The sequence below is a fragment of the Amblyraja radiata genome, chromosome 9 (genome assembly GCF_010909765.2).
Source record: "Amblyraja radiata isolate CabotCenter1 chromosome 9, sAmbRad1.1.pri, whole genome shotgun sequence".
In the NCBI taxonomy this organism is placed as follows: Eukaryota; Metazoa; Chordata; class Chondrichthyes; order Rajiformes; family Rajidae; genus Amblyraja; species Amblyraja radiata.
In genome coordinates, this window is record NC_045964.1 from 42,531,875 (window position 1) to 42,603,963 (window position 72,089).

The 72,089-nt window shown below is 43.3% G+C and overlaps 2 protein-coding genes and 1 long non-coding RNA gene across 7 annotated transcripts in view; all 3 read right to left on the reverse strand.

Annotated features, from left to right (window-relative positions):
* Nucleotides 1-8,720: 8,720 nt before the first annotated feature.
* Nucleotides 8,721-23,283, reverse strand: dact1 (dishevelled binding antagonist of beta catenin 1). The gene is made up of 4 exons (XM_033027178.1): nt 22,671-23,283; nt 20,624-20,756; nt 16,285-16,440; nt 8,721-12,150 (listed from the first exon to the last, which is right to left on the reverse strand). Exons 1-4 carry the CDS (start codon nt 22,980-22,982, stop codon nt 10,256-10,258), a joined length of 2,496 nt encoding a protein of 831 aa, XP_032883069.1. The 5' UTR covers nt 22,983-23,283; the 3' UTR covers nt 8,721-10,255.
* Nucleotides 23,284-52,933: 29,650 nt separating this feature from the next.
* LOC116977014 lies at nt 52,934-56,865 on the reverse strand. The gene is made up of 3 exons (XR_004413101.1): nt 56,823-56,865; nt 53,651-53,657; nt 52,934-53,182 (listed from the first exon to the last, which is right to left on the reverse strand). It is a non-coding gene; the product is annotated as an uncharacterized LOC116977014 (long non-coding RNA).
* Nucleotides 56,866-68,513: 11,648 nt separating this feature from the next.
* The window catches only part of kiaa0586 (KIAA0586 ortholog), a 371,111-nt gene continuing 367,535 nt past the window's right edge, over nt 68,514-72,089 (reverse strand). For all 5 annotated transcript variants that reach the window (XM_033027180.1, XM_033027181.1, XM_033027182.1 and 2 more), the window contains one exon: nt 68,514-69,046. In XM_033027180.1, the coding sequence (XP_032883071.1) occupies nt 68,904-69,046 (143 nt within the window). In that variant the 3' untranslated portion in view covers nt 68,514-68,903. The remainder of the gene's footprint in view (nt 69,047-72,089) is intronic.

The following is a 72,089-nucleotide window of genomic DNA, read 5'->3' on the forward strand; positions in this document are numbered from 1 at the left end:
AAAGGAGACCACGACGAGTACACCAAATGTAGCGGACGAGGTTGGAAGATTTGCAAATGATAATCTCTCACCAAAAGGATGTGGGTGCCAGACTGGGTCTGCAGGAGGTGATGAGTGAATCAATAGAGGATAAACGTATACAATCCAAAGGTATGAACATTGCATTCTCCAATTTCAAGTAATACCCCCACTATCCCCTCTCTCTTTCCTATGTCGTTTCACCCCCCCCCCCCCAAGTGTGGACCTTCCTAATAGCCTTTTTGTGCATTGACCTCCCATCCCAGAGTCTGTCATTTTCATTTTTATTCCCCTCTCCTCTCCCTTCCACTTAAATCCCTCCCTCAGGCATGACATTTCACTCATCTTCTTTCCTTATCCGACACCTCTGTCACTTTGTCACTTACCCCACCCTACTACCCCCCCTCACCTGTATCCACCTATCACTTCACAGGATTTGTTCCCCCCCACCTCCAATGTCAGCTGTGTCCCTATTATTATCAGTCTGATGAAGGGTCTCAACCCAAAACATCGGCTGTTCATTTCTACCACAGATGCTGCCTAACCTGTTGAGTTCCTCCAGGACTTTGCATTTTGCTCAAGATTCCATCTTCTGCATCTAAAACTACTTGATCGCATTCTCTCAATCAATCGCAATCAATCACAATCTATCTATCTTCTATCTATCTATACATAACTAAAACTCTGCTCTTGTACTTTTCCGGTTTGCAGTATTTTCTCTTTGCGCAAAAATAGTAAACGATAGCGCTACTATCTCTCGCCACCTTACTCACCATTCTCCTGTGCCCAAGTGCCACCAAGTTTTGTTCCAATCGATGTAATGGTTTCAAAGTTATTAAGGTTTGAAAATCTTAAAAACCGCGCATGCGCAGATTGGTTTCTTCTCCTGTCAGTGACCGGCATGCAGATTGGTCTCCTGTCCTGTCATTCACCCGCCTCGCCCAGCGATGCACGGCCACAACCACACAGCCAGTCAGCTGGAAGAGACCACCGGAGCCGCTGCGGACCACAGCCGGAGCCACCGCTGCTCCGGGGGAAAGGAGCGACAACCTCGAGATCCTGGGGAGGTGAAGAGTGAGAGTGGGGGAGGAGGGGGAATAGAGGGAGAGGAGTGGGGGAGGTAGTGAGTGAGGAATAGAGGAAGAGGAGGGCAGTGAGGGAGGTAAGGAGGGATAGTGGGGGGGATAGGGGGAGGTGAGGAGTAGAAACATAGAAACATAGAAAATAGGTGCAGGAGTAGGCCATTCGGCCCTTCGAGCCTGCACCGCCATTCAATATGATCATGGCTGATCATCCAACTCAGTATCCTGTACCTGCCTTCTCTCCATACCCCCCGATCCCTTTTGCCACAAGGGCCACATCTAACTCCCTCTTAAATATAGCCAATGAACTGGCCTCAACTACCTTCTGTGGCATAGAATTCCAGAGATTCACCACTCTCTGTGTGAAAAATGTTTTCCTCATCTTGGTCCTAAAAGATTTCCCCCTTATCCTTAAACTGTGACCCCTTGTTCTGGACTTCCCCAACATCGGGAACAATCTTCCTGCATCTAGCCTGTCCAACCCCTTAAGAATTTTGTACGTTTCTATAAGATCCCCCCCTCAATCTTCTAAATTCTAGCGGGGGGGGGGGGGGGAGATAGAGAGATAGGAGGGTGGTAGGGAGGAGAGAGGAGTTATGGAGGGAGTGACTGAGGGTAGGGAAAAGGAGAGGGAGGGAGGGAGGGAGGGAGGGAGGGAGGGGAGGAGGAGAGGGGAGAGAAGAGGGAGGATGAAGAGGAGGGGAGTGAGTGCTAAGGGATGAGGGGAAACGCCTGCGCAGTTGGGGGCTATGGGTGAGTGGTGGAACATTTTGTTGGGGAACGGGTTGCGTTAGGGGACCAGGCCTCCAGTGCGACAGGGACCCAATAGGTCTCACTTAGTAGAGTAATACTTTATTAGCCAAGTATGTTTAGCAGCATACTAGGAATTTAATTTGCCAAGTCAGTCATACAAATAAAAAGCAACTGAACACACAATATACATTTTAACATAAACATCCACCACAGTGACTCCTCCACATTCCTCACTGATGGAAGGCAAAAAAAAGGCAGATTTTAAATTATTGCTGGATCGATAATGACTGCTGATTCTAAACAGCATTACCCTTTCACATCAGATCCAATCTCCCAAACAAAATCTGTTGCAAAACATTCATCATTTGTAGAATGTAAAAAAGGTTGAAGGGAAACAGATTAGTGCAGACCCGTTGGGTCTGTTTCCCCAACGGCATTTGCGGGGGGGGGGGGGGTTGCGGCATCATACTCACATTAACCACCCCCCAAACACACCGGTGGGGGGAGGGGGGGTGAGAAGAAGGGAGGGAGGGGTGAGGAGGAGGAGGAGGAGGAAACGGGACAGATTTGGGAGGGAAAGGAGAGCGGGGTAGGGGGTGAGAGAGGGGGATGGGGAGAGAGATGTGGGGGAGGGGGGGATGGGGAGGGAGGGGAGGAGGGAGGGAGGGGTAGAGGGGTGGGGGGAGAGAGGGGAAAGAGTAGGGAGAGAGTGGGGAGGGAGGAGGAGAGGGGTAGGGTGAGTGATGGAAGAGGGACAGAGGGGTAGGAGGCAGGGGGCGGGTGGAGAGAGGGAAGGGGGTGGAGTACAGAGGGAAGGGGGGTGGGGTGGAGTACAGAGGGAAGGGGGGTGGGAGAGAGAGGGATGGGTGGGAGAGGGAGAGGGGTGGTGAGAGGGAGACATAGAAACATAGAAATTAAGTGCAGGAGTAGGCCATTCGGCCCTTCGAGCCTGCACCACCATTCAATATGATCATGGCTGATCATCCAACTCAGTATCCTGTACCTGCCTTCTCTCCATACCCCCTGATCCCTTTAGCCACAAGGGCCACATCTAACTCCCTCTTAAATATAGCCAATAAACTGGCCTCAACTACCTTCTGTGGCAGAGAATTCCAGAGATTCACCACTCTCTGTGTGAAAAATGTTTTTCTCATCTCGGTCCTAAAAGGTTTACCCCTTATCCTTAAACTGTGACCCCTTGTTCTGGTCTTCCCCAACATCCGAAACAACCTTCCTGCATCTAGCCTGTCCAACCCCTTAAGAATTTTGTACGTTTCTATAAGATCCGCCCTCAATCTTCTAAATTCTAGCATGTACAAGCCGAGTCTATCCAGTCTTGCGTCATATGAAAGTCCTGACATTCCAGGAATCAGTCTGGTGAACCTTCTCTGTACTCCCTCTATGGCAACAATGTATTTGAACATTGGGCATTGTGACATCACACAATGGAACGTTCACCATGGTGCTGGGGCTCCTGCAAAGGCATAGTAAATGAATCCATACCGATTGGACATATGTGAATATTTGGCATTGTGACATCACACGATGGAACGTTCACCTGGGGCTGGGGCTGCTTCTATGGGTGAGATGCCAGTTTTTTTTTTTGAAATATTGGGGTGGGGGGGAGAAGGATTTGAATAAAAATGTGTACATAAACACGACGAAATGTAATCAGGAGTTTCTATAAGATCCCCCCTCAATTTTCTAAAATCTAGTGAGTACAAGCCGAGTCTATCCAGTCTTTCTTCATATGAAAGTCCTGACATCCCAGGAATCAGTCTGGTGAACCTTCTCTGTACTCCCTCTATGGCAACAATGCCTTTGAGCATTGGGCATTGTGACATCACACGATGGAACGTTCACCAGGTGCTTGTGCTCCTGCAAAGGCATATGTAAATGAATCCATTCCGATTGGACATCTGTGACATCAGGCATTGTGACATCACACGATGGAACGTTCACCAGGGGCTGGGGCTGGTGCTGCTTCTATGGGTTAGAAGCCAGTTTATTTTTGAAATATTGGGGGGGGGGGGGGGAGAAGGATTTGATTAAAAACGTGTACTTAAACACGACGAAATGTAATGAGGAGCGGATACTGAGAAAAAAAAGTGAAATCTCTACCGAAATGGAAAAGATGTCGGCGATTCTGCGTCTGGTTTCGGAGTTGCAGGGAATCAAAGGAAGAAAGGCGGCCGGCAGCCGTCCATGTAAATGGATCCATTCCGATTGGACATCTGCGAGTATTGGGCATTGTGACATCACACGATGGAACGAAACAAAAGGCAGAAAGGCAGCCGGACGGCAGGCGGCAGCCACAGACTTTTATATATTAACTAGACCAAGTGCAGACCCGTTGGGTCTGTTTCCCCAACGGGGTTTGCGGGGGGGGGGAGGGGGGGCTGCGGCATCAAACTCACATTAACCACCCCCCAAACACACAGGTGGGGGGAGGGGGGGTGAGAAGAGGGGAGGGAGGGGAGAGGAGGAGGAGGAAACGGGACAGATTTGGGAGGGAAAGGAGAGCGGGGTAGGGGGTGAGAGAGGGGGATGGGGAGAGAGATGTGGGGGAGGGGGAGGATGGGGAGGTAGGGGAGGAGGGAGGGAGGGGGAGAGGGGTGGGGGGAGAGAGGGGAAAGAGTGGGGAGGGAGAGTGGAGGGGGAAGGGGGAGAGGTGGAAGAGTGGGGAGGGTGGAGGAGAGGGGTAGGGGGAGTGATGGAAGAGGGTCAGAGCGGTAGGAGGAAGGGGCGGGTGGAGAGAGGGAAGGGGGTGGCGTAGAGAGGGAAGGGGGGTGGGGGAGAGAGGGGTGGGTAGGAGAGGGAGAGGGGTGGCGAGAGGGAAACATAGAACCATAGAAATTAAGTGCAGAAGTAGGCCATTCGGCCCTTCGAGCCTGCACCACCATTCAATATGATCGTGGCTGATCATCCAACTCAGTATCCTGTACCTGCCTTCTCTCCATACCCCCTGATCCCTTTAGCCACAAGGGCCACATCTAACTCCCTCTTAAATATAGCCAATGAACTGGCCTCAACTAACTTCTGTGGCAGAGAATTCCAGAGATTCACCACTCTCTGTGTGAAAAATGTTTTTCTCATCTCTGTCCTAAAGGATTTCCCCCTTATCTTTAAACTGTGACCCCTTGTTCTGGGTTTCCCCAACATCTGGAACAATCTTCCTGCATTTAGCCTGTCCAACCCCTTAAGAATTTTGTACGTTTCTATAAGTTCCGCCCTCAATCTTCTAAATTCTAGCATGTACAAGCCGAGTCTATCCAGTCTTTCTTCATATGAAAGTCCTGACATACCAGTAATCAGTCTGGTGAACCTTCTCTGTACTCCCTCTATGGCAACAATGTATTTGAGCATTGGGCATTGTGACATCACACGATGGAATGTTCACCATTGGCTGGGGCTCCTGCAAAGGCATATGTAAATGGATCCATTCCGATTGGACATCTGTGAACATTGGGCATTGTGACATCACACGATGGAACGTTCACCATGGGCTGGGGCTGGTGCTGATTCTATGGGTGAGATGCCAGTTTATTTTTGAAATATTGGGGGGGGGGGGGGGAAGGATTTGATTAAAAACGTGTACTTAAACACGACGAAATGTAATGAGGAGCGGATACTTAGAAAGAAAAGTGAAATCTCTACCGAAATGGAAAAGATGTCGGTGATTCTGCGTCTGGTTTTGGAGTTGCAGGGAATCAAAGGAAGAAATGCAGCCGCAAGCCGTACATGTAAATGGATCCATTCCGATTGGACATCTGCGAGCATTGGGCATTGCGATTGGACATCTGCGAGCATTGGGCATTGTGACATCACACGATGGAAACTAATCAAAAGGCAGACAGGCAGCCGGACGGACGGCAGGCGACAGGCACACAGTTTTAAAGATAGACTAGACCAAGTGCAGACCCGTTGGGTCTGTTTCCCCAGCGGCATTTGCGGGGGGGGGGGTGAGAAGAGGGGAGGGAGGGGAGAAGAGGAGGAGGAAAAACGGGATAGATTTGGGAGGGAAAGGAGAGCGGGGTAGGGGGTGAGAGATGGGGAGAGAGATGTGGGGGAGGGGGGGATGGGGAAGATTGGGAGGCGGGAGGGAGGGGGAGAGGTGTGGGGGAGAGAGGGGAAAGAGTGGGGAGGGAGAGTGGAGGGGAAGGGGGAGAGAAGTGGAAGAGTGGGGAGGGAGGAGGTGAGGGGTAGGGGGAGTGATGGAAGAGGGACAGAGGGATAGGGGGAAGGGGTGGGGGGAGAGAGGGATTGGAGAGGGAGAGGGGTGAGGAGAGGGAGAGGGGGAGGAGAGAAGGGGGAGAGAAGTGGAAGAATGGGGAGGGAGGGAGGGAGGGAGGGGCAGAGGGGTAGCGGGAGTGGAGGAAGAGAGACGGGGGAGTGATGGAAGAGGGACAGAGGGGTAGGGGAAGGGGTGGGGGAGAGAGGGGAAGGGAGGGGAAGAGAGAGGGGTGGGGTGGGAGAGGCGTGGGGTAAGGGGATAGAAGTGGAAGAGTGGGGAGGGAGGGGTAGGGGGAGTGGTGAAAGAGGGACAGAGAGGTAGGGGGAAGGGGGTGGTGGTAGAGAGGGAAGGGGGGTGGGGGAGAGAGGGATGGGTGGGAGAGGGGTGGGGAGAGGGAAACATAGAACCATTGAAATTAAGTGCAGGAGTAGGCCATTCGGCCCTTCGAGCCTGCACCACCATTCAATATGATCGTGGCTGATCATCCAACTCAGTATCCTGTACCTGCCTTCTCTCCATACCCCCTGATCCCTTTAGCCACAAGGGCCACATCTAACTCCCTCTTAAATACAGCCAATGAACAGGCCTCAACTACCTTCTGTGCCAGTGAATTCCAGAGATTCACCACTCTCTGTGTGAAAAATGTTTTTCTCATCTCGGTCCTAAAAGATTTACCCCTTATCCTTAAACTGTGACCCCTTGTTCTGGACTTCCCCAACATCTGGAACAATCTTCCTGCATCTAGCCTGTCCAACCCCTTAAGAATTTTGTACGTTTCTATAAGATTCCCCTCAATCTTCTAAAATCTAGCATGTACAAGCCGAGTCTATCCAGTCTTTCGTCAATATGAAAGTCCTGACATCCCAGGAATCAGTCTGCTGAACCTTCTCTGTACTCCCTCTATGGCAACAATGTATTTGAGCATTGGGCATTGTGACATCACACGATGGAACGTTCACCAGGGGCTGGGGCTCCTGCAAAGGCATATGTAAATGAATCCATACCGATTGGACATCTGTGAGCATCGGGCATTGTGACATCACACGATGGAACGTTCACCAGGGGCTGGGGCTGGTGCTGCTTCTATGGGTGAGAAGCCAGTTTAGTTTTGGAATATTGGGGGGGGAGGAGAAGGATTTGATTAAAAACGTGCACTTAAACACGACGAAATGTAATGAGGAGCGGATACTTAGAAAGAAAAGTGAAATCTCTACCGAAATGGAAAAGACGTTGGCGATTCTGCGTCTGGTTTCGGAGTTGCAGGGAATCAAAGGAAGAAATGCGGCCGGAAGCCGTCCATGTAAATGGATCCATTCCGATTGGACGTCTGCGAGCGTCGGGCATTGCGATTGGACATCTGCGAGCATCGGGCATTGTGACATCGCACGGCGGGAACGAATCGAAAGGCAGAAAGGGATCCGGAAGATAGAGATAGAGATAGAGATAGAGATAGAGATAGATAACGTGCAGGCCGATGAAATAAATTTAACTTGGCAACATGTTCGGCACAGACATTGTGGGCCGAAGGGCCTGTTCTGTGGTAATCTGTTCAAAATTCCATCTCCAGAACTTAGGGCCTTGGCAGTAGAAGGCTTGGTCATGCACTATACAGCCATTTTCCAGGGGCTGGAACGGGAGTACAGATATTTCAGAGTGTTACAGTGCTGGAGTAGATTAGAGAGAAAGGGTGAAACTGAAAAAAAATATGTTTTAATTATAATTTAACCATGGTGTAAGACATCCAAAGAACAGAGTAGATGAATGGCCTTGCACTCATGAAAAAGAGGGAAGGTGATGCACATGTGCCTCAAATTGTATACGACAGTTACAAAGATGATAAATGCAGCATCAATCAGCTGAGGCAGGAACAGAATAGGATGGTGTTATACAGGGGAGCTTAAACAATGACAGGTGTGCCCCGGAACAAAACTCCAGATCAAATATCTTACTACTGCTCCTGTTCTTATTTGAAATATTACCAAGGGGAAAGATGAAGCCAGTGAATAAAACAGCGTTAATTTATCTAGCACTATACAACATTTTCCAATGGTTTTATGGAAAATCTTTAGATAGCAAAGCATTTCAATCAATCAACATTTGGTATGTTTAGAACTAAGATTGTGATGAAATGTGGCTTCCATTAAATTCACATTTATATTCCATTATCTGTGACAGTGACGATGGTGGTTCTCGCGGTGGAACGATTAGCAATGGTAGCCGGCCTGGCCAGGAGGAAACATTGGAGTTCTGAACAAGGGTCCATTCCTTCCACAAATGTTGCCTGACCCTTTGAGTTCCTCTGGCACTATGATTTGCTCAAAACTCCAGCATCTGCAATTCCTTGTGTGTCGTGAGTAAAATAAAAATTAGGCTTAATGTCCCCATTTTGCTTCATTCTCTATTGCTATTCCATTTCAGAGTGGACTGTAAATGTGAATCCAATGCTTTGTGTGTAATATTAGATGTGGTTAATGTAATAAATATTGTTAGCATTCGGTATGAAGCAAGTGGAATCAGAACACACGCATACAAATGTCCCGCTGATGAGAAGTACTTATTTCCCCAAATAGAGGATATAACCAGGATATAGCCAGCGTGATTGACAGGACATCAGGGAACACAGAAACATGAACTTGAGATAGAAGACCAGTTATGATTTTATTCAAATGACAGAGCAGATTTGAGGGACCACATGGTTTTCTCCTCTCTGGTAAACAGAAGACAGGAGGCCCAGATCAATTTCAAGTACACCTTGAAACTATTTTACAAAAAGGAAAAGGAATTTATGAAACATTTCATGACCACAGGACATCCTGTGCAACATAAGCACTATAATATAGAAAATGTTACAACCAACTTGCTAGCAGGCAGTTCCCAAGGAATTAAGTGTCCAGATGAAGGATAAATGGTCAAAAGAGACCTAATGATCCTCTTCACTGGATCTTCTTCACATCCAGTTCAAGGGATAGAGAGAACCTGGCTTCAAAGTCTTACTGAAAATATAATACAAAGCTTCCCTTAAGCATTAGACTGGCTTATGCACTCTTACAGATTTCCATCACAAATACATCACCCTTACTTTTAAAACACAGTAACAAATAAAGATTCATATTTTAAACTGTCCATATGTTAACCCTTAAAAACATTTGTTTGTTGTATTTTGATGAATACCAACTGCTCAAGTTTAGTTTGCGTTCATCAACTATTAATCCACAACTAGTTTCACAACAGGCAGAAACACGGTGATCAGAAATGGGAATCCAATTAATCCAGTCCATGTGCACATTGGATTGCTGAAGCTAATTTCCCCAAGGCCAACTTTCGCTATTGCACTCGATGACAGTCAGCCCAAACTAACCCAACTCCGCATTTGATGGTGCAAATATCAGAGGCATTTTAAAATGGGCAACTGAAACACAACTTCCAGAAAATAAGAGGATTTTAAATAATTTGCCGAAAAGTTCAGGAATACATGTTGAATGCAGCAAAACATCGGGGCACTCAATTCGAGCAAGAATGATTAACAATACATATGCATCTGAGCTCAGGAATTTTGAGTATTCCAGGTTCCACATTAAGGAAGTAGATACTTCAACCCTGCATTATAATACGCTATAGTTCATTGATAGAACAAGATTAGACAAGATTACATGGGGGGAAAAAGTGCACACTTGGACAGTTAGATGCCCTATGTTTATTCTATGGCTTTTTCATAATGTTTTACTTATTGGTTATATGAATCTTCGGAATACTGCATTGGTATTGGAGAGACCAGTTTTGATTATTCATATTCGACCTTCCTCTGTGCAACAACTATTGGTTCCTCAAACATTATTTACAGTTTCAGACTGAATTTATCAATTCAAACCTTTACTTGCTTTATGCAAGATGTAAAGGGAAAAAGTACAGTTAATTATAAAACAGTTTAAAGATTCAAGTTAAAACAATTTATTAAAGCATGAAACAATGTATTAATATACAGGTAGTATATACAATTAGCAGTGTACAATTTGGAGCTAATATTGAACAATAATATCATGCACAGAATACCGAGTTCAAAACGTACATGCTTATTTCTGACAACTGAATCTTTAAACTCCATAGAGTGTACAATTCAAAATAAGATCCTGTGTCATTTGGAGTTCTCAGCAACAAATTTCCGCTTCTCTTATACAGTTGTCATTAATTTCAGTGAACCTGATCTGAATCGTAGGATCTTCTTCTTTAGATTGTGCGATGCTTTGATTTTGACAAAGGCCTTTGGTGGAGACTTCTTTAACTCGGCAGTCGATGGTTGTGCAGGTCGAGACTGGGTGAACTGTGGCCAGACCAGTGCACCACTTTCATCAGAGTCACTGGATGAAGTGGATTCTCCGGCCAAATCAACTTCACTCAAACTGGACTCACTATCTCCAAAACAATTGGTGGTGTAGTTACTCTGCTCATCCTCACTGGTGTCCGCCACAGTGGAGTGGAACAAGGATTCGCACTCGGCTGAATATTCCGAGTCACTTCCTTTCAGAGCAGGGAGGCCACCATTCTGCAAGTGCGTACCAGGCAGCGGACAGGGCACTTCTTTCCTGTTGCGCCTTCTGAAGCGTTTTATTGCTTCTTCACGGGTCATCTCGGCAGTGGTCCTCCACTTTCGGTATTCAATTCTTTGTTTGTACCTGGGCTTGACCAGGACAGCTTCCCTTGCCTGCCCACTACACTTGGTGGATTTGGCCCCAGTCTGTCTACCCACAATATTGCTCTCAGATATGGTGTAGAAGGTCTTCTTCGCTCGGGACACAGGCCGCTTGGCATTCCGCTTCACGTGTTCAACGTCGTCAGAAAAATGGCACCTTCTTGGAGCGGCTTTAGGTTTTTGTTTTACGCTCTGAGCGTTTGATGGAAGAGGTGCTTCACAGTGGGGCCTGGGCTTCAACGTTGAACTCTTAAATTTGCTGACCTTTGCATTTTTGGTGCCTTTACGGGATTTCATCGCTTGCTGCTGCTGCTGCTGCTGCTGCTGCTGTGCTGGAATGAAATGGGCATTCACCAACTGCCCAGTACCCTCCAAACTGTGCGCAGACGATGCTTCACTCCTGTCGTCTAGTGATGGCCTTTCTTCCACTGTGGGAGGAAAGGAAGCCAGCAGCGGTCTTGACGGTCTTTTGGGAAACGCCACTTTAGGAGGTTGCACACCATTCTCTTCATGCACTGTGACGTGCTGATGAGAATTATCTTTTGGGGTGCATGTGCCACACTCACCATTACCTTCTTGATAATCAAAAGTCACAGGGCATTTAGTGAGTCCATTGGTCAGCACGTTGGTCTTCTTCTGAGGCAAGCTACCACTCTGCACTTCATTAACATTAGTCTGAACTGTTATTCGGTTACTTATCGCTTCTGTTTTAGATTCCTGCGTGTTATTTTGTTCTTGTTTCTTTTCACTGCCTGGAAGTTGCCTTTGTGGTGATGCCACACTGCATTCAGAGCCATTGGTTGCAAGAGAATGGGTATGAAGGTTTCTTAGCACTTTCAAATCAGTGTTAACGGGCACCACTGTTTGTTTGACACAGATACTACCTTGCCTCAAGATCCCCTTTAGAGGATCTGTGTTGAGGCTAGTCCTTGGTTTATTGGGTCGAAGAGGCGGGATTTTCTTCTGAAGGAGGCTGAGTATATAATTATCCAGCTTTTTCATTGTAGAAGGGTGCACAACTAGACAAGAACTGACCTGGGGGGCTGGAACAGTGGGCTCAGTTTTTACAGATTCACTCTCCAGTGCCACTGGTGAGGTACTCACACCACCCGGAGGCTTCTCCCCTTCCTCTTTAACGTTCCCGGTTGCAGGATGGAAAAAGATTGGACTTTGTACAGCGACTGCATGCAGAGGGCTCGGGTACCGATAGACATCACCACCGTTTTTGGAAACCAAGTCACACTGATACTTGGGATGAATGTCGGCAACCACATCAAGTGAACTGGAATAGGGTGCAGAGAAGGAACGTCGAACAACACCGGCATATTGGCATTCGAGCAGCCCCTCTCCATAATCCCTCCAGCCAATGAAATCCTCTGCAAATAAGAAAACAGTAGTCAAACATCTCAATTAATTGACTTCAATGTCTCAGTCTTGCAGAAGGTAGAGCCATGCTCCCAGATCCCCTAGAAACACCAGACTCTCTCTTCCCTTATATTTGTACTTCAAGATGCTCCTCAAAATCCAGCTCCCAACATTTTTGGTCATCCATCCAAAGAAACAACTATTACATTTTCAATTAATACATACAACATCCTGGGACTTTTACCATGTAAAAAAAAGTATCTGTTGTTGACTTGCATGTCATTTGTTTTCACAATTTGGCTGTTTAAAATCCTGTGTCACTGTGTTTTACAGTTAATAAATTAATGTTGCAGCATACATATCGTAATCTATACATAACTAAAGCTCTGATCTTGTGATCTTCCGGTTTGAGCGTTTTTTCTATTTGCGCAAAAACAATACGCGATACCCGTTCTCCTGTGCTGCGAGTGCAACAAGTTTCGTTCCGATCGGTGGTATATTGTAAAAGTTAGCGAGGTTTAAAAATCGTAAAACCCGCACATGCGCAGATCAATCTCCTCTCCTGTCACTCCCCGGAACGGTCCGCCCCTTCCTGCGCCATTGTGTCTTTACTGGAGCTGAGGATGGCCGGCGGAGGTCTCCAACCGGGCACAATTTTCAGAGGGACCGGAAGCGGCGCGGAGTCGTCACCAAACGTAAAGCGGTGAATCTGATCCCGGAGGAGAGCGTCCAGCTCCCGCTGCGAGTCCCAAAAGCACCGCCATCTCCACGCCCCACAGCTCCAGCCCCTTCCCCTCTGGTCCCCCTCGCTGGCTCTTGCCCCCGTCTTTTCTCCGAGCTCTTTCCCCCCCACCACACCCCCACTCCCCCTGCTCACACGCTGGCATAGCCATAGCTGCTGGTGCTTCCGGGCCGATCCAAGGCCTGGCTCTGAGTGTGCTGACGGCTGATGCATCCTTGATGCAAGAAGGGAGAGGAGCGGCAACCTCGAGATCCTGGGGAGGGAGAGGAGGAGAGAGGGGATAGAGGGAGAGGAGGGGAGAGGGGATAGAGGGAGAGGAGGAGAGAGAGGATAGCGGGAGAGGCGGAGAGAGGGGATAGAGGGAGAGGAGGAGAGAGGGGATAGAGGGAGAGGCGGAGAGAGGGGATAGCGGGAGAGGAGGGGAGAGGGGATAGAGGGAGAGGAGGGGAGAGGGGATAGCGGAAGAGGAGGGGAGTAGGGAGGGGAGAGGAATTATGGAGGGAGGGAGGGAGTGACTGAGGGTAGGGGAAAGGAGAGGTGAAGGAGGGATTGGGGGAGTATAGGAGGAGAGGGAAAAGAAGAGGGAGGAGGTGAGGAGGGAGAGTGGGGAAGGAGGTGGAATAGAAGGAGGGGGGAGTAGAGGAATGGGGGAGGTAGGGAGTGGGGAATAGAGGGAGAAGGGGCAGTGGGGGAGCTGTGGTGGGATAGGGCAGGTGAGGAGTTGGAAGGTGGGGAGATAGGATAAGAGGGGTAGGGATGGGAGAGGAGTTATGGAGGGAGGGAGGGAGGGAAGGGGAAAGGAGAGGGAGAGAGAGGCGAGGGAGGGATGGAGGAGAGGGGAGGAGGAAAGTGGAAGGAAGAGGGTGGGTGGAGGAGAATATGCTAGGGATGAAAGGAAATGAGCTGTGTGTGCAGTTGGGGGGCTATGGGTGAGTGGTGGAATATTGTGTTAGGGGACCAAGCCTCATGTGTGACAGGGACCCAACGGGTCCCACAGTCTAGTGTACAGTAAGCTTCTAGAAAAGTGTGATAGCAAAAGAGAATCAATTTTTCCCCCAAGTAATGTTGAGGAATAAGTGTTTGGCAAGACACTGGGGTTAACTTTTCTTCTTCAAGATCACATTTATAATCTATCTCAAAGGACATATAGACTTGTTTATGTCTTTGAGGAACAGTGCCATAGTATATGCCAATACTTTGGCATAACTGCAGCACTAACTTTGAGTACAAGCCAAGCTCCTTGTCTACATTTCCAAAATATGAGACTTGAAATACTCAGAATACCTTAGCTTAGATGCATGGGATTTACTAATCTAGTCTAAATTGGAACACCCAGTGGTGGTCCAGATAGTCATAGCTAGCAATACAATAACGGAAACAATCTCGTCCGAGCTTGATCAACCAACTCAAGATCCACTCTATTACTACATGGCAGTGAATGTGACAGCCACTCTTATGCCTTTGCATTGTAGCAGTCCCTGAATCACTGATTTGAAATGAAAGACTTTCATTGAAATTATAAGCACATATGCTTCCAAAAATATAACATCTGGAATGATCATTATATTTTGATACCACTCTCAGAAACAAACCAAATTGTAAAGAGACACAAGGGACTGCAGATACTAGAATCTTGAGCAAAAGACAAAATGCTGGAAGAACTCTGTGGGTGAGGCAGCATCTGTGGAGGGAACAGAAAATGTTTCGGGCCGGGACCCACTTCCAGATTATTTTTACGTCGGCTTGTACTCGCTAGAATTTAGAAGATTGAGGGGGGATCTTATAGAAACTTACAAAATTCTTAAGGGGTTGGACAGGCTAGATGCAGGAAGATTGTTCCCGATGTTGGGGAAGTCCAGGACAAGGGGTCACAGTTTAAGGATAAAGGGGAAATCCTTTAGGACCGAGATGAGAAAAAAAATTTCACACAGAGAGTGGTGAATCTCTGGAACTCTCTGCCATGGAACGTAGTTGAGGCCAGTTCATTGGCTATATTTAAGAGGGAGTTAGATGTGGCCCTTGTGGCTAAAGGGATCAGGGGGTATGGAGAGAAGGCAGGTACAGGATACTGAGTTGGATGATCAGCCGTGATCATATTGAATGGCGGTGCAGGCTCGAAGAGCCGAATGGCCTACTCCTGCACCTATTTTCTATGTTTCTATGTTTAAGAAGGGTCTCAACCAAAAACGTCATCTATCCTTTCCCTCCAAAGATTCTGCCCGATGCACCGAGTTCTCCATCAGTTCTCCATCATTTTGAGTTTTGCACAAGGGCTTCTTTTAAAAACGTGCATCTACATCCCCTATTGCAATGGTTCTAAAGTTTCATTAGGAAGTTTTCAGGGAGCGATTTTAATTCTACATAATGTGGTGCACACCAAATACATTTAGATAGATTATAAGCGAGACCAAATAGGTGTTCTTTCTGAACCCAAGGTGTTTCGGAGACAAAAATGATTTCCCCAGACCCAAGAATAATTATATAAATTAATTGCCTACCATTAACCAGCATTGAGGGGATTGGTTTAATCTTGGACAGAGACGTGCAATCAAAAGCCCAAGCCATTAAAGGTCCAATCAAAGATAGTCTTCAAAAGGGCAAGCTAGACAAAAATAACTTTCTTCTATGCCACTCCAATATTCAGCTGCTGATATAAATCTCATTGGATATGGTGGCATCTATGTATTTTTCATTGCGAATAAGCATTTGGTTGATGGATTGTTGAAACAATTCTAAATTATTGTCACCATCCCGCCGCCATAACTGTATAAAATTATCAACTAAACAGTTAATTCATCCAAGTTTGCATTCACACACCCTCCTCTCATCGCAAAAAATAAGATCATAACGTCATGTGATAAGAGCAGAATTGGAGCCCATTTCTGGACCATTTGGGGCCCATCAAGTCTACTCATCAAGAATCTATCTATCTCTGCCTTAAATATATATACTGACTTGGCCTCCACAGCCGCCTGTGACAAAGATTAAACATAAACATAAACATTAAAGAACGACAGGTAATGAACTGATCAACAGATAATGCAACAACAAGATCACCATATTGGTAAGAAGATGTTCCATTATTTGACAGATCAAAATCGACCGGCTGTACAAAGATGCCCATCTTCTTTGCTCGTCCAGCATTCAACTACTGAAATAAAACAAGTATTTATTTGACATGGTGGCATGTGTGAATTATTTTGTTGAACTCTCCATCGCATCACAAGATTAGTCAGAGGTTATGTGGAAAAGGCAGGAGAATGGGGTTAGGCGGGAGAGATAGATCAGCCATGATTGAATGGGGGAGTAGACTTGATGGGCCAAATGGCCTAATTCTACTCCTATCACTTCTGATTAATGACAATTTCTTTCAACCCTAACGTCCAGTTCACAGGCCGCTCACCTGTTGACTTGGGCCGCCCATCTGTGATGCTCAGTGATGCGTCCAGAGGGCCACAGAAGCAGGTGCTAGAGTGGCAACTGGATAAACACTCACTGAAAACTGAATTAGAGGAATTGGAGAGCGATCCGGAGGCTCCATCACTCAGTTCGTAAAACCCTGTTAAAGTAAAAAAGCAAGTTGAAATTTTCTATTTAGCAAGTTCATATAAATTTGTTATAACTTACTTGATTTTTACCTCTCAGGTACACAAATCTGTGTACATGATGCGGTATAGCTCAAGAGAACGCAGTTTGAGAATTTTAGGTCTTCACATTTGATTTGGGTACTGCACTTCTTGAAAAGGAAGTTTAGGTCAAACTTTCTAAACATTTGATTAATTTGAAGCTGAAAGAACCTGGGCTCCATTTTGGGTGTAACTTTGAAATATTTGGATAATTTTCACTTAATAATAAAAAATAGATCACAAATAAAAATGTTCCTACAATGATAAACAAATGGGCAAAGATTGTAATCAAAAAAGAGAGTGCTGGAGTAACTCAACGGGTCAGGCAGCATCTTTTGGAGAACATGGATAGGTGACATTTAAGATTGAGCCACTTCTTCAGACTGATTGTAATAGAGGGGGGAAGAAAGCTGGAAGGGAGATGGGGCAGGACAAAGCAGAGCAAATAATAGGTGGGTGGAGGTGAGGGGGGGGCTTTGCTAGGCAGATGGTTGGACAAAGGCCAGAGATTAAAAGACTGAAGGTGTGAGACAAAAGGATCGAAGAGTTGCAAACTGTGGAGCTAGTGTAATGAATGTAGATGGAAGGGGAGAGAGATATATAGGTGTAAGGGCACAGGGGAAATAATGGTGGGGGGGGGGGGGGTGCTTGAAGTTTCCTAACTTGGAGAATTCAATGTTCATACATTTGGGTTGGAAGCTACCCAAGCGGAATATTAAGTGCTGTTCTTCCAGTTTGTGCAAACTGTAGGAACAGCACCTCAGAATCAGCTTGGGTAGTTTACAGGTTAATACAAAACCCACCCCTACCACCTCCCCTGTGCCCCATCTGGACTCCCACCTATTGCTCCCCTCCCCCTCCACTTACATTCCTTCCTCTAGCTTCACAGTTCAAAACTCTTCAATCCTTTAATCTCACACCTTCGGTCGTTTCATCTCTGGCCTTTGTCCAACCATCTGTCTCTCAAAAACACCCCTCGTCTGTATCCACCTACACCCGCAAGGCTTTGTCCTGCCCCTCCTCTCTTCCAGCTTTCGTTCATCCCCCCCTCCCCCCTCCCCCACCACAATCAGTCTGAAGAAGAGTCACAATGTGAAACATCACCTATTAATGTTCTCCAGAGATGCTTCCTGATCCTTTGAGTTACACTAGGACTGTATGTCTTTTTTTGTAAACTCGCATCTGCAGTTCATTGTTTCTACAAATATTTTAATCTCCTGGTTTAAGACATCAGTAGCAAAATAACTTTATTGTAAAGTTGGAACTAAGGAAGCAGGGTTGGAAGTTAGGGAAAGAGTGTAAATATGGGATGTTGTCAGCGCATGGAAAACCAAAGCACCTTTGAAGGTAATCTGGATAAATGCTGAAGCTGAGACAAGTAGAGGGTAATGGTGGAGACAGCAAGTTAATGAGTTTACTTTTGTATTGTTCTGGCTGAGCAACAGAATGGAGAAGATAAGGCTAATGGATTATTTCTGTGCCACAACATCCACTTTACACAAACTGAGATTACAGCTTAATATGGCAAAACAGAAAGAACTGGAAAAAATAGATGTACTCATTTGTAAAAGGTCTTACCAATCAAGTGGCTTCAGAATAGCATTTAATGTGTATTCAAACAATAACTTTTAAAATGCCTAGTTTCCACAAGGTAACCTCATATTACTTATTTCGCAGTATTTTATCATCCTTGAAGCTTTAACATCTAGGGCAATCCAAACACAAGTCAACAATACTTGAAATTATTTTTACCTGCTGAGTATTTGTGTGTATTGGGACATTTTCTCAACCTTACCTAATTCTCTTTCCTGATGTAGAGGTCAATTGGTAGCGCCAACAGACCATGGGAACATTAAAACAAGAGCCAGTTTTTGTACAGTTCTCAGTTGACATAAATAAATGTCCACAAGGGACCATGATCAGGATTAGCAAGTCTGCTTGATACTCCAAATTTGCTATCACCAATAAGGCCTTGTTCACAATCAGTGAATGCACTGTGGGTAAATACAGTGTATTTTACCCAGGGTAGGGGAATCAAGCACTAGAGGACATGGTGAGAAAGGAAAGATTTAATAAGAACCTGAGGGACAACTTTTTCCACTCAAATAGTGATGGGCATATGGAACAAGCTGCCAAAAGAGATAATTGAAACAGGTACTATCACAGCATTTAAAAGACACATAGGCATCTGTATTAGATAGGAAAGGTTTAGAGCTATATGGGCCAAATGTGGGCACATGGAACTAGCTTAAATTGGGCATCTTGATTGGCATGGACAGTGGGCCCTGGGGCCTGTTTCTGTACTGCATGGTTCCATGACCAGTCTTGGTGAGTATTAGTTAATGAAACAGACCAAGGTTTAAATGCACCTTCCAGATGCATCGTTCTGGGTGGGTTACTAATACACAGGACAATACACTTATCTACTAAGCCAGGGGTGTCAAACTCATTTTAGCTCATGGGCCGGATTGGGCAAAATGCGACTTCATGTGGGCCAGATCAGTTGTGCACGCGCAAACGCACCCTTTCCATTAGTAAACCATTTTGCCTCCGTTTGCCTCTAATTTTTATTGAAGTGATTGAAGTGAGGGTGAGTGTGTGTGAGGGTGTGTGACTCGGGTGTGTGAGGGTGTGTGTGAGAGTGTGTCAGTGTGTGTGAGAGTGTGTATCAGTGTGTGTGAGGGTGTGTGTGTGTGTGTGTATATATATATGTGAGTGTATGTGTGAGTGTGAGTGTGTGTCAGTGTGTGTACAAGTGTTTGTGAGAGCGTGTGTGTGTGTGTGTGTGAGGGTGTGTGTGAGATTGTGTGTCAGTGAAGCAGCGACAACACCCGGAGTGAGCGGAAACTCTGAAACTTGGCGACGTCTGGGGAGCGTTTCATTCTCCTCCACCCATCCACCCTCTCGTCCCCGTCCCCCCCGTCTTTTCCCTCCGCCCCCAATCCCAGGAATGCGGACCCACCCAGGTGCTCTGTGTCCAGCTGGGGTCAGGGGCGGTGAGGGTCAGTGACCCAGGGGTCGGGCATCGGAGCGGAGCCTTAGCCCGAGATTCATCCTCGCGGCTCTGGAGGCGGCACCGACGCCTGCACTCACCCGGTCCGCTCCTCCAGGCCGGGGTTAAAACTCCATGGGGTGTGGACAGAGTGGCCGACGGACACAGAGCCGCCGGAGGTAAGGATGGGAGGTGTGAACGGTGCCTCAGGGGTCAGTGCTGGGACCACCGCCGTGTTTCACTTATCACACCATCTGCATGGGAATTTTTAGTTTAGACTCTAAACTAAAATACTTTTTTATCACCCAAATCATCCCTCGGGCCGGATTGGACCCCTTCACGGGCTGGTAGTTTGACACCCCTATACTAAGCCATTGGGAAACCCAAAGCAGAACAGCTTTTTTGAAAAAGTAGAATACTCTACAAAACTAGAGGGATAATTCAGGGTAGTCTCCAAATCAGAAGGTCACTAGTTTATGATCCAGAACCTGACCACTTAACGTGGCATGGAGGTACTGCAGTCTATCAGATGACATATTAATCAGAAATGACATTCACCTTCCTTGCTGCAATGTAATAGATTTTATAATAATATGAAGAGCAAAGGATTATCTTGGTATGCTGGGCATCCAATAAAACCCTCAACAGATTAAGTGGCTGCTGTTATCCCATTGCCTTTTGTGGGATGCCGTTCTGCTACATTTGTCTATATAAAATCATAGACCTCATATTCTGATAATGTGAATGGTATTATTAATATTCTTGGACAAAATAACTGGCTGTCAGATGACAGTTCTATTATCTCGACAACAAACTGTTTAGCAAAAGTAACTGCACCCTGACAAGGGTGATATACAACTTATTAATACCATGTCTTGTGGCTTTGAAGTCCATATGCACAAAGGGGGGGGGAAAGGGACAACACAACATTTCTCAGATTACTGCTGTGCTGAAATTGTCATTAAATTCCAGATCAGGGTTTTAAAACAACATGATCTAATGGATAAGGAAATAGATTTGAGAGCAGGAAGGGATATTTAGTGTTCCAAGGGTATGTAATGTTCCTACTGATGTAAATCATCCTTTGATGTGCATATCCAGATGTCTACCACAAGCAGACTGACCTGAACTGGGTCTGCTGTCCGTTTCTAGGTTGTCATGTGGACCTTTCTCTGCATCCAGCTGAAGGTCACTGATCTGTCGATCCAGCTCCTGCAGCTGATTAATGAGGCCAGCATCTCTCCTCCTCAAGCAGTTCTGAAACGATAGAGCAGCGTATACGTTTTAATCAATTGAAGAAATAGGTGTCGTTCAGTTTTTTACCACGTAATTCGGCGAATGCGAAGTGCTATTAATTCTGCCCTTGTACTGACATTGCCGCAGTCACATCACCAAACACAGGTATGTGTTCCCCGCAAGACCAAAAGGCCAGCATTCCACGCCATTTCAACAGGAGTTATTTGTCAATTATTCCACTCCCTGCTTAAATCATATCTGCGGCATATTTTCTCTTGGAAATTCTAGAATACATGAACAAGTTGCTCGCATAATTGAAAGAAAAATCGTTAAATATCGCCGGTCCCACGAGAGAACCTTTGAATGCAGTTAGTTATTCCTGCAATATAACGGCGACCAGCTAAAATGAAAATACTCGTTACAGTTACTCGATTCAAACGCGAGAGATGGAATTGGTGAAAGGGGAACATTTTTCATTGTTGGCAGCGGGCCATCTTATGCACACAGGATTGTCGGAGTTAATGGCTAGCGATGATTGTTCCTGCATTTTAAACAGAACTTTATTCTGTAGATACTCGTCATCAATGTGAGCTTTTGTATTTTTTTATGTATGTTTTTAAACCCCCAAAATAAACCTCTCAGGGCCAATTTCCGCAATGAATTCGATCGTAGGTGACAAGAAGTTCAATGTCATTGATAAACCGGTGAATGATTACCAATTGACACAATGTCTGGGCGTTAGTCCCCGCTGATTGAATTAATCTCAATTTTAATAAGCTCTGACGTGACATTTTATCCCAAGGCCCGCCGAATTACCTATAATACACCTAGAAATACCGTTCCAAGACATTGCGGATCCTTCCCCATCTTATATATTTATTTAATATTGAAATTTGGAGCTAAATGGCCCTGGCTTAGTAACGCCCAATAACATTCACATTCGGTCACGGTAATTTGGGGGTACGGGGTGTGTGATCAAATGTACAGTTTTGTCAAGCGACGGCCTGTTCCATTGTTCCAGCAACGACGCAGCCCCACTGCACAGAAAGAGACCAGCCCGCTCTAGCTCTCTCCCTCACTCTGTCTGTGTCAGCTGATCAGTTAATATAAACAGAGGCTCCAGCTCCCAGCTCTGCAGGAGAGCCGCGGACTGCTTGTAAAGTTAGTTATGTCTATTACAACCGACCAAAGGGCTTTAAACCCCACAGCTGGACCTCCTCCGAGGAATAGATTAGTATTTTGCTGTTATTTCATTAGCAGGAAGTCGTTTTATTGCATTTTTTTTTGTAAAAAGTCATGACTCCTCTTATCGTTTCAAAAGACCAGTCGAACTCGTTGCAAATGCCCCGTTGCATTTCTCATTTACTACCAGTTCCCTCTATACGCCTTCTGGAACAGAATAGTAAAATCCGACTGTTACTCTGTGCAAATGTAAACTGGTCCACTTAGTCCTGTGTGTGTGTGTATATGTGTGTATGTATGTACACGCACACATCTGCAATCCTAGAATCTGCAGTCAACGGGCCGAGGAAAAAAAGTTCCAACTAAACCCTTGACTTTTTTTTCTGCCTTTGCTTGTTCAGTGGGATTATGAAAATCAGCTGTACGTAAATCACCAATTAACACGGCACTAGGGTCACTCAAAGTAAATGCGGAAACCATTAAAAGAGTTATATACCGGCAAAATAAGTCTCGTTTTTTTGGAATGGGACAATGTCCTTCAGAACTGTGGATTCCGTTTGGCTACAATGGTCTTCCTAGTGCGATTTTACCAGCCACGTTGCAAAGTATGACGCTGAAGGAGCTAATGAACATATAGGATAATGTTGGGGCGATGTACAATTAATGTCACACATGTACCGCTGATACACTAAGAATAACACACAAATAATATTTCTTTACTGCAAAAAAAAAAGCTTCGTTTCAATGTCTCACCAATTGTTTCCTCAACATGAGGATGTTATCTTCTAATTGCTTTTCCTCAGGGGTCAAATATAGTTCCCCTTGAGAAGCCTTTCTTCTTTCGTCTTTCAGAGCTGGCGGCTTCTCCGAGGCTTTCAGTAATTCCATTGCACCCCGAACCAAGTACTCCTGCCTGTGTTTCAAGAAATCCAGCTCTCCCAGTCCTGCCAAGGTGGCTTCGAACCGGTCCCGGGTCCGACTGCGGTCGCTCTCAACCTCTGCCTTTTCCCGGCTGCGGGACTCTCCCTCCAGCTTCATCGGATGCCGAGTCCCGTTAACAGGCATCGTGAAACGAGCGAGCGACCGTGTGTTGCAACAGCTCGGATTCAATTTTGCTCCCAACCCCCGGCGTCTTCCCCGCAGTGTTCTTTTGTTCCGTTGATGCCAGGGCTATTTTAAATCCACTGTTTTCCCCGGGATGAGGATCACAAACTACACTCTTCTCTCAATGTTGTCGAGGCGGCGGCAGCAGCAGCCCCGGCCGATGACAGCTCTCCCTCCTGACTCAAATACAGAGGCAGCCAAGCGCGTCTGTGCGTGAGTCCGCGCCCGCCTCTCAAATTCTCTCATCGAACTATGCTGAAGTGGAGCTGAGCGGCCACATCAAACAGCGCCGGGCCACCACCTTTGTTAAAGGGGCAGGTCCTATCCTCCGGGGGATCAAAATTAACTAGAAACACTTAAAACAGAAGGTTGAGGAAATAGTGCCGCATCGTGTTTCTTTTAAGACGTTCTTATCATTTCAAATTATAAACTGAAAATAATGCAGGGATGATTTACGAGAGTAAACACAAAATGCTGGAGTAATTCAGCGGGTCAGGCAGCATCTCTGGAGAGAAGCAATGGGTGACGTTTCAGACTGGTTTACGAGGGTGTTGCCGGGACTCTAGAGCCTGAGCTATAGGGGGAGGTTGGGCAGACTAGGACTATTCATTTGAGCGCCGGGAGGCTGAGGAATGATCTAATGGAGGTGTATAAAATCATGAGGAATAAAGGGGGTGGGTGGATGCACAGAGAATTTTACCCAGGATGGGGAAATCAAAATAAACCAGAGGACGCAGGTTTAATATGAAAGAGGCAAGATTTAAAAGGAACCCAAGAGGCAACTTTTTAAACTCAGAGGAGAAAGGGTATGTGAAACAAAATGCCAGAGAAGGTAGTTGAACCGGGTACCATAATACCATTTAAAAGACACTTGGACAAGTACATGGACAGGAACGGTTTATGGACCAAACGCAGGCAAATGGGGCTACCTTAGATGGGACATCTTGATCTGCATGGACGAGTTGGGCTGAAGGGCCCGTTTCGATGCTGTATGACTCTATGACTCCAATGGAAAACTGTGGGGTGGAGACGGGGACGATCAAAGGCAAAATTAATTTTCAAAAGCAAATATAATTATACCAGAATTGTAAACGTATTACGACAAGGATTCCACGTGGCTTCGGATATACCAAATTATAGCCTGACGATTTATAAATCGGGATTGTTTGATCCCAGTGGTATTGGCTGCAGACACAATGAACCACAGATATTGGACCCTTGAGCAAAACATAAAGTGCTGTAGTAGCAATGGCTCAAGAAGCATCTGTGGAGGAAATGCACACACGGCGTTTGGGACAAGACCCTTCTTCAAACTGTAATTTAAAAAAACTGCAGATACAAAGTGTTGGAGTAAACTGATGGACAACTGATGGAGTCAACTGATGGACACATAATGCTGGAGCAACTTTCTCCGGCAATGCTGCCTGAACCGCTGAGTTACTCCAGCATTTTGAGTCTACCCTTCTTCAGACTGATGGGACAGTACCTCATTGTTTTACGGCTTGAAACCGCAGGTAGAGTGGCAATAATAATCGGTACTGGAAGAGACCACACAGCCAGAGCTGGGTCTACAATTCATTCAAGTAAATGCAAGATGCCAAGCACAGAAATACTCGTCAGACCGGGCAGGATCGGAGAGAGGGATTCCGATCAATGACTTTTCATCAGCAATGGTAAACGTTAAAAGGTCAAACATGTTGCCAATCGCAGAAAAGCAGGTTTTAGACACTATACAAGGAAAGGTCAGATGGGGGAGGATGAGCGCGGAATCGGAAGGCAATGAGGGAGAGCAGGGCAAACGGAATGGAGGCGCTTCATACAGAAGGCTCGCATCTGGAACATGTGAAATACACTCCAACCTCCGCTCCCGGAGGGTCCGCGGTGAAGAGACGCTTTAACCTTGTGTCAGCTCCATTGGTTCCTGGTTCTCACCTATCCTTCAATCTAATCCAAACACCCCCTTTTCTTCTCTCTTGCACTTTTCGCTTCACCTGCCTCCTCGTTAACTTTTCCCCCACGTAGTCGACCTGAAACCTCACTCCCCAATCCACTCACATTTTAAAAAATAGACATAAAGAAGTGGAGTAACTCAGCGGGACAGGCAGCATCTCTGGAAAGAAGGCATGGGTGACGTTTCGGATCGTGACCCTTCAGTCTCGACCCGAAATGTCACTCATTCCTCTCCAGAGATGCTGACTGTCCCGCTGAGTTACTCCAGCTTTTTGTGCCTATTTTCGGTTTAAACCAGCATCTGCAGTTCCTTGTTACACAGAAAATAAAGCTTGGTTTACGAAATATTTCAACCACTACTGTTTTATTTCAGACCACCAACATCTGTGATATTTTTTGTGAGATAAATAACGATGGGTCCTGTAGAAAACATTAATTTATTTTTCTTACTTGGCTTTGTAATTCCTTTGCATTCTCGTGTAATTTCGTCCAATCAATACAATACGGGTCAGCTGCTCTCCTATCTGCTGACTGCATCACAACAGCAGCCTGAATGCAACGCTCCAGTTTTGATCTTAGGTCAATTTGCAGCCATCTTGATAAAGAACACGTGCTTTCCTTGAGAAAACACATGGGCAATGAATAAAGGATAGATAATCAGCCAGGCAGCATGTTCACGGCAGGCTGTTCTCCGATAAAGACGTTGAGAACTCGATGTCAAAGTGTGATATCAGTCCTTTCCCAAACTTCAAGCGTTTTGAAGTTGACATGAAACATGGGAGAGATACTATCCACCCAACCCCCCGATACAGGAGAAAATCTACAGCCACTTTAGCAACTGAAGTTCTTGCCCAAAGGAGTAATCACTGGAATGGTCTGAAAGTTCTCTAAATACATTGGAGTGAAACCGAGTTGGAAGCTTGAGTGACTTTGCTTTGCCGAGTGAAATTTCTGTGGCAATACGAATAGTTCGACCAAGACCACTCCCAAAAAATCTTTGTCATTGTCCCATAGCATATAACCAACCCCAATGTGAACATTGGTCATTTTTTGTGGAACTGTCACACTACAATGCTGTAACAATACATTCTGCACCTTGGTATTGGATCTGTTGAACTTGTGTGTGACTTGATTGTACTCATATATAGTATGATCTGATTTGACTGAATAGCACACAAACACTAACTGTATCTCAGTACATGTGATATTATTAAACCCACACCAATAATTTATAATACAATCTTACAGTAGTGGTAATTTGGGGTAAATCTAAGTGCCCAGAACCCGAAATCACAATTTCTACAGCATCCAACAATGGCCATTCTTCAATATGCATTTTTTTGGGAATGGAGCACCTTGAGGTAATTTAAGGAGCTTTATAAATGTAATCCTTTTTCCCAGCTGAGGCGACCGTAAATCCTTGCAAATTCTCATGGAATTGGTAGAGTCAAGAGTGTTGTACTGTCATAGTAAAAGTCATAGTAAAGATGATTTGTTCTTAAGCCATGACGGATAATCGATCTCAGCATCCTCCTGAGATCCCCATCACCACAAGCATTTGCATCCAACTCATTGCATGAAACTTCATGAGGGCAGCACCGTGGCACATCTGATATAGCTGCTGCCTCACAGCGCTGGAGACCTGTGTTTGATACCAGCCTCGAATGCTGTCTGTGTGGAGTTTGCAAGTACTCCCTGTGACTGTATGTGTTTCCCCCAGGTGTTTGGGTTACCTCCCACATCCCAAAGATGTGCGGGTTGGTGGGTTAATTGGCTTCTGTAAATCACCTCCGTTATTAACTGGCATAGTGCAAACATGGCAGGTTAACCATTCTTCCAAACATTGTGCCCATTTCACACTGACATTACCGACACACTAAATTGGGACGGAGACTTGAATGAGCTTTTAGTGCGGTCCATTCGGGAACTGAATTTGAATAAACTGAGCAAAACACAATGTGCTGGAGTAACTCAGAGGGTCAGACAGTGTCTGTGAAGGGAATAGAGAGATGTTTCTTCTGAAGGTGGGTCCCAACCCAAAATGTCGCCTGTTCATTCTCTTCACAGATGTTGCCTGATCTACTGAGTTCCTCCAGCACTTTGTATTTTGCTCAAGAATCCAGCACCTGCAGTCCCTGTGTCACCATTGAATAAACTGAAGTTACGTAGTTTCTGAAATTGAAACAAATATATTTCACAATGTTGGCAACTTTAACAGCTACATTAAAGGAGAAATGTAAGGTCCCTTTCTACATGTAATCTCTCTGCCAAGAGTCCTTATTCCTATTGAATGTAAGTCAAAGGCACCCTTCTCACAGATAGGTGAGGCATTCACAAAAAGGGCAAGTTGTCTACAATGATCCATCAGCACAATGTCCTTCTCCAGAGACCTCAACAAGTGATTGCCCAATAATTTGTACATAATAGGTATTGCTACTTTAAAGTGATGGATAGTCACTATCCAGGCCTAAAAAGGCTACTCATTTACCATGTCCAAAAGGCTTATTGCTAACCTCAACTTTCTGGCACAGCAGCAGAATCTGACCAAGGTTCAAAATTATTACTGTTAATTCGGTTAAAACTGAACCACTACACTTTGCCCATCCACTAGACTTGATCAAGAGAAACAATACTAACCTTGATGTCTTTAAAATTATGATCCTCCTGACCTCATCAAAAGAAACAAAAAAGCTTCATGTTAACCTTATCAAGACTGTGAAGTGATCAAGAAAAACTGGGTCTATGTTAACTTCATTAAGTCATTCCATCCACTTGATTAATGTATCTGCAAACATCTCATGCAGATGATGTCTCCCTGTAGACAAACTGTATAAATGTTAGAAGGCATTATGACTGAACATAGAAACATAGAAAATAGGTGCAGGAGTAGGCCATTCGGCCCTTCGAGCCTGCACCGCCATTCAATATGATCATGGCTGATCATCCAACTCAGTATCCTGTACCTGCCTTCTCTCCATACCCCCTGATCCCTTTAGCCACAAGGGCCACATCTAACTCCCTCTTAAATATAGCCAATGAACTGGCCTCAACTACCTTCTGTGGCAGAGAATTCCAGAGAACCATCCTACCACACCAGAGAGCAGTCCTCAACTACTATCTACCTCATCAGGGAACTTCGGGCTATCTTTGATTGGACTTTACTGGCTTTACCTTGCACTAAAAGATATTCCCTTATCACGTATCCGTACACTGCGAATGGCTCGATTGTAATCATGTATTGTCTTTCCGCTGCCTGGTTAGCACACAACAAAAGCTTTTCACTGTACCTCAATACTCGTGACAATAATTTTAACTGGAACTGAAACTGAGGTGTTACATAGACAAAATAGAATTAACTTCTTGGCCAAATATAGGTTGATAGAGTGTTATCTCCCACAAGTGAGGGTACGTAGACATTTATAACATCTACTTATAACATCTACTTATATATTTATAACAATGCTTAATGCTTTGGCTTAAGCTTGGACTCGAGAAGGGGGTACAGTCAATATCATAACATTATTCAGAGATTGCATTGGATCATGCTTCTAACATGCTTTTTACAACTGCAGTATAAGGGATGTGGCTCACTCCTGCACCATTATAGTCATTCCGTCTTTCACCTCGCTAAGTTGATTAGTTTTTTGAGGAGGTGATGAAGGTGACCGATAAGGGTAGGGCAATGGATTTTATCTACGTGGACTTTGGAAAGGTATTTGACAAGGTCCCTCATGGTAGGCTGCTCCAGGCAAAGATGCATGGGATCCACAATGACTTGGTAGTTTGAATTCAGAACTGGCTTATCCGTAGAATACAGTGGGTTGTGGTGGAAGGATGCCATTCCACTAGAGTGTGGACTTGACTTTGAAAATGGCGCCAAAGCATGGCACCTCTTGCATGCATGCGGGCTCAGTCGACTGTAGACTTTGCTAATCGAGATGTGCTTAGGTATGGCAATACTCTACTGGACTGTTTGTAAGAAAATAATTTCACTGTGTATTTGCACATGACAATAAAGCCGCATTGAACCATTGAACCTACACTAGAAGGGTATACAGTTCAGAAGCGGCTGCATGTGTGGCATTGGGGTTTTGTACATACAATGTAGTAACTTGATGACACTGCAAATGTATTGACTTTAGCATATTCTGAATTTATAGATTTAACAACGCTATGAATAGATAGAATGAAATATAAACAAAGCAAAGTACTAATTTTATTTCCTATATATATATATATATATATATAGAAAATATATAGGAAATATCTATATATATATATTATGAATAAGGATTAATTTTGGAATACAAAAAAGTCAGAAAGAAAACAAAATGAGCACCACCACCAGCTGTTGTTTTTGACAATTCTGGACTTCAAAGGGGTCACAAAGATAGAATCCAGTGATTTAATCCTCTCTTCAAAGGACATATCATCTAGCGGAGCTCCGCCAAATGTTCTCATTGTGTATTACATTCTAAATTGCAACCTGAGGGTGTCCACATTTGATAAGTACAGGCCGTATTCATGCAAGTTCTAGCCAGGATTTATGCCTCTGTTGTTCATCACTTTGCAGTAATCTGCTGAAGTGACCACCCAGTTCTATTTTTTTTTTAAACATGAATTAAACGCATGGTAATGCCTAAACAATGTCAGTATCAGAGGTAGAAATTCACTCAACGAAGAATCTTTTATAATCAATTTCAACCAAAAATATCAAACGTTTCTGAAGTGACCAACACAATACATATTTGACAAAAGCATAATCTTGGGCATCTTCGGGAAAGTTTACAAATTAAGAACAGATCGCATGAAAGAACAAATAAAGAAATAAAGCACTTCAGAAGGAGTAATTGGGACAAAGTTGCCCCATTCATGTGTGGTAAATGTGAGGTCTATACAATTCTAGTGGAGGTGTTTGTTAGAATATTGGATTCTGGTCAATTGTTTTAAGGAAACATTCAGAAAGTGATTTGATTACAATGCAGATTACGTTACATTTGGAAACCTGCCTCCAATCCTACTTTGTCACTTTACAGAAATATTTTTAGCAGAAAGCTGCACAATGCCATGCTGCTTTCAGAACAGGATACGGTGACACAACAACAATCCCTTGAGTCTGTGAACTGATATGTATAGTTTCCTGTGCAGGATAGTAAGACTCATTAAGCCCGATTGAGGTATCTAGTAATTATGCAATTAGGTAGAGTTTTATAAAGACTGATTCAAATAATTCACACCAAGATCTGTTCTCATGTATTTTATTTGTGAAAGTACATTGAAGCAAGTTAATCTCAAATTTCACAAGGCACTGCAGGTTATAATAAATAAAAATAGGAATGAAGTAAGTTGTTCATCCAATGGATGAACAAAACAACATTCCTACCAAAGTAGATAACAATTTTTACACAATCCCATATTTTTCTACACTTAGAATTTCATTTAAAATATTCAGCACATTTCACAAGAACATCATTACAAAAACACAAATTATTTTTCTATATTGGCTTTTTACCGACCAAATTTATGATCAGGTGCTACACGTGACCTAAAGTTATATATTAGATTGAGCTGCACATGAACAGGTCCTTCAGCCCGTCATGTCCATATTAGTTTAAAGATATAACATGGAAACAAACCCTTCTGCCCTCTGAGTCCATGCCAACCAATGATCACCCTTTCACGTTAGTTCTAAGTTATCCTATTTCTCATCCACTCCTTAAACACTAGAAACAATTTATGGAGGCCAACTAACCTATAAACCTGCACAACTTTGGGATGCAGGAGGAAACCACAGCACCCGAAGAAAAGCCACATGGTCACAGGGAGAATGTGCAACGCCACCCCACTCTTTAATCAGCTAGAGACAAAGTAAAATATTTACCACACACACATCCTTTTTTAAAGCATTACTTTTGTTAACTTTTGTCGTTGCAAATATTTAGGGATACAGATGCTCAGATGAAAAACATTTTATCGGGTTGCATCACAGCTTGGTTTGGGAACAGCTTCATCCAAGACTGTAAGAAATTGCAGAGAATTGTAGACGCAAACCAGACCATCACACAAACCAACCTCCCTTCGATTGACTCCATTTACACCTCACGCTGCCTCGGCAAGGCCATCAGCATAATCAAGGACGAGTCATACCCCGGCCACCCTCTTCTCACCTCTCCTACTGGGCAAAAGGTATAGAAATGTGAAATCACACACCTCCAGGAATTGGAACAATGTTAACAACAGTGAACGAGAGTCAAAAATGACCTTCTTGAATAATCTTTTGGATGGAATTTTAATACTTTTGGGCGACATTAACCGAAGTGTGTGTCATATCCTGAGCAGCCTACATCCTTGCCTTAAAGCAGTTGAAAAGTCACAAGGCACCGTCTCAAGTTACTATTCCACACACGTTCTGTGAAACACCAGGTTCATGAGCTTTAGAAAAGCAGGGATCCTTATCTGTTTACATTAGATTGATTTGCATCCTTTCGTTTTTTTCTGAGAAGGTTTAAAATAGTAACCAGATGTGGGAACTTTATTCCTAACCAAGATTGAAGTAAACAAATTTGCACCACTTAAATGATGCCTTTTAATTTGAAACAGCTGCATTCTTTAAAAAAAAAAAGGTCATCACCAATAGCTCAGGCAAGGTTTCTGATGCCAGCAAGAAAGAAATACAGAAAATAAAGCTCAGTTGTGGTCGTAGTCTGTGGGTCAGACCCGCAGTATGAAGTGTCGCAAACATAATTATTAGCCCATGGAATTTACACTGAAAATAATTTGCGTAACAGTAAAATAATTTCTAAAGGTCCTTTTTAGCGAGAAGAGACTACAGAGCTGGAACAAAAAGCAAACTCAGCGGAACTCAGCGGGTCAGGCAGAATGTGTGGAGGGAAATGCTTAGTTGATGATTTAGGTCGGGTCCCTTCTCCAGACTGATGTTCTGTTACTTATTTCACATATCTTCCTAATCACTTCAGTGTTAGGCTGTGCAGATTTTTTTTCCCACACACTGTACATTTGTATTGCCATCCATGCGGCTGGCTGTTAACCCAACAGTTTGATGTACTGACTAATCTTCATCTGAAGGGAATTAAATCTATCTGAGACTTCCAATCCCAAATATTACCATTTGTACCATTGGTTTAACCCATCTGCTGCTGAACTGCAGTTATCTCCTTCATGCTTCATTGTAAAGCAAAGAATCTCAGTAGCTTTGGAAATCTGAAATAAAAACAGAAAATGTTGCCGATACTCTGCTAGTCAGGTAATAATGGTGGATTAGGAACAGTTAACATTTCAGGTCGATGACCTTTCATCAGTTTCGTCATTTTTATCCCTGTGTCACAGAGTTCAGAATCTGTGTTCCTCGAACACTGAATTTCTGATCTCAGATATAAATGGAGGTCAGTGTCATAACCCTACAGATGGGAAAAACTCTATTAATATTAGCAGGGCCCTGGAGACAGCTTATCCTTCATGGTGGGACACAGGAAACAGTTTTGACTGGGCTGTATTGAATGTTATGAGGTGGAGTGTGGGAGGGGGATGTTGGTGAACATTGAGAGGTCAGCCAGGAGTAGACATATATTAGAGGATAGCCGGGAAATGGATTAGGGTTTAGCAGTCGCTGGCTGGAGCAATGTAATAAACTGGTGATATTTTGGAGGTGTAAGCCTCAGCTGAACAATATAAAGACCAAATACACCACCTATAAAATAAACAAAATGTTGAAGTGACACCATGTTCCCTGCATCATCTCTGGAGGGCATGGATAAGTGATGTTTCAGATCAGGACACTTCTTCAGACTGACTTAGGAGGGGAAGGAAAGCTGGAAAAGAGGTGGGGCCAAGACAAAGAGTTAGGAGGTCCTGACCCAAAATGTTGCCTATTCATGACCTCCAGGGATACTGCCTGATCTGCTAAATTACTCCAGTACTTTGTTTTTTTGTTTGTAAATCAGCATCTGTAGCTCCTTGTGTTTCCAAATACGCCACCTGTGGTTACAATTCCCACGCTGCATATTTAGCCTTGAATCCAGCCTTATTTGCGCCCACTGTCCAAGGTTGAACCAAATTGTTCATTATTTAGACCATCCTGAGTTTGCGCCTCAATCCCCACATAATTTCTATTATGAATACTACCCCTTTTCTGCTCCACATATTCTGCAATTTTCATCTCATCCCAATCCGCCATTGAAACTTTCAACCTGCCTTTGTGGTCTTCAGAGGCTATAACTTCAATGCTTTCATGATTGGCTGCCATCCCACCTTTTAAACATTAGGGCATTCAAAACCAATGTATGCATTCTATCTAGCATGAAATCCTTCCCATCCTTCACCTTAGTCCTCACTAACACACAATGGTCCCTGGTCCCAACATATTTCAAATCTGAAATCCACATTCTTGTCTTTAAATCCCTCCCTGTACTCATCTCTCCCAATCCCTTCACACTTCTTACCCATTCCTTCTAAACATCTCATCCTCTTGTTCTGTTCTCCCTAATATCCTTCGTGATCCTTCAGTTCGGCAATGACTTCCTTAAATCGCACAGACTCTATTCCCTTCTTTAGCAGTACTTTAGGGGGCGGGCAAATGCAGCAAATGGGGCTAGCCCAGATAAGATGCACTGAAGGGCTTGTTTCTGGGCTCTGCAGCCCTATGATGCTATGGCATTCTCATTAATTATCCATTTCTCTCCTGCATTGGTTTGGTATCCATTGCTTTCAGAAAGACTGTAGAAATGATATTGTTACAATAAGCGAGTTTGGTATTCTGACTGCGCATATCTAGGTCGTGGCTTACTCGCGATCAAAGATGATAGAGTGGAGCAAGATATGCCACTCAGCGAAAAAAGCGTAGTACGTCATGGGTGAATGTTCGCGCCATTTTAATGGGCTGCCTTGATACTGTCATGGCATCCACATCTACATCCAGAGCTCACTGTTCTGCTATAAATTGCTGTAATCGCCAATGTAGACGACCCTACCTGTCTTTCTTCAGGTTCCCCAATAACAAAGAAAGGTGAGGAAATATTATTGTTTTCTGTCGATATTATTCTGTCCTGAAAATGTCATTTTCTGTTCCCCCATCAACAGTCATTGGGAAACTAGGTTTGGTGGTACATTAGAAAGTTATTAGATTTAAAAAAAATAGATCTATACTTACCACAATAATAATGTCACCAATATTTGAACTTCTGTACAGTTTTGTTTTTGTTCTTGTAAGGGAGGAGTCTCCAAAATATGGCCTGCGGGACACATCAAGCCCATCAAGAGATTTTTCAAGCTCAGATTCGAGTCGGGGAGCATGGCAACCCGGGGCTGCTCTTAGTGTTGTTACCGGTTAGATCCCTCGAACTGTCAGAGCCGAGACATCACAGGGCCATAGTGAAGAAGGGTGCAATGGTGACGTGGGGGGTTCGGTGACGGTCAGAATGGGACAGCTGCGCGTTATAACGTGCCATCTATCCTCTCTCCCTTCTCTCTCTCTCCCTTCTCTCCCTCGCCCTTCTCTCCCTCTCCCTTCTCTCTCTCCCTGCTCTCTCTCTCTCCTTTCTCACTCTCTCTCCCTTCTCTCTCTCTCCCTTCTCTCACTCTCCCTTCTCTCTCCCTCCCTTCTCACACTCTCCCTTCCCATTGGTACGGAGCTTTCACATTTTTCAGCTTGAAATTGTGCAATCTGATGCATACTGAAGCAAGTCTTTTAACTTACACTTGAATGCAATATTTATGCTTTAAATTAGCTATGAATAAGGTTAGGCTAAATTACATTCCTAATTACATTCCACAGTAGAGCCAGGCTCTGATCAACAGGTGCAGCACATGAATGATCTTACTATATTCATGTATGGAAATCAGGTTATAATCAAACACTTAGCCCATGTTGACCAACCTGAGTCCCACTGAGTCTCCTGACCCTGACTCCAGTTGCATACCTTCTCTCATTCCTGACCCTGAGTCCAGCCTTACACCTGGCCCCCTATTGTACCCTGACGTAGCTGCTCACCTGCTTAGGTTCCCAGTGCTGAACACTCCCATTGTCCCAGCTTTGACTGCACACCTAGTACTATTCCAGACCTTGACTCTGGATGCACACTTGGCCTTGCTCCTAGCCCCTCTGCACTGGCAATATATCTGGCCCACACTTAAAGCCCCATATCTGACCCCCTGGACTTGACCTATTACATTCAAGTCCACAGGTGCTAATCTAATGCGGTAATCTTTTATGGGGCACTTCACAGACCAAATTTTTATAACAAAATTTGCTACATCCATTGGCTTCCTTGTTATCTAACATGCTAGTTACTTTGTCAAAGAAGTAATCAATTGGTTGAACATAATTTCTCATCCATAAAATTATACTCACTAAGCTTAGCTGTATAAGTATTCTGTTACCATTTCCTTCATTTTCCTAACAAACTGTCCTGAAGTCATTTTCACCCCCAATATTTTCAGTATTTTGCTGTCTTCCTCTCAGCTGGGACCTTTCCGAAATGGTAAGTCCAATAACTATATATTTAAGCAATATTATTCTATTAAATGTGATCTTGAGAGTACATAATATATTCTGTGGTATTCATAACACAATCATGATAAAAAGATCTTTGTTTTGATTGCACCTACCACTATGCATACATTATTATATTACAGTTAATATGTACCGTGGGCAAATTTTTGTTCCAATGCTCCCCATTCCCAATTACTTTTACATTGAAGTGATTGAAATCCAAGTGAAGTTTAAATGGCATCGGAAAAATAAAACCTCTGGAATGGATGATATTCATTACGTGGTTGGTTGCAGTATCAGCACAATTACTATATTAAACTTTGAATCTTCAGATGTCCTGGTTCAAGCTAAAACTAAAGACAAATAATAACCTCCTCACACATTCCCCTGCAAGTATCTCTGTCACTCCTTTAAAATATGCCCCTTCTTTGAACAAGCTCTTAAACATCGCATCCGAATCAGTTTCCATCTGATTACACTCCTTGAGGATGTTCATTTACGTGTTCAATAAATGAAACAACGAGATTGGGAACATTTCTATTCAACCTGTCAAAGGTATTTGGGGGGTGGGGGGGGATTTAGAAATAGTCAGTGAGGTAAACAAACATAATAGTTGAGTGGCAAATTACAATAGTGCTACATTCCCAATATTTAACTGAAGGAAATAATGGGTTATCGCGGCTCTATGCTGTGACAGACAGCCTGACACCTTGCATGTCATTTTAATATTACACTTATCCCATCCCACTGGATATTCTGGATTAATAAATTAATGTTTTGTCAACTAATTACAAATAAGGCTAATTACAAATCAATAACATTAGCCAACTCCGAAACACGAAGCGCTGAGCATTGAGATCCAGACATCATGGACAACTGGCCTCAGTTCCCCGCTCACATCTGGCAGTGTTCTCCGTCTGAACCAGGGGCTGCAGAGTGTTTTTGAAAGTGATCACTGGCCTTGGGGGTACCCGGTGAGGGAGTGGAGCAACCGAGTGGGCGGAGGGTGTGGGAGTGGGGTGTCCCCCCTCCCACGGTAGGGACCTTTTGAAATTTGACGTTTTAAAATCATGTTTTAGTGCATTGTAGAAGTATGATTTCAATGTTTTTGTCTGAAGTATTTTTAAGAGATAACTTTTTAAGGGGTAACTTTTTCCACACAAAGGATGGTGGGTGTATGGAACAAGCTGCCAGAGGAGCTAGTTGATGCAGGGACTATCCCAACATTTAAGAAACAGTTAGACTGATACATGGATAGGACAGGTTTGGAGGGATATGGACCAAAAGCAGGTAGTATAGCTGGGACATGTTGGCGGGTGTGGGCAAGTTGCGCCGAAGGGCCTGTTTTCACACTGTATCACTCTATGACTACATTATACCTCCACCATGCATTGATGCTTCAAAATCAAGTGATCGAGTTTTATTGCCATATACTCAAGCATAGAAACATAGAAAATAGGTGCAGAAATCGGCCATTCGGCCCTTCGAGCCAGCACTGCCATTCAATATGATCATGGCTGTTCATTTAAAATCAGTACCTCTTTCCTATTTTTCCCCATATCCCTTGATTTTGTTAGGACCAAGAGCTAAATGTAACTCTCTCTTGAAAACATCGTGAATTGGCCTCTACTGCCTTCTGTGGCAGAGAATTCCACAGATTCCCAATTCTCTGTGTGAAGAAAGATTGGCCTCATCTCAGTCCTAACTGGCCTACCCTTTATTCTTAAACTGTGATCCCTGGTTCGGAACTCCCCCAACATCGGGAACATTTTTCCTGCAGTTACAGTAAGTGAAAATCTAGCATGCAAGCAGGATACTTTTTCCAAGCACCCCCATCCAGGACGCACCGAGCCACAGCCTGATCCATGCCGGTCACCTGGGCGAATTCGGCACAGAGACTCTCATGGCAGCGGCGCAACGCTTCCGATGCCTCCGACGGCCTGGGACCCTTGCACTGAAGCTGCTCCATGGCCGGAGCTGCAGCGAGCGACTCACCACCCCGGCAAACAGTCGCCGGCCCCGGCTCCCCGTCTCCATCTGTCCCCGCCGCTGTTTCTGCTTCCATCCCTCTCTCAGCCCCGGCTCTCCAAAACCCGCGGCCCATGCAATTGATATGAGTTTTTAAATTTTCGTTGATCACAGAATTTCTCACGACAGAGCGTGAGAAATTTGTGATCAGCGTGAGAGCGTGAGAATTTGGCCAAATGAGTGATTCTAACGCTCAATGCGTGAGAGTTGGCAGCCCTGATAAACAGGTGTCTCCCTACAAATGAAAACAATTGCACAGAAGTGATATATCATCCATTCTGCAGGTATGTAGTTATAATCAATTTTTTTCTTATTTGTTAAACCTATATGATATATTCTGTAATTTCAGATGTCGACAGCGGGTCCAGAATACTCGTCGACAAGATCTCCTACACCAAACTCTGGTGTACTAGTCAACCAACAGCTGTCTTTGTTCTGAACACTGAACTTGACCAGTTTTCCGACAGGCAGACCAATAACAGGCTGAATTGGAATGTAGTTCCAATGCTATTTGACATCCCTAACCCGCCGAAACATCTGTTTTCCCAACGCAGGTTACTCAAGAGGAAGAATAAGAACCTCCCGTTACCCATACAAAATTGTGCAAATGACGATTTATTTATTATTGTATATGTTGGAAATGTTGCCCTTTGCGGTAAGCAAGGGGTGGGGCTATCATTGTTTGGAATATGTTGAATTTTACATCACTTTCAATGATTAGCTGATATGCAAAACACTGCAACCCTGTATATCTCGCACTCAAAATGATGTAAATATTACCATGAATGACGGAAATATAAAGTGTTTTCCTTGTTTATGAAGTTCAATTTAGAATTATTTGAAATTGTGGGGGAAATATACTGCTGACCCACAAATGTGTCATTATGAGATATTCACATTTAAAATATATATATATATAGAGAGAAAGAGAGAGAAAGAGAGAGAAAGAGAGAGAGAAAAAAGAAAAAAAAAGAGAGAGAGAGAGAGAGAGAGAGAGAGAGAGAGAGAGAGAGAGAGAGAGAGAGAGAGAGAGAGATAGAGAGAAGGATAGAGAGAGAGAGAGACAGAGCGAGAGAGGGAGAGAGGGAGAGAGAGAGAAAGAAAAATGTTGCTAAACAAAGAGGAAATCACAAGTAAGAAACTAGAGAAATATATATGTGTGTGTATATATACATCTATATCACATATTTTTTATGTGATATATATACAATATACTCTCTCACAATTGGTCATCAAAACTAAGAAACTGAGCCAATCTTCAATTTGGAAACACACTGTCTCATCGGTCATCTATGTCACTCAGATCCATTAGGTAATGTACCGTTTAGATCACATGCGGTGTCCACCCAGATGGATGCTGTATTCTACTACATGATCAGGTGAATGAAGTGGAAACGGTGTTTGCAATTTTATTGTTCCATGTGATATTCATCAACATAGAAAGGAATAAGAAATACGTGCACTTACTGTGTCAACCAGGTCTCTGCGCGACAACCGTTACACAAAATGTATTTGTGTATTCTGATGCCTTTTTCGGAAACTTGCCATCAATGTGCTATCTTTTCTTATATTTGTTGTTGATACTATGTTAGTCATGAACCCAATAAAGTGATTGTCAAGGAATTTGAAATTTGACCCCATATGTCTGAAGATCTCTCCTGGTCCGAGAACACAGATGCAATTATAAAGAAAGCACATCAGCACCTCTACTTCCTGAGAAGATTACGGAGAGTCGGTATGACAAGGAGGACTCTCTCGAATTTCTACAGGTGCACAGTAGAGAGCATGCTGACCGGTTAAATCGTGGCTTGGTTCTGCAACTTGAGCACCCAGGAGCGTAAAAGACTGCAAAAAGTTGTAAACACTGCCCAGTCCATCATTGGCTCTGACCTCCCCACCATCGAGGGGATCTATCGCAGTCGTTGCCTCAATAAGGCTGCCAGCATCATCAAAGACCCATACCATCCTGGACATTCACTCATCTCCCCGCTGCCTTCAGGTAGAAGGTACAGGAGCCTGAAATCTGCAACATCCAGGTTCAGGAATAGCTGCTTCCCCAATGCCATCAGGCTATTAAACTCAACTCAAAAGATGCTGGAGTCAATTATAAAAGATGAAATAGCCGCACATTTGGATAGCAGTAACAGGATCGGTCCAAGTCAGCATGGATTTACGAAGGGGAAATCATGCTTGACTAATCTTCTGGAATTTTTGAGGATGTAACTAGGAAAATGGACAAGGGAGAGTCAGTGGATGTAGTGTGCCTGACTTTCAGAAAGCATTTGATAAAGTCCCACATAGAAAATTAGTGGGCAAAATTAGGGCACATGGTATTGGAGGTAGAGTGCTGACATGGATAAAAAATTGGTTGGCAGACAGGAAACAAAGAGTAGGGATTAACGGGTCCCTTTCAGAACGGCAGGCAGTGACTAGTGTGGTACCGCAAGGCTCGGTGCTGGGACCGCAGCTATTTACAATATATATCAATGATTTGGTTGAAGGGATTCAAAGTAACATTAGCAAATTTGCAGATGACACAAACCTTGGTGGCAGTGTGAACTGTGAGGAGGATGCTATGAGAATGCAGGGTGACTTGGACAAGTTGGGGGAGTCGGCATTTGCATGGCAGATGAAGTTTAATGTGGATAAATGTGAGGTTATCCACTTTGGTATCAAAAACAGGAAGGCAGATTATTATCTAAATGGCGTCGTTGGGAAAAGGGGAAGTACAACGGGATCTGGGGGTCCTTGTACATCAGTCTATGAACGTAAGCATGCAGGTACAGCAGGCAGTGTAGAAAGCGAATGGCATGTTGGCCTTTATAACAAGAGGAGTCGAGTATAGGATCAAAGAGGTCCTTCTGCAGTTGTACAAAGCCCTAGAGAGTATTGTGTGCAGTTTTGGTCCCCTAATTTGAGGAAGGACATTCTTGCTATTGAGGGAGTGCCGCGTAGGTTTACAAGGTTAATTCTCGGGATTGCGGGACTGTCATATGCTGAGAGAATGGAGCAGCTGGGCTTGTACACTCTGTAGTTTAGAAGGATGAGAGGGAATCTTATTGAAACATATGAGATTGTTAAGGGTTTGGACATGTTAGAGGCAGAAAACATGTTCCCGATGTTGGGGGAGTCCAGAACCAGGAGCCACAGTTTAGGAATAAGGGGTGAACCATTTAGAACGGAGACGAGGAAACACTTTTTTCTCACAGAGTGTTGTGAGTCTGTGGAATTCTCCGCTTCAGCTGGTGGTGGAGGCCGGTTCTCTGGATACTTTCAAGAGAGAGCTAGATAGGGCTCTTAAAGATAGTGGAGTTAGGGGATATGGGGAGAAGGCAGGAACGGGGTACTGATTGGGGATGATCAGCCATGATCACATTGAATGGCGGTGCTGGCTCGAAGGAGCGAATGGCCTACTCCTGCACCTATTGTCTATTGTGTATGGTCAGAGGAGGCTCAGGACAGAAAGGTCATTGACTATAGCTCTGCATTCAATACGGTCATCCCCACCAAGCTCACCACCAATCTCCACCAGCTAGGCCTCAGCTCACCGATATGCGCTTGGATCCTGAACTTTCTCACGGAGCGACCGCAGGCAGTGAGACAGGGCCCGCACCTGTCCTCCACCATCACCCTGAGCACCGGCACACCACAGGGTTGTGTACTAAGCCCCATGCTCTACTCCCTCTTCACTCACGACTGTGTCCCTGCATTCGACACCAACACCATCGTGAAGTTTGCAGACGACACAACAGTGATTGAGCTGATCACCAACGGTGATGAAACAAACTACAGAGCGGAGGTGCAGAACCTGGCAGACTGGTGCGCCAATAACAACTTGGCACTAAACACCTCCAAGACCAAGGAGCTGATTATTGACTTCAGGAGGTCCCATTCTGGAGAATACACCCCAATCTCCATTTACGGGGAAAGTGTGGAGAGAGTGTCCAGCTTTAAGTTTCTGGGCACTCACTTTTCAGAAGACCTCAGATGGTCCACGAACACCGCCGCGCTGGTCAAGAAGGCACAGCAACGACTGTTCTTCCTGAGGACATTAAAAAAGACTGGTCTGCCCCAACAGCTGCTGACAACGTTCTACCGCTGCACCACAGAGAGCATACTAACGTATGGCATCTCTGTGTGGTATCTCAGCTGCACGGAGGCGGAGAGGAGAGCTCTTCAGCGCGTCGTCAACAGAGCGCAGCGGATCATCGGGACAGAGCTACCAGCCTTGGAGGGCATCTACCACACGCGGTGCCTCAGGAAGGCCCTCAGCATCCATAAGGACTCATCACACCCCTGCCACGGTCTGTTTCAACTACTTCCCTCCGGCAGACGTTACAAGGCCTTCTACGCCCGAACCTCCAGACTCAGGAACAGTTTTATCCCAAGAGCTATAGCGGCTCTGAACCGGCCCTAATGAGTGCCCCCCCACCCACCCCCTTTGGACAGTCTCCCTCAGATGGTCACGTCAATCAATTCAGCTTGTTTATTTATGTATTGTATTTATTTACCTTTCTTGTACATCAGTGGAGCTGCACACTAAATCTCGTTGCACTGACGTGCAATGACAATAAAAGATATTATTATTATTATTATTATTATTAGAAAGGGAGTTAAAGTCTTTGGCAACTGGGAGATTGTGTAGACCACTGAGCGTAGGTGTTCAGTGAAATGAACGCCCAGTCTGCCCTTGGTCTCTCTGATATAGATAGGAGTGATCACCTGAAACAATGGATACAGTAGAGGAGGTTCGAAGAGGTGCAAGTGAACTCCTGTCTCACCTGAAAGGACTGTCAGGGTCTCTGGATGGAGTCGAGAGAAGAGGTATAGGGACAGGTATTGCATCTCCTGTGGTACTTGGAGAAGGGGTGGTTTGGGTGGAAAGGGTTGAGTGAACCAGGGAATTGCGAAGGGCAACTTATAATGGTTGTTCAATACTACACACTACACAGTAAATTACAATTTACATAGGATTTACTCTGCACCAAAAAGACCATTTAGCCCAATTGGCTGGTTCTCACACATACTTTCTCCCAAGACATTTCCTCATCTTACCTAATGAACATATTAACATAGCACATTTCAGCCACTTCAAACTGATGGGGGGGGAAGGAAAAAGGAGGAAGAGGAACCCCCCATCAGTTTGAATAAGGGTTTCGGCCCGAAACGTTGCTTATTTCCTTCGCTCCATAGATGCTGCTGCACCCGCTGAGTTTCTCCAGCATTTTTGTGTACCTTCGATTTTCCAGCATCTGCAGTTCCTTCTTAAAGGCTTCTTTTGAACTACGTGTGTTCAAATGGAAGGGTGCAGTGATTTCGGTGGAAGGGTAAGAATTTGAAACGGGGTTTACTTGAGAAGCCTATATATCAATTTCCTGCAACCCCTCTACTTCAAGCTGCAAAACACGCATGCCTTGTTGTAATGTTGAAATGCCTTGTAGGGAAAACGATGGAAAAATTATAGCAAAGCCAGACATTAACTGTTTTGAATCGAGCATTTTCGCTGATTGAACGCGAGGGATGGAGTTATCAATAATGGGAAAGGTCAAGGATGTCGTGCTCAAGATGTGTACTAACTTATGAATATCAATAATGCTGCGTACATCCTTAGCCATTATACTATTGCACTTGGTTATATTCTGTGTATTCTAGGCATAAGCTCAGGGGCGACCGCGCCTTTGCGGTTGCAGCCCCTAGACTGTGGAACAGCATCCCCTTTCCCATCAGAACTGCCCCCTCCATCGACTCTTTTAAGTCAAGACTAAAGACTTATCTATACTCCCAAGCCTTTCCTGACGTCCTCTGAGTGAGGGCTACATGTATATATGTATGTAGTTTGTTTTGTTGTGCTATTCTTATAACAAATGTAAAGCACTTTGGCCAACGAGAGTTGTTTTTTAAATGTGCTATATAAATAAATGTGACTTGACTTGACGTGTGCGTTATAACGATGGAAACGACAAGATGACTCTCATTACATTCGGCACGGCCCAGTAACCTTGTGCCATGTGGACGGCTGCAAAGATTAAGATGTCGGAGTGATCGTATTTTATTTTATCCATTATTATTCAAATAAGTATTGCAAGATCATTAAATTAGCTCCCTGTTGGATGGATATTAAAATTAATCAACTCCTGAAATTATAACGGAAGCAAGGATTCTCAGTCTCTGATGTAATTAGTCATTTGCATCTCCCATATAATTATCGGTTAATTAAATCTCGGGGGGGGGGGGTTCCTCTCTCTATAAGTAGTTATATGCAAATTAATTATTACTTAAGTCACTGGCAAGATTTCAGTCGCTAGCCGTTCAGGCTTTGTCGCATCTCTGGACGATAGTGGCGTATTTGCAGGTTGAACGGATCTTACAAGTAGATACACAAATGGTGCGAACTGTGAACTTGAACAAACAAAGCGGCAGATATTGAGCTCATGATTGGGGTTTATCACGTCTGGCATAAACCAAGCCACTCTCTAGAACACACACTGTGCAACTTTCTGGGACAAATAAAGTATCTACCGGACCTAACTGGGAAATCGCCGGGCGTAATGCGCCAGTGGAGAGTAAAGAGAGGAGTTAAATGTAATCGAGGTCAGTGCAGGACTTCCCCAAGACAAAAATCATGGTCGTGTTAATCTCAGCGGGCCAGGCAGCATCTGTGGAGGGCATGGATAAGCGAAGTTTCGGGTTGGGGACCTTCGTCAGACTCTATTCCAGCACCTTGTGTCCTTTCTTCGAGTTCCTTGGGTCTACATGGTAGTGTTACTACACTGGACACTAAAATCACAGAAATTAATATTGGGAACAATGGAATATAATTCAAATGATGCAACCCATCTCTCACTTGCCAAGTTTTGTACCGCCCCGCCACTTTTCCAGCATCCCCCACCCACTACAATCAGTCTGAAGAAGGGTCACGACCAGAAACCTCGACTGTCCATATGCTGCCTGGCCCGCTGAGTTCCCCAGCACTTTGTTTTTGATAAGGTGTTTTCCTGGTTGTAGTCTCCGTTGAATACGTTCAATGGGTTTCCCCATCTGCAAATATGAGGAACGCCAAATTGCATGTTTACTCGGTGGAATACAACGCGCTGGAGTATCTCAGCGGGTCAGGTGGTATCTGTGGCTGACATGGAGAGGAGACATTTCGGGCTGGACCCTTCATCAGACTGAAGACCCAATCTGAAGAAACGTCCCGACCCGAAACTTGACCTATCCATGTCCTCCACGGATGTTGCTCCGGCGCTTTGGGTTGTCTGCAAGATTGCAGCACCAGCAGTTCCTCGCGTCTGCATTTGTACTCTGTCGCTTTCTTATGTTGATGCTTGTCCGGTTGATTCAGCCTTCTCTGCTTTTACAATTGCCCATTTATTTTCGTTGTAAATGACCCACGAAGATTTCCCACCCAGAGTGAACAAACAGACAAATATTTTCAGAGTGATAATGCGCTGTTCCACCTGGCGCTGGGGAAACCAACATGTCTTTAGATGTGTTGAATGGGTCTGTTTGCGAAATCAGAAATCTTCCAGCAGCGAAGTCACAGGCATGTAAGCAACCATTTCTCTGGCATTGGCTTCATCCCTCTTTGTTGCAGTGTTTATTTACATTAAAGTTGCAGGAGTGTTATTTTAATGACCCATCGAGTGTTATTTTAATGACGTTTCGCACAGCTCCCGTCTCAACGCTTCAGCGGAGGCGCATCGTTTTGACCCGGCCATTGTGTTACAAGACGGATTGAATCTCCTTTATCTACACCTACAGCAACGGGTAAAAACAAGGTTGCATTCCAGACTGCTCGGTTTCAAATATTATTTTCCGATGAGAATATTGCAAATAGCATGAATTAACGAGAGAATATAGGAAACGCGGACAAGGGCGACATGCACTCGGGGGCCGGAGAGCCACCTGGTGCAGAGGCGAGGCATCAGTGGATGGATGAAACGGTGCCAATTTCAGGCGGGCTTGGTACCGAGTTGCCGTTCACGCCTTTCTCGGAACTTGGCAGCAACTCACGGAGCTTATGTTCAAACTTTGCCTTTCTGTAACAAAACAAATTATCCCTGGTTTGTACAACCTGGTCAACGTGTAACCGGACGACACACGAGAGATGAACCAGAATCAAGAACCAGAATCAAGAACCAGAGGGCATAGGTTTAAGGTGAAGGGGGAAGGATTTAAAAGGAATCTAGGGGGTAACTTTTTCCACACAAAGGGTGGTGGGTGTATGGGACAGCTGCCAGAGGAGGTAGTTGAAGCAGGGACTATGGCATCGTTTAAGAAGCAATTAGACAGGTACATGGATAGGACATGTTTAGAGGGATATGGACCAAACCTAGGCAAGTGGGACTAGTGTAGATGGGACATGTTGGTCGGTGTGGGCAAGTTGGGCTGAAGGGCCTGTTCACACTCGATGACTCTATAACAGCTGCATTCATGTTTTCATCCTGTAGTTCCAACATAGGCGAATCCGAGGTCCAGTGAGATACAATGGTTTAGACGCACGCTCGACTGCTATCCCAAAGTACTTGAGAATAAATTATTTCTACTTTTCCCTTACTGCATCACTATGTCATGTAAACCAGAGGAGTGAGGAGTATCCTTTGATGACTATGATCCTCCAGGTTTCTTCCTGGACCATTAAAAAGCAATTGAGCAGACTGCCGACATGTTCCTCTTTCCAATAAGCCCATTTTCTTTACACTGGTTCAATCCAGTAAAGGGCTGATACTATCATCAGTCTCTACTGCCATATTCACATTGACTTTAAAGAGACAATAAATGAATCACACATTCAAAATGAGAAAAAAAATTGACAAAATGAAATGACTTTGATTCTCATGCTGGATTCACATTTTAAGTCATGTTGTCAACCAGAATTTCTGCCCAACATTTTCTAAGCATGAGAGAACACTCAATGACTAGTCAAAAGTATTGGTGTGAGCCCAAAGGTACAAGGAGCAAACCCAGAGAGGTGAGATTATGAAGTGTGTTGGGAGGAACTTCAGATGCTGGTTTAAATCGGATAGACAAAAAATGCTGGGGTAACTCAGCGGGACAGGCAGCATCTCTGGAGAGAAGGAATGGATGACGGTTCGGGTCGAGACTCTTCTTCAGTCGTTTCCCTTTCCCCTGACTCTCAGTATGAAGAAGGGTCTCGACCCGAACCGTCACCCATTCCTTCGCTCCGGAGATGCTGCCTGTCCCGCTGAGTTACTCCAGTTTTTTGGGTCTATCTTGAGATTATGAAGTCTTGCTCTGGAGGTTGGGAGGCAGAACATAACTGCACATTTGAGACAGTGAATGGGAATCCAGTATGGAATATTTTGATTTGCATGGCAAATTAACATAGAATGGTGCAACTGTCCATCAAATCATCAGGGGGATTTAGAAAGTTGCAGAGAATTAGAACTTTGATGTTTCTGGCATGTTTTACGATCATCTACTATTGGTTGGGGAAATAGAAGAAGCTTGTGTGTGTGAGGTTATGCGAATTTAACAAAGATCTGCAAGTAACAGAACAATGTAATATATAGAGATGTTTGAAGTTATTTATGCTTTAATTTCTAAATAAGTTTTGGGTATGCCGTGTAAGTGGATAAGCGGAAATGAATAACCAAACCCTGAAGACCTGTTACCATCTTGAATCCCTGAAAGGAGTGCAAATAGGATTTCTAGCAATTGTTAGCAGCAGCATTTCTGAGCTTGGGAAAGGAACTTGGTATTGGTATAGGTTTATTATTGTCACGTGAAAAACTTTTATTTGCGTGTTATCCAATAAAATCATGCAATACACCAAATGAATACAATCAAACCATACACACTTGCAATAGGTAAAATGAAGAGACAAATACCAGAGCACAGAATATGGTTTCTCAGCATTGTAGCATATTCAAGAGAAAAAGTCCAGCAATGAGGTAGGATGGAAAATCGGGACTGTACCCTAGTTTCTGGAATAACCATTCAAAAGTTTCCTGCTCCTATTCACAGATGATTCTGGCTGGAAACTTAATTATAAACATTGCAGTTGATTTTAACTCCCAGCAATTTTCCAGCAAGCAGTCATGATAATCAGCTTGTTCTTAATTTGTATGCATTAAGTTAATATTATTCATTGTTTAAAAATGTTAATTGTGTAATATTTAAATCTAGATTAAGTTGAATTTAAAACAGAGAATCTAGAAAGGCAATGCCAAAAGGTCACGCCCGGGGACACAAGAGACTGCAGAAGTTGGAATCTTGAATGAAAAAATAAGCGCTGGAGGAACTTAGTGGATCAGGCAGCATCTGTGGAGTGAATGGACAGGTGACATTTGGGTTGTGACCATTCTTCAGACTGTCAAATAGTCTGGATTATTTAGGAGAATAATTTGGTTAAAAGCTTTTCAATTTGGATGTAATAAACTATATGAGAGTTCCCATCAAAATAGAAGTCTGTCCCTGCAAGTAATTTTAAAAAGGATTACTTTTCGTAGTAGTAATTAAAAAGGCATTATTTTGTGGCAGAAAATAAGAACTATTTACAAAATCATCTGAAATTGTGATTTGCAAGCATCCCCGCGAGGCCCCAAAGACCAATCTCAGTCACCAAGGCCAATGTCAGATCCAGCCCCAAAAAGCATACCTGTCCACATTTTTAAAACCTGCGTGGACTAACTAGCTGGAGTGTTTGCTGGCATCTTCAACCTCTCACTACTATGGTCTGAGGTCCCCACCTGCTTTAAAAGGGCATCAATAATATTGGTGCTCAGAAAGAACAAGGTGGCATGTCTCAATGACTAACGGCCAATGTTCATGGTGACAAAATGTTTTTAGTGCTTGTACAGTATATGGCACATATCAACTCCTATCTTGGTAATGCCCTGGACTGGCTACAATTTATCAACCGCCACATTAGATGAACGGGGGATACGATCTGGCAGGCTCTGCACTATACTGCCTAGAACCATGGAGTCATAGAGCACAGAAATAGGCCCTTCAGCCCAACTTGCCTATGCTGACCAAGATGCCTCATCTACTCTAGTCCCACTTGTCCGCAAGTTCCTACGTCAATAAAAACACAATGGCAGGTTGTTGTTCATCGACTACAGTTTGGCGTTCAATATTATCATTCCCTCCAAACCTGTTAACAAACTCAGGGAACTGGGTCTCTGCCCATCCCTATACAACCGGATCATCGATTCCTCATTGGCCGATCACAAGCAGTATGAATTCACAACAACACTTACAGTATTCCTTGATAACCATCAGCACAGGAGCACCTCAAGGCTGTGTGCTCAGTCCCCTGCTCTTCTCGTTCTATACCCTGACTGTGTAGCCATGACTGACATCCAATGCCATCTTTAAATTTGCTGACAATATCACTGTGGTTGAACAAATAACGGCTAACGTTGAATCACAGTATAGGAGGGAAGTTGGTGTTCTGGCTGAATAGAGCAAGAACAACAATCTTGCTCTTAACATTAGCAAAACCAAGGACTGATTGTTGACCAGAAAGGGAAAGTCGAGGAGCCACACACCTGTCTTCATGTTCCTGGGTGTGCATATCTGTCTTGTTGGAATCATGAAGAAACCTCTACTTCCTGAAAAGATTGACAAGATTCGGTATGTGGCGGAATTCTCTATCAAACTTCTATAGGTGCACAGTAGAGAGCATATTGACTTTGTAGAGAGCATTGTGGCCTGGTTCAGTAACTCAAACACCCAGGAACAATGGAGGCTACAGAAAATGGTAGACATTGCCCAGTCCATCACGGATACTGACCTCCCCACCATCAAAGTCAGATAATATTAGCAAAACCCCACGTGACCCTGCACTAATAGTATTATTATTGCATAAAAGAGGTGGGGAGGGGGGAGAACAAAGGTGGTCCCGGCGTGATGGCTTTATTCTCCCCCCTCCACCATGAGAGGGGAGGGGGGAGAATAAAGGAGGACCTGGCACGGGAAACTTTGTAACTTTGTCAGCGCCCTTTATGAGATAACTATTTCACTGTGACTCGTCACATGTGACAATAAAGTATTCAATTCAATATCTATCTGTGTATTATTGCGTCAATGAGCTTGTAAAGCTGCCGCACGTATGAATCATATTGTTCCATTTCCAGTACATATGACAATTAAATACTCTTGACTTTTGACATTGGGTGATTTTGATTCTGGCAACCTCTACCTCTTTTTGTAATGCCCCAGCATCAGAATCCTGGTTTTACAATCTAAATTTAGACTATTTTATTAAGCACTCTGATTTACACTTTTTTAAATGACCGTGCTCAAAATGATGCACTTATTAATTGTTTTCTAGAGTTCAGAATTCTCTGGATTAACTCATTTGACACGGAAACAGCTGGAATTTCTCTCTTCTATTTACTGTAAATCTGTCAAAATCACATTAATGTCTGATCTGTGGAGACTTTGGAAAATGCTCTCAAACATTTAATGTGATGTATTAGACCCAGCAATGCATTTCACTGTTTACCTGTTTTGCCATGCTTATAGAAATTGATAGGCATAGCACATTCCAAAAATACATTCTTCAGAGACTAGGCTTCTTAATCAGCCAATCTATAAATCACTTCCACTGGTGGAGCCCATGGGTTGCCTCTACAACTATGTGGCTTGAAAATAACCTCCACAATCGCTAATGATACAGATGTTGTGCTCAGATGTCTCTGGGTGCATTCATCATAACTACATCCCTCACGATTTTACACACCTCCGTAATGTCACCCCTCCGCCTCCTGTGCACAGAATAACGTCCTTGCCTTTCCAACTTCTCCTATAACTCAGGCCCTCGTATCATGGGCAATATTCTTGTAAATATTCTATACATCTTTCTGATGGACGGCTAGACAAAACTGTACAGAAAACTCTTAAGGGTGGCCTCACTAACGTCTTGTGCAACACCTATTGTGTGACATCATGTCCTAACTCCAGTACTCAATAACCTGACTGAAGAAAGCCAGTGTGCCAAACACCTTCTTCAACACCCTGTCTAGCTGCAATGCCGGTTTCAGAGAACTATTTAATCCGATCTCTCTGTTCTACAACATTTACCAGAAACCTACCATCCACTGTGAATGTCTTAATCTGGTTTGACTTTCTAAAATGCAACCTCTTGTTCTTATCCGAATTGAACGCCATTTGTCATTCCTCCGTTCACTTACCTAGCTGATCAAGGATCCGTTGTAATTTTTGATGACGTTCTTCATTGTCTACGATACCTCTTATTTTAGCATCATTTGCAAACTGCACGGCTTGTACATTCTCATCTAAATCATTGAAATCAAAGGCAGACAACAATGGGCGCAACATCGGTCCCGGTAGTACACCAGTACTTATAGGCCTCCATAAAACAACCTTCCATCATCACCTTCTGCTTCCTACTATCAAGTCAATTATGTATTCAATCAGTTTGTTCTCTCTGGATCCTATGCGATCTCAGCATCCAGACAAGCCTATCATGTGAAATTTTGTCAGACAGTGATAATGTCTACAAATGCCCTTGTCAATCCCATGGGATACTTCTTCTAAAAACGCTTAACACATTTGTGAGTCATGATTTCCCATGCACAAATCTATGCCAGCTATCCCTAATCAGGCCTTATGTATCTAAAGGTACACAAAAATGCTGGAGAAACTCAGCGGGTGCAGCAGCATCTATGGAGCGAAGGAAATAGGCGACGTTTCGGGCCGAAACCCTTATTCAGACTGATGGGGGGTGGGGGGGGGGGGGGGGGAGGGAAGGAAAAAGGGAGGAGGAGGAGCCCGAGGGCGGGGGGATGGGAGGAGACAGCTCAAGGGTTAAGGAAGGGGAGGAGACAGCAAGGGCTAGCAAAACTGGGAGAATTCAACGTTCATGCCATCCGGACGCAAGCAACCTAGGCGGAATATGAGGTGCTGTTCCTCCAATTTCCGGTGTTGCTCACTCTGGCAATGGAGGAGACCCAGGACAGAGAGGTCGGATTGGGAATGGGAGGGGGAGTTGAAGTGCTGAGCCACCGGGAGTTCAGGTAGGTTATTGCGGACTGAGCGGAGGTGTTCAGCGAAACGATCGCCCAACCTCCGCTTAGTCTCCCCGATGTAAACCTTATGTATCTAAATGCTGGTATATCCTGTCCTTCCAAATCCCCTCTGGAAATTTGCCTACCACTGATGTCAGGCTCGCTCACATCATTGGGTTCTCTTTGCTGCCCTTCTTAAATAACAATACAAGATTACCCACGCTCCAGCCTTGTGTACCTTAACCTGTGGCCAAGTGGAGTCATGGAAAATGTTGGCAACCATGTTACCAGTGCCACTTAATCTGCCCACCGATAACAAGTTTGGGTTTAGCAATGACATCCAGACTCCAGACCTCATCACAATTTTGGTCCAAAGAGTAGCAATGTTACAAAATTTTGAGATTTTAAAAATCAAGTCTGTAATTTATCCCATCAGATAAAGCATAAAAATAAGTTTAATTTGACACCTAATTCACTTTCATATCTCAAGTATTTAAAAAGTTATGGCCATTTTCATACTGGGAAATGAGCATCTTGTTCCCTATTGATTTTCTATGGACATAACAAAAAAGCTGTGATCGTGAACAGTCAAAAGCCCATAACTTTCTTAAAAATTAAGAGAACTGAATGAAATTTTCAGTTATCATAGATTGAAGCATTCTGAAACAAATATAAAATAATCTTACTTGGATGACCTGAAATTAAAGCATATAATTAGTTAGTTACCTAATTGTAGCTAATTTCAGACTTCAATTACTAGATCTAAACATCTATCCATTTCTTAATAAATGATTAACATTTTTAAATAGCCTAAATGTCCAAATAATATTCACAAATAATTCACAATAAAACATGATTTTAAAATCTCATTTACATTAATTTATAGGCCAAATGGAAGGAATTTTGTGTTTAATTGCTGTAAATAAATGCCCATTTAAATCAGCTTTCCAGTGGGTCCCTGTGGAACGCGCTGGTTTAGAACGTTCACATTGCGGTAGATTTGTGCCTCAAATGCCGAGAAAAAATACTGCGCGATATAATGGGCCCAAATTGAGCTACTCGCAATAGTAAACTTTGTATAACGGGATCTTTAGAAGCCCTTTTTAATGTAAAAATATACAACCTGACTTCTGCTATTTGCTTTATGAGACCCAGCGGTTGGTGACGGTCGCGGGTTTAAAGATTGATTTTTAAACTACTATAACTATTATTCAAGGCCTTTAAACCTAATAATAGCTTTTGCGACGGGGTCTTCCAGCGATTTTTCGTTAATAATTAACTAGGCTGAACATTTTCGATTGGAACAGCTTAGAGAAAATCGCGTTTTAAACCCGCCCCCTCTAAACGGCGCCAAAATCGCGCACACCCACAACGGAAGATTTTCAAGGACGCTTCAGGTAGGCTTTGCAACATACCTACAAAGAGGTGTCAATTACTTTATTTTTAGATTAAATTGGCATTTGAACAGGAATAGCATAAGGGAGCCCTGGAAAAACTGGTGAACAGGCACTATAGGTTTGGATGGTACTGTATACAAAGCAAGATGGTTGTGCTAGTAGGAGGCACATCCCAGCCATAGGACCACTGCAGGAGTTACTTGGGTTGGTTCAAAAGAGTCAAGAGTATTATATTGCCATATGTACCCACAGCGGCATAATTCAATTCTTCTTCTTCTTCTTCCGTATGGCGTGCACAGCCTAAAGTTGTAGGACAACTAGTTCTATCTGAACTTATTTGATTGTGCACGCCGGGTTGATTGCATTTGTTGAAACAGGGCGGACCACATGAAGGTTGCAATCTCCCACCCCATTAAATTCTTAATGCAGCAGCATAATAGGTCTGTAAACACAATTCACGCAGATATATAATAAAATACATTAATAACCACAGTACTAGTGGAAAAAAACTGGCACCCTTAATGAACCACAGGGTCTCGACCCAAAACGTCACCTATTCCTTTTCTCCAGAGATGTTGCCAGACCTGTTGAGATACTCCAGCTTTTTGTGTCTGTGTTCGGTTTAAACCAGCAAACCTCCCTACACATAGAAGTTCATCATTGATGTCAGTGTTTTGTGGTGTTCAAGATGGTTGTTGGGATGAAACTGTTCTTGAACCTTGTTTCACGATTTTCAGACACCTACACCTTCTTTCTGATGGGAACAAATGAAATGAGAGCCTGGCCAGGGTTGTGTAGATCTTTGATGATGTTGCAACTGCTCAACAAAAATAACTGTTCATGTCAGCATGCAGCAAGACTGGGTGGTATTCAAATATGAGTACCACTCAATATGAGTATAAGTGGTAAGTAATGTTCACACCACCCAATTACCAGAAAATGACTATCTCCAACAAGAGAGACTACAGCCATCTGGCCTCATCATAATTCTCTATTGACCAATAACTGAACTGGACCAACCACATGAAAACCAATGTTTGAGAGCAGGTCAGATTGTGGGTATCAATTGAACAGTCATTCATCTCCTAACATCCTAAAGCCACTTTAGCATCACAAGGCACCAGATGATTAAGGAATACCCTCCATTTGTCTGTTCCATCAACACTCAGTATCTCAATACTATCCTGAACGAAGCAGCTTGGTTTATAAACACCAACATTTCATAAACTGTCATTCTATCCAACAGAAGCACATAAGTATTTGCCTAGGTTATTCCAATAACACCTCCCAAACCTACAAACCATATCAGCAAGAACATGAGTAGTGGGTGCATGGGTGCAGCGCCACCTGCAGGATGCCCCAGTGTTGCATGGCTTGCTGATTTGGGAAAATGTCACCCATCCCTCTGTTGCCAGAAGTCTACCCAATGGGATATGCGTGCATTCTTTCAACAGGATAGCTTAGAATCTCCTATCATGGCTATTTAGACATGAACAATAAATGCCGGCCTTGCAAAGTCCAGAAAATAAATGTAAACAGATGAGGTATTTTTGTTTCATCTCTGCCATGAATTTTTGCCAACTTGAAATCATGTTTTAGAAGCAGCTTGTTTCAGTCATCGCCTTGTTATTGTTGGTTGACCACTTCCAGGTGCTCTGTCATTACACCTTGTTAAATGGCCCAGTTACAGAGTTTATGGTGCGTTGCTGAGATCAGGATACACACCAGAAATAGCTTCTTCCCAACAACCTTTGGCACTTCACAACATTAACCTTAACTAAGAACTTCCTTGCACTGCTTATAGTTGCACTAAAGACCACAGGGTTTTTTTTGCACTAGTATTGTGGTTATTAATTTATTGAATTTTCTTTTGTTATTATGTATTACCTGTGGGTGCTGTGTTAACAGGCCTGTTGAGCTGCTGCAAGTAAGAATTTCATTGTTCTGTTGTCTGTACATATGACAATTAGACATTCTTGAGTCTTGATGTATTATTGATATTATTTCTGTGAAATTTGGCATATGAGTCAGTACTTACATATTCACACAACACAGGAGGCTTTTCAGCCCATTGAGTCTATGCTGGATCATAATGCTCGGCCTCCCAATTATTTCCACTTGGATGGTATGCACTCACTTGCCCATGGCTCTCCTGCCACTCACCCACACTGGGCAACTTAAAGCAGTCAGTTCACCTACCAATCAGCATACTTTTGAAATGTGAGAGGAAACTGGAGCCCCCAGTGGAAATCTATGCCTTCACAGGAAGGCCATGCAAATTCCACAATGTTGAAGCTGTATGGGAACAGCAAATTTAACAGCCAAATTAAACTGCCATGGAAACCTCTTCACCCGTATCCATCTATCACTTGGTAGGTATAGGAGGGAACTGCAATTGCTGGTTTAAATCGAAGATAGACACAAAGTGCTGAAGTAACTCAGCGGGACATGAAGCATCTCTGGAGAGAAGGAATGGCACTTGCTAGGCTTTGTCCAGCCCTCGTCTCTTTTCCCACTTTCTCCCTCTTGTGTCAAACTGTCTATTGCCTCCAGAGATGCTGCCTGACCATTTTGTGTTTTCTTTTCAGTAGTAGCATCCATTGCTGCACTGCCGTGCCTCTCTTAACATCTGATGTGGTACTTCAGCACATCCATGGTGCATTCTGAAATTATTCTGAAAGTTTTGAGCACTTCCTATACATGCTCAATGGCTTTAACAACCCTCATTGAATAAGGTATCAGCAGGATTTCCTTGGTTCTTTAGAACCAGTTTCAAACTTTTCTTTATGCATCAATTAATGATAACTTGGATGACTGCCTTTAAATAAATGTATTCTGACAGCTGCTTGAAAAACATGCACTGATCTGCTCTTGAGGGCCCCAATGACGACATGTATTGGAACCAATAGTCTTTATAGTTTAACAATCGGAAAGAAAGGACGTAGGGACTTGGCTGCATATAGAACCTTTCATGATCTCAGGACGTCCCTGTGCATTCTCTCCTTGTGAGGTATTTTTATACTGCGGTGCAGAGAAACACACCATCCAATTTGCACATAAGGCACCATAAACTGCAATGTGAAAATAAACTATTTTACAGATGTTTTTGAGGTGTAAATGTAGGCCAGAACAATATGCTTCTGCGAAAGATACTGCAGGGTAATTCACATCCACTTCATAAAGGACAGCACAGCGACCATTGACTACTGCCCTGTAGTGGCGGCAGCCAAAGTCCCTATATTGGGGACTGAATTCATAGCATGACTTAACAGCTCCCACAAGGTAACCTGACTTGACAGCCCCCCACTAAAACCATGGTAGCTCACTAGATATTGCCATGTGATGAATCTTTCCATTTTGAAACAATGCTGCTCCCTCACATAAACTAACTAGTTTCCCTCAAGCAAAATTATGTAACTTCTTTAGATAAGATTTTTAAGTTCAAGACAAGAGTTATTACAGTCAAATATGGTTAACTGGAGTATAGAACAGTAAGGGTGGGCACAAATGATAGAGTAACTTAGCAGGACAGGCAGCATCTCTGGAGAGAAGGGGTGGGTGACGTTTTGGGTTGAGATCCTTCATCAGACAGAAACGTCACCCATTCCTTCTCTCCAGCGATGCTGCCTGTCCCGCTAAGCTACTCCAGCATTTTGTGTCTATCTTCGGTGTAAACCAGCATCTGCAGTTCCTTCCTACACATAGAATGGTAAGGCACAGGAATAGGCCCTTAAGGCCACATTATCTGTGCCAAACAGATATGTATGCATTCTGTAGAATTACAATTCATTTGTCAGGACAGCCAATGTTAAGCTAACCAGTTAACAAAATAGGGAGACACACACATTGAATACCAGATGGGTAGGTGCAACAAGTTATACCAATTCATTTAAATTGAAAGAAAATTTCATTGCCCCACGTCTTGTTCTTGCATATGGCGTGCACAGCCTAAAGTTGCAGGACAACTTGTTCTATTTGATCTTATTTGATTGTGCACGCCAGGTTCATTGCATTCATTGCAATAGGGCGGACCACGTGAAGGTTGCAACCTCCCACCCCATTGCCCCACTTACTGGAACTTCACACCAAAGATACAAATCTTTTTATGGGTTGGGGGGATGCAAAACAATTGTCAAGAGATTTTGGTTTCCTAGAATAGGCTGTAAAGGGTGACCCTATGATCATCATAGGTTATGCAGAATTTATAGCACAAAATCATTCAGCCCACTCATACATGCTCCATGGTTAAAGGGGTTTCCTGCTTTTTTTTGCCTGGTTTTAATTCAGTGTAATCAGATCTTCAGAAAATCCCCAAATTATCACGAGAATAGAACAGCCGCAATTATGAAAAAACTCTCCTATTTTACCGACATCAGCAGCAAGTTTGAAAAGGTAGATTTTGTAGATCTGAGTAAATGCGATATCAACAGTGGCTGACCCCATCATGATCCCAGTTGAGCAATACCTAGGAATGCCATGCTGGATGATCATCAAGCCATGAGTACAGCAGGATATTAATAAAAAATACCCAGGATGCTTCAGGATGACACCAAGAACTTCACCATTAGCAGTTCATGAAAGAGTCTCACCACCAGATCCACAAAATGAATCCGCAGTTATCAAAAGCTTGTAGCCTAGCCAAAGATGCCTGCAACGAACATTCCGTTGCAGGATGCTGAATGCAGGCATTGCTGGCAAGAATGCAGGTATTGCAGGCATTATTGTCCATTTTTAATTGGACCTGAGAAGCTCTGATGGGCTGCCTTCATGAGCTGGCCATAAGATTGGCCTTCATAAGATTGGTCTGAATTGAGCTGCTTTCAGCATGTCAGCTGGTCTCGTGGGCACTACCCTGCATTTATCTGGGTCAGGTGGGGAGGTCCCAAGCAGGTGACTCGCCAGTCTTGGGGGTTGGACAACCAGACCTCAGCAGTGACTGCTGTTACGCGCTGGGCCTGTATAAAGGATCAGTTGACCACTGGCAGGACCCTTCGAAACTGTCTGCCACAGCCAGGTTGATGTGGTCTCATCAGTATGTATTCTTACCAGTCCATGGCTAAATAACTTGCTTCTGAGTTCTATTATGGAATTACTAGAGTCTTGATTACACTTACAACTCCTGGTTTTGAACTCTCCTGCAAGTGGAAACATATTTTCTACATTTATCTTATTAATGTGGTGGTCACGGTGGCGCAGCTGTAGAGTTGCTGCATTACAGTTCTCCCCATGACCTGCGTGGGTTTTCTCCGAGATCTTCGTTTTCCTCCCACACTCCAAAGACGTACAAGTTTGTAGGGTGTAGGATAGTGTTAATGTGCGGGAATCGCTGGTCGGCGCGGACCCGGTGGGCCGAAGGGTTTGTTTCCGCGCTGTATCTCTAAACTAAACTTTTTTTTAAACTGGACTAAGTGGGACCCGTCGGGTCCCTGTCACACAGGAGGCTTGGTCCCCCAACGTAATATTCCACCACTCACCAAGAGCCCCCAACAGCACAGGCACAGCTCATTTCCCCTCATCCCTAGCACTCTCTCCCCCTCCTCTTCACCCTCCCTCTTCTTTCCCCTCCCCCATTCCCTCCACCTCTCTCCCTCTCCTTTCCCCTACCCTCAGTCACTCCCTCCCTCCCTCCATAACTCCTCTCCCCTCCTTACCCCCTTCCTATCCCCCCCAATATCCCTCCTCATCTCTCCCAGTGCCCTCCTCTCCCTCTATTCCCCACTCCCTACCTCCCCCCTCTTTCCCCTACCCTGTCACTCCCTCCCTCCATAACTCCTCTCCCCTCACTACTCCCCTCCTCTCCCTCTATCCCCTCCTTCCCCACTCTTCCTCCCCAGGATCTAGAGGTTGTCGCTCCTTTCCCTTCTTGCGTGCCCCGGAGGAGCATCAGCAAGAGCTCAGAGAAAGGATGGGGGGAGAGCCATGGGGGTGAAGGGGGTATCACGGGGAAGGGGGGCAGGAGCCAGCGAGGGGGACCAGAGGGGAAGGGGCTGGAGCCGCGGGGCATTGCGATGGCGGTGCATTTGGGACTCACAGCGGACGCTGGACGCTCTCCTCCAGCGGGATCAGATTCACCGCTTTCCGTTTGGCGACATCTCCCGGGCCGGGCCGCTTCCGGTCCCTCCGAAAATTGTGTCCGGTTGGAGACCTCCGCCGGCCATTCAGTGCGTCCCTCAGCTTCAGTAAGACGCGATGGTGTAGGAAGGGGCGGACAATCCCAGGGAGTGACAGGAGAAGAGACTAATCCGCGCGGCGCTGACTGACAGGAGAGAAGATCGATCTGCGCACGCGCGGTTTTAAAGATTTTTAAGCCTCGCTAACGTTTACAATTTACCACCGATCTGAACGAAACTTGGTGCACTCGCAGCACAGGAGAATGGTGTGAGCTGGCAAAAAAAATCATAGCATACCGTTTTTGCGCAAATAAAAAAACGCGCAAACCGGAAGAGCACAAGATCAGAGTTTTAGTTATGTATAGATTTGCATCTCTTTTCAGGCTCACTCTAATTTTTGGAGAAATAGCTTTCAATGTGTCCAATGCTTCTTGATGGTTATATCCCTGTAGTTCTGGTTGATCATGGCTAGCCTATTTGTATCAACTGGAAGACAATTAAGAGTGGAAAAATATGAAGATATGGCTGATCTGTTTCACCTACCCAGTGACATCCATACTTAAAAAGACCCCTCGTAAGACGGTGTGACTAATTGTAATTCAACTGCAAGAGTAAAGATATCTTACCCATATCTGAAATGAAAGGCTTTGCTTTCTAAATATTTATGAGTGTAAAAGTGACAGTGTACTAGTGAAGGTGCATCAGTACTTTACACAAATCACATGAGACAGCTCGTGTTGTTCGTCAGATGCATTTAGCTGCTGTCTTGAAATCCCCTAAGCACCGAGCAGTAAAATATGATCTCTGAGCTAAATGCCACTTTGGTTTGAAGTAAAACCATTCAATGGGTTGCTTTGATCTCCTGACCTCCCCTCTTTACATAATTTCTATCCTCTTCTCCAGTTACAGTAGTAAAAACAAAAGCTTTTCAAGAATTATCGGAGCTCACATGTTAAGTTTCTGCATGGACTTATGAGATATTAATTAAAACTACCTGATAGTTTCTTTCCAAATTGAAATACATGATTGTGAATGCAACAAGAAAAAGTAGCTTCTAAAACTAAACCTTCTTTTAAGTAGATAATCTCCTGACTAAATAGTCCTTTACGCTATTAAATTAGCAGAATATTTTTTTTAAAGCAATGTACAAGCAGCACTACAGTGCTTAAAGCTGCAGATGATTGATAGGATTCATACTTTAACTTTACGTGTCGTTTACTACAATCAGAGCTAAAATCTATTAATTTTACAAACGAGGGTAAAGAGCTATAGTATCAGTGATTTCACGTTATCAATGAGGTATGGAGAGAATGTACCATGATTTAGCACACTATATACCAAAATTAACACCTTCAGTGTGAGAGGCTTAAAAATCTTCTCCTAAATATCAATCTTCAAAATTAACCACAATAGTTTTGAATATTTGATATGTGACGAAACAGTTAAATGCACAAACTGTGGTGATATCTATATAATTAAAAGTCTCATCACTACCCTTCCTGTCTGCTCTGTATATTGATTTTAGAAAAGACGCTACCATATATCGCTATGATTTTTGGCCATCTTACTCACAGTCCTCCTCCACTGAGCAGGCCCCGAGGATGAAAAATAAATCCCATCGATGAAAAATAAAAAAGTTATGAGTGTTTAAAAAACCTTGAGATCCTCTCGCGTCAATCACCGCAATGAAAGTAACGTCTCTTCCGGGGCAGGACTATAAAACCCCGGATGCCTGGACGTGGCTCAGTCATTTTGCAAGATCGCGAGGGAGAGGCCACAACTCTTATTCTATGCTGTGAATCAACTGAACTGTGAGTCTGCAATGTACTTGCAATAAATGATTTGTTAGCCCTTAATGACAATGCCATGAGTTGTTTGGCCTGCTGCCCAGCCTGTGCTTGAAAGTGCAATGCTTTATTAGGTCCGACTGTGTATGGAAGGAATAAATGCTTTATTGGATCCGATTGTGTTTAATCCAAAAGTCCCGCTCATTTTGTGACTTCCGCTTAGTGGGCAGGTCACACTGATTGCGTAACTTCTGGTGAGTGCAGAGGTCGCGCTGATTGCGTAATTTCCGGTAAGTGCAAAGGCCACGCTGATTGCGGAAGTGCCGCTGACTGCGGAAACCCCAAAGTGGAGAAGCCACGCTCAGCCGTGTGAGTATTCAAGAAAGTTTACTGCCATATATATGGTGCGTGAGTCAGTGAGTGTGAGTGTGTGTGTGAGTGTGTGTGTGTGTGTGTGTGTGAGTGTATGTGTTTGTGAGTGTGTGTGTGCGTGTGAATGTATGTGTGTGTGAGTATGTGTGTGTGTGTGAGTGTATGTGTGTGTTTGTGTGAGTGTATGTGTGTGTTTGTGTTTGTGTGAGTGTGTGAGTGGTCTCAGTGACTGAGCTGCCAGCCCAAGAATCCATTTGGCCCACAATGTCCATACTAGCCCTCTGGAAACCAGTCCCTTCGGTCCACAACACCATGCTAGCGCTCCAGAAAACGCCCCCTCCCCAGCAATATTGGAATTGGTGAAGAGGTGGAATATTGCGTTGGGGGACCAGCCCTCACGTGTGAAGCTGGGACCCAACTGGTCCCACTTAGTCTACTTGATCAATATAAAGTGGAGAAGGTACACAAAATTGCTGGGGAAACTCAGCGGGTGCAGCAGCATCTATGGAGCGAAGGAAATAGGCGACGTTTCGGGCCAAAACCCTTCTTCAGACTGGTTAAAGTGGAGAAGCTTCAGTTTCAGCTTCTGGTCTTTGTTGAGCTGCACAATTAACCAGGAGTGCTTTGGTGCAAGAATATTGGCGTCAGTATCCCTAACCCACAGGATGTGAATTCAGCAAGAATTCCTGCCATCGATTCTAGTTCTTTGCAGTTGTGACATGTGGGCGGTAAGTCACATTGATTTTTATATTTACAGAGCAATTTAGTGCATTGCTAAAGACATCTCACCACATGAAAACATTTGTTTGTGGTCCATTGATTATTGTACTTGTAGTGGTGGATGCAAGATAAATGTCTATGATGCATTATTGAATGGTTTATACGGAATATGTTCATACAGGTAACCTAACTTGCAATGACAAGTTTTTCAGATCAATGAGATTGGAGATTGCTGGAGACTGGAGGGACAGAGGGCTAACATTAGTTCTAAGTTAACTGGGATAGTCAAAAATGGTGGCAATAAGCAGTTATTTAGATGAGAAATGGCAACTGTAATTTTATGTATAGTCTCAATCAAGTGTTGCTTTCTCATGTGTTCTCAACTATTTAAAAATTGCTAAATTAATAAATCTTTTTAGCTAGCTTGGAATATCAAATATTATCATTAAATTCCTCACAGCCTGTGCAATAATAGACATAATTGCTAGCAGATTGGTAGTGTGCATTGAATACTTTTAAATCAGAAAGAGCTGAATTTCTGACATTTGATATCCTTACTAGTAAATATTTACCGAAGTGTGAGCTCGTGGGTTCATCCTGTCACCCGACGCAAAGTGCATTTCCAGTTAAATTCTTCCTGTAGTTATATACCTGACGAGAGAATATATACTTGTTTGAGTCAATGGCACAATTTTCTTTCAGAACAACAGCTAAACCTTAGGCGTTTGTCCCATAACCTCTGGGTAGCTGAGAAGCTGCTGTTTAACTGATGGGCAGCAGGCTGTGCTCTGACACTGGAGATCAGGGAAAGACAATGTTACAGCGATCTCCCACCACCTGCGCTGGGTGCTCACCTGGAGAATCTCAGTCAGGTCCGAGGAGGAGCAAGACAGCCAACCCTATTGATTCAAACAGATGCAATAAGACAGACTGATATAGAATTTTTAAAGCATTTTAATGCGTTCTAAAGAGAATACTTTAAACTGTTTTATGTTTCAATCTATAGCTTTTATTAGTCTTGTCATGTTTTGACCATTTCTGAAATATTCAGGCTTTCACAAGTCTATGTCTGTTGTTTCATATTAATTACTTTTAGGATGGAGTTTTTATTTCTCAATCAAATGGATAGTTGATAAGATTTATGTAGTTATTCTTTGATTTCCCGGTTTACGTTAGCCAAACTGTTTTCTTATTCCAAATGCAATTGGCTTAATTTCATTTAATGACCAATTTCTGACTTTTGTGTGTCACACTTGACCTCAATGTATTAATCTTTCATACTGCGATCACTTTTCCCTTTAGAATTAAACCTATCACATTGCACAAGTCAAAATATAACAGTCTATTCCTTAATTGGTTAAAGGGGCTTATAAATCAGTCCCAACAGTATTTGTGTACCTTTTTATCTCTTATCTCCAACAACTACTACCAAATCTTCCAACCCAAGATCACTCTTCACAAGTGCTGTTTATTGTTAATTATCAGGACTAGCATATTTCCTCTTCCATTTGATCTGGTCTTTCCAAACATTGTTCTCGGAAATATTTAACTCTGAACATTGGTCACCAGGCGATCGTTGTCTTTTAGATCAAACCCCTTTATCTGCATTGTGTGGTCAGGTGTGGTTGGAGAAGGTTTTCATTGCGAATCGAAAATAATGAAATGTTATACAGAACAATGATTGTTCTCCTGTTTTTGTAAGTTCTGAGCACAGGTATATTTAAGGTTGCAGTGACTAGTGGGGTCTAGTGACTAGCAAGGCTCGGTGCTGGGACTGCAGCTATTTACAATATACATCAATGATTTAGATGAAGGGATTCAAAGTAATATTAGTACATTTGCAGATGACACAAAGTTGGGTGGCAGGGTGAACTGTGAAGAGGATGCCATGAGAATGCAGGGTGACTTGGACAGGTTGGGTGAGTGGGCAGATGCAGTTTAATGTGGATAAATGTGAGGTTATCCACTTTGGTAGTAAAAACAGGAAGGCAGATTATTATCTAAATGGTGTCAAGTTGGGAAAAGAGGAAGTACAACGGGATCTCGGGATTCTTGTTCATCAGTCAACGAAAGTAAGCATGCAGGTACAGCAGGCAGTGAAGAAAGCGAATGGCATGTTGGCCTTCAGAACAAGAGGAGTTGAGTACAGGAGCAAAGAGGTCCTTCTGCAGTTGTATAGGGCCCTAGTGAGACCACACCTTGAGTATTGTGTGCAGTTTTGGTCTCCTAATTTGAGGAAGGACATTCTTGATATTGAGGGAGTGCAGCGTAGGATCACAAGGCTAATTCCCGGGATGGCGAGACTATCATATGCTGAGAGAATGGAGTGGCTGGGCTTGTACACTCTGGAACTTAGAAGGATGAGAAGTGTTCTTAGTGAAACATATAAGATTATTAAGGGTTTGGACACACTTAGGGGGAGTCCAGAACCAGGGGCCACAGTTTAAGAATAAGGGGTAAGATATTTAGAACGGGGATGAGGAAACACTTTTTCACATAGAGAGTTGTGAGTCTGTGGAATTCTCTGCCTTGGAGGGTGGTGGAAGCCAGTTCTCTGGATACTTTCAAGAGAGAGCTTGATAGGGCTCTTAAAGATAACGGAGTCAGGGGATTTGGGGAGTAGGCAGGAACGGGGTACTGATTGTGGATGATCAGCCATGATCACATTGAATGGCGGTGCTGGCTCGAAGGGCCGAATGGCCTACTCCTGCACTTATTGTCTATTATTATTGTCAAAGATTGTAGGTACAGGTTCCTGTTGGTTCTATTAACGCGTTAAAGCATTTATTGTCTTACAAAACCGTGTAGGGCATGGGTGGTCAATCTTCAGAACTTTGTGTGCTACTAAATACATGGCATCATTGTACATGCATTTTTATTGCTAACAATTAACCCGTTAAAATTTATCTGCAAATACTAATCTCATCTCCTCATGACATATCATTTGTAACTTTATGAGTCCATTCTGCTCATTGGACTTGAAAATCTGGTTGAAATTTATCAAGGAGACGTAGAGAACCTCAGCAAGATGTTTCTGTAAGGGCTGCATGATGTTTCATATGTAGGAAATTCATCCTGGAATGCAGCCATTGATAACAATATGTTGTGCCAAAATCGACACGGGGTGCAAACCAGTTTTTTTATTGATTCAATGGTAATTTTTTTCCTGGAAATTCCTTCCAGAATTTGATTGCATTCTGGAATTACTGACACATCTTTCTGGAATTCCATATGTTCTACCGTAGTTGTTTCTGCAACCACAATTCTGGGATTCAGACATTTTTCACTGATCAGATCAATCATGGATTGGTATGCAAGAAAGAAACAGTAGGATCCTCAGATCTGGCCCCAAAGTCATGAAACAGTCAGAATTATACAGCATGGAAACAGATCTTTCAGCCGAAATGATTCAGGTCCCATTTGCCTGCGTTTGGCCCTTACCTCGCTAAACCTTTTCTATTCATGTACCTGCCCAAACGCATTTTAAATGTTGTTATTATACCTGTCTCAATCATATATGGACCACTATATGTGAAGAGGCTGCCGCTCAGGTCCCTTATAAATAATTCCCCTCTCAAGTTAAACCTATGCTTCCAGTTTTTTCATTCCCCTTCCCTGGGAAAAAGACAATGATCATTCACTTATCTATTCCCCTCCTGATTTTATACACCTCTATAAGGTCATCCCTCAGTCTCTAATGCTCCAGGGAATTAAATCCTATCCCGCAACATTCTAGTAAATCTCCGCTGTACTCTCTCTATCTTCTCTGCACTCTTTCCAGCAAAATGAAGTCTATCCTTGAGCAGGGTGACTAAAACTGTACACAATATTCCGAAGTGCTGCCTCACCAATATCTAATATAATTGCGATATTTCGTCCCAACCCCTATACTCAATACTCTGACTAATGTAGCCCAGTGTGCCTAATGCCTTCTTCAACACCCTCTTTATCTGTGATGGCACTTTTAGGGAACTATGTACATGTACTTTTCGATCATTCTGTTCTACAACACTTCCCAGGGAACCTACAGTGCCCTGTTTGACTTTCCAAAATGCAACACCTCACACTTACCTGAATTGAATGCCATTTGCCAATCTTCAGCCCATTTACTAAGCTGATCGCAAGATTCTGCTGTAATTTTCATCAATTTTCTTCACTGTCATATTTCAGTGCCATCTGCAAACTGAGCAACAATGCCTTGTTCATTCTCATCCAAATAATTTAAATAAATGACAAACAACACCAATCCCTATGGCACACCACTCATCACAGGCCTCCAGTCTGAAAAACAATCTTGGGTCATTACTCTCTGCTTCCTACCATGAAGCCAACCATGTATCATTGTAATTTCTGTAATGGTTGAGGTTATTATCTTCTACTTGAATTTCTGGTGGTGTTCTTGAATTGAGAAAGTGATTTAAGATGCTTGACATCATGTCTTTTGTATAACCTTTAATTTGTTCTGTAAGCTGGAGGTTGTCTGAGTAAAGGCAGAAATAATCTTATTAGTACCAACTTGAGAGTTTTCAAATGGCCTATACATCCTGCAACCATTGCTTATAGAGTCATAGAGCGATACAGTGTGGAAACAGGCCCTTCGGCCCAACCTGCCAACACCGGCCAACAATGTCCCAGCTACACTAGTCTCACTTGCCTGCGCTTGGTCCATATCCCTCCAAACCTGTCCTATCCATGTACCTGTCTAACTGTTTCTGAAACAATGGGATAGTCCCAGCCTCACCTACCTCCTCTGGCAGCTTGTTCCATACACCCACCACCCTTTGTGTGAAAAGGTTACCTCTTGGCTTCCTATTAAATCTTTTCCCGTTCACCTTGAACCTATGTCTTCCAGTCCTCGAATCCCCCACTCTGGGCATGAGACTCTGTGCATCTACCCGATATATTCCTCTTATGATTTTTTAACACCTCTAGAAGATATCCCCTCATCCTCCTGCGCTCCATGGTCCCTGTCTACTCAACTTCTCCCTATAGCTCACACTTTCTAGTCCTGGCAACATCCTCGTAAATCTTTTCCGAATCCTTTCAAGCTTGACAATATCTTTCCTATAACATGGTGCCCAGAACTGAACATAATATTCTAAATGCGGTCTCACCAACGTCTTATACAACTCCAACATGACCTCCCAACTTCTATACTCATTCTAAACCTACACATCTTCAAGCTGTGGATAGGACTTTACCTTTTCTTCAAGGAAAACACTGAATGGCTCCAAAGATAAGATAACCAGGAAGGGAGCCACTTCACAACAGTAGTTAGGTTTACCTTCAGGTTCCTGTGTGGTGGAAATGTCAATAAATAGGCCCTTTTTGTAACATTTTCCTTTTTTGGACATCTGCTGGTGAGATGTGCATAGTGGACAATGCAAAGAAAAGGGAGAATGTCTTGAAATGTCAGACTGTGCTTCAAGAGATTAATAAAACCTTTTTTCCCCCTAATGGTTCAGGCATTCCATATGTTGCCTCAATGAAGAATCTATGCTGCAGCACATTGTCATTTTCCAATGCTTGTCAAGTGAGACACAGGAAGTTGCTTTTAATGCCATTAGTTCCAACTAATTCTGAGTCTCATCACAGAAACACAGCAAACATGTGTCGCTAGCAGTTGTTTATCTTCTGTATATATGGATTTGTTGAGTGAGAGGTTGTATGACAGTGACTTTTTAGATCATTTTGCATGTTGTTGGAAGCATAAACACTGATTTGTACACACGTCTCTATGTGTTGTTGTGTGGAATCAGAATTTAAGATCTAAAATTGTAACCACATCTACACTACTCCTAAATTCATCAGAATATGGGTGTCTAATGCAAATGATTTTCTATGAATAATGAAACTAACTGCAGTGATCATGTCAATTTCCTTAATGGATGTTGAAATTCGAGTCTATTGGTTGTTTAAACAGTTTTAGTGTGATTAGTTCATTTTATCTTAATTCCGATCCAGGAGGATATTCAGAGGAAGACTTCCTTTGATTAATTTTGTGATGATGTTTCAAAGTACCTGCTTTGTATAACAGTGTCTGCAAAATCGTAGTGTCATTTTGGCTTAAAACCTCTGTTTTCTTTTTCACCCTTGTTCCTCGTAATCCATCAATGCCACTGCACCCATAAAATTAACATAGAGTTAATGATTAAATGTTGTGAATTGGAAACATAACTTGTAGAATGCAGGAAGATTGCAAGCACACCAGTTTTGCATTGCAAAAGGTCCAAAGCAGATTGTCCCAAGTTATACTGAACCAAACTCAGGATATAATTTGCCCCTAATCCCCTTTTATGGTCAGTGCTTGCTATCAGGTGTCTCTCCCAGTGTTAAGTCTGCAAGGTATATCCAAGTGCAATTGCTCTGCAAGGCACGCTTGAACGAAAAAAAGGTCAGCACATGACAACCGGATGAACTTTGGTCATATCGTGTGGTGCAGGGTGCCACAGGGTTGTTCCAGGGTATCACAGGCTTTCAGGGATTTTCACTGATTGTAATAATGATCATTGCACAGCTAATTGATGAGTTTAAGATTATTTGTAAGAGGGAGGTTGTTTCTTGAATAAACTTTTGCCAGCTTGTAGGCAGAACATATTTAACTGCCAGCCATAAAAAACATTTGTTTATCACTTCAATTTTTAATGGTAATTGGTATTTTACTACTTTAAAAACATTAGACTGGGAGACAGAATAAAGGAAAACACACACACTGCATTTAAGTTAAATGCTTTTCCGTAAGAGTAAATGCTATCTGTCTTCCCATTGAACAAACCCCCAAATTTATTGCTCATTAATGACTAAAACACAACTATAAATAAAAAATTCTAGCACGATAAGTCATAATCCTTGATTTAAAAGGAATAATTTAGCAGTATAGTCGCAACTTGATACTGCAAGATAAAAAAAATGTATCAAAACTGCATACTAAAATATGAAAAAGATATCTTAAACAATTGGTAGAAAGATGAAAAGTGCAAAGAGACTATTATAAGGAAATGATGCAAAGCATCAAAATATTTCCGCTCCAGAAGTATCATCACCATCTAATGTGCTAATGCTGCCAGATTGGTCCTCTTCGTTCATGGAGGGTAGAGTTACAGACATCTTCAAAGGGCCTGCTGGAGGTCCAGAAGACCTTTCAACCTCAGTACCTGAATACAGGGAGCAAAAGGACACATCATCAGAGACTATAATAAAGAAAAATTGTTAGTTGAAACAGATTTTATCTCTTCAAGCAAAATTCTGAGAATTCCTTGCTACAAATTTCATTGCATCTTTTTCCTTCATGCTTCAGATTAAGCCCAAGTAAAGGAGAAAATTTATATATATATAAAGTTTTCCCTGCCTTTTTCACTGAATATCAGATAACAGGTATAAAATGCATTTAAAAAAACCCATGAAAGATAGCAAAGTAAAACTGACTGCAAAGTTTTGTTCATTGTTGGAACACAGGAGACCGATTATTTCTGACCTCATAAAATGCATGTGAAAAATTAGCAGAAACATCAAGATCTGAGCATTGTAGTGACTTTGCGTCATTAAGGTAATAATACAAATTAATTAGGACCTAAAAGTCACCTTCCCCTTGACCAGGGCATATCGCTCCATCATGCAGGCAATCTTATTCTCAAAGCACTGAGTCCTAGATAAGGCATTGATGGTTGAAGTCATCTTCAAAAGTGATAGTGGTCTCCCCCGGGTTAGTTCCTGCATTTTAGCAGACCATTGATAATGGCCCAAAGGGCTCTGGTGTGATGGGCAGCATGTACAAAGACCCAGAGCCTCCATGCCTTGATTCAAGCACCAATGTTGCTGGGACTGGATGGCCTGAGGGTAACTTCTCAAGGAACAGCTTCTGGCCCTACAGCTGTAGCAGCCTGAGTCCCCCCCCCCCCCCCCCCCCCCCCCCCCAGCCCCCCTATTAGGGCCAGATGGAACAAAATATGGTCGAGATGGTTAAGATAAAGTTCCTTTTGATGTGCGAGCAGTGAGCTGGGCATTGGGACCAGATGTCAAAGAATTTCAATCAATAATTGACTGCACTAAACTTGAAAAAGTAAGCATCCCTCGTGCATTTTCTCATTGGCAACACATTCATTATTTTTTTGGGTATGGCTGCTGTTGTACATGTTACATTTCGCTGCAAGCATTAAATAATGTAAGGGGACGAACTCTTAAAATATAACAACCCCAAACATTCTCTGTATCATCTTACTCAAACTAAAAGCATAAATTCTGTACTGAAAAGAAAGTAATAAAAGAAATGTTAGAATAATTCATCTCACATTCTGAAAATTCAAAACCACTAAACTATCAGCCACCACAAGCCCATGTGTAGTAATAAAGGGAAGAAAAAGCAGTCCGGTGTCTCACAGTAAACATTTACTTTATAATCCCCAGGTTTATGACAAAATCAGTTAAATAATGCCAGAAGATTTTGTAGATATTTTCTAATTTTCTGCTGTTAGTGACGAACTTAGTAACTTCTTATCCATGGTCTTGTAATTATCTTCCAGTGAAGTCATAATCTTTATTTGTCCACATTATTAAAAATATTTATTTGCTTTAACTAACACTGGACAAAGTTGAACACAGTGTATCAAGCAAAAAATACAGTTTTATCTTGTCAGAGCACCTGGCTCCTCAATGAGTTTTTTGCAGCGATGGTGAAAATTCTTAATTCTCATTTATAAACCTAATTTTTATTTCTAACAGAGCGAAAATTAAAAAATTGATTCTTGGTGACAAAAATGTCACCTATATATTTGCAAAACTTCCTATGGACATTTACTTATCAAATAGAGGCGGCACAATGGCACAGCTGATGAAGCTTCTACCTCACAGTGCCAGACCCGAGTTCGAGCCTAGCCTCTTAGTACTTTATTTAAAAATCTCAAAAAAACTGAAGATCTGGAGGGTTTTCTCGTTGGAAATAGTAATAATCATTTTGGAATTTCAGCTTCAAAGGGATTATTTAAGGATGTCAAAAGCTTGTTTAGTTCTTTAGTTTGACTTTTTTTGCTGGACTTTTAGTTTGACTTTTTTCGTTCATGCTCAAGATTCCCTAAAAAAAAGCAAAGATACCTGTCCAAAGAACAGGTAACTGTGATATTTCAAGTGTTTTTAAATAAATTTGAAAGTGATTCATACTTTTGATGGTGGAGAAGATTAAAACAAAATCAGGAATGAAAAAATGTGTGCACATGTAAAATAGGCAAGAATTACAATCATGCAAAATGGCAGCATTTGTAAAAAAGTATTAAAACGAATTAAAATATGCTGGCTTTTACAATGAAAATTTAAAAACATTTTCATTTGCATGTCAACCCATTATTCACTTCACAACAAGATGCTGGTCATCCAATTTTTCATAAGGAAGCAAATAGAAGCATCTAGTTCTGTGGTCTGTCTTAGTGAAGTTGTGACACCTCCTGAAATGAATCACCCTTTCAATCTGTTTTGGAATCAAGGGAAACAATGGAATAGCAGGTCTTTCTATTTTGCTCAAATTGTAAAATACTAATGTTTGGTGTGGGGAATCTGTTCCCACTAACCACAATAACCCAATGAGGAAGGGACCTGGACTGTTTTTAAACAGATCTGATCGTTGACCGGTACATGAAAGCTTTTCATTGTACCTTGGTACACATGACAATAATAAACTAAATTAAACTATGATATCTTGGGAGAACTTGTTTATACATCCCAGCCAAATAGATTACCTGGAGGCTGCACAAAGAAGATCACTGCATCTCCATTACTGATTCAAAAGTAACCACGTACATTTACTCAAAACTATGTGTCAATGACATTATTCAGGTACAAGCACTCAACTCTGCTCTGCCCTTAACTCAATTTCTTCAATATTTGTTTTTCCTCCAACTGTTTAGTTTACATTGTCACTTTGACTGCCAAATTTAAATCACTGGATCAATTCCTCTTCAGATGAACATGATGGACGTAAATAAAATCATAACACAAGATCACAATGGAAATCAGAGTATGTCTTTCAGTCCCTTGAGCCTGGTCTACCATTCAACAATATACCAGTCTTCTATCTTTTCCTCCCTTACAGTCACATCTCCACTCGAATATTCAGAAGTCTATTGTTCTTTGTTTTTAATGTAATTGATAAATCAACATCCCTCTATATAATTCAAAGAGTCTCCAACCTCTGAGGGAAGAAATTTCTCA

Excerpts from the sequence above, each read along its gene's own strand:
- dact1 (XM_033027178.1), bottom strand. The coding sequence starts at position 22,982 with ATGCCTGTTAACGGGACTCGGCATCCGATGAAGCTGGAGGGAGAGTCC. Across the intron at positions 20,757-22,670 it reads TCATGTTGAGGAAACAATTG|AACTGCTTGAGGAGGAGAGA; the intron begins GTGAGACATTGA and ends CTATCGTTTCAG. Across the intron at positions 16,441-20,623 it reads GGACAGCAGACCCAGTTCAG|GGTTTTACGAACTGAGTGAT; the intron begins GTCAGTCTGCTT and ends TTACTTTAACAG.